Source organism: Hemiscyllium ocellatum, chromosome 14 (genome assembly GCF_020745735.1).
Source record: "Hemiscyllium ocellatum isolate sHemOce1 chromosome 14, sHemOce1.pat.X.cur, whole genome shotgun sequence".
NCBI lineage: Eukaryota > Metazoa > Chordata > Chondrichthyes > Orectolobiformes > Hemiscylliidae > Hemiscyllium > Hemiscyllium ocellatum.
The window spans coordinates 85122080-85185790 of NC_083414.1; the positions used below are offsets into that span (position 1 = coordinate 85122080).

General features: G+C 41.8%; 1 long non-coding RNA gene across 4 annotated transcripts; it reads left to right on the forward strand.

Annotated features, from left to right (window-relative positions):
* Positions 1-8069: 8069 nt before the first annotated feature.
* LOC132822433 (uncharacterized) lies at positions 8070-40944 on the forward strand. Of its 4 annotated transcripts, none has more exons than XR_009645443.1 (5): positions 8070-8132; positions 10293-10505; positions 14866-14971; positions 29948-30065; positions 32911-33603. It is a non-coding gene; the product is annotated as an uncharacterized LOC132822433 (long non-coding RNA). The 4 variants fall into 4 exon arrangements; XR_009645444.1 differs by lacking the exon at positions 10293-10505 and adding an exon at positions 40680-40944 and having other exon boundaries at positions 8083-8132; positions 32911-33478; XR_009645442.1 differs by lacking the exon at positions 10293-10505 and having other exon boundaries at positions 8083-8132.
* The last annotated feature ends 22767 nt before the right edge of the window (positions 40945-63711 follow it).

The window sequence follows — 63711 nt, forward strand, 5'->3', positions numbered from 1 at the left end:
GTGGGGGGTGTGAGTGGGGGGTGTGAGTGGGGGGTGTGAGTGGGGGGTGTGAGTGGGGGGTGTGAGTGGGGGGTGTGAGTGGGGGGTGTGAGTGGGGGGTGAGTGGCGGGGGGTGAGTGGCGGGGGGTGAGTGGGCGGGGTGAGTGGGCGGGGTGAGTGGGCGGGGTGAGTGGGCGGGGTGAGTGGGCGGGGTGAGTGGGGGGGTGAGTGGCGGGGGGTGAGTGGCGGGGGGTGAGTGGGGGACGAGGGGCGGGGCGAGGGGGCGGGGCGTGGGGGCGTGGTGAGGGAGGGAGTGGGGGTAGTGGGGAGTGGGGGGTGGGGCGAGGAGGTGGGGCGAGAGGGTCAGGAGGGGGCAAGAGTGGGGTGAGAAGGGGGCAAGAGTGGGGTGAGAAGGGGGCAAAAGAGGGTCAAGAGAGGGGGTGAGAGGTGCGCAGAGGAGGCGCGAGTGGGGGGGCGAAGGATGAGCGAAGAGGGGTGGGAGAGGGGGTTTAAGAGGGGTGTGCCAGGGTGCGCGGGAGGGTGTGGGAGGGGAGGAGAGAGGGTGGAGAGAGTGGGGTGAGACAGAAGGAGAGTGCTGGCTTTGTCATTTCATCGTCTGTGAAACACATTAAGACCGGCGAAGTCCCTCATCCTGATAACGTTCTGGTCAGGACTCCAATCAGTAATTTGCTGCCAGGTTCTGATAAATAACCAAAAACACAACAGGAGTTGCACTTGCAGAGAATAAGGGAGCCACGGTTACATCAACATCAGAACACAAGGAGGCTATTTAGCTTCGTGAGCCTATTCCACCATTCACCCAAATCATGATCATCTTCATCATTATGACAAATCCCTGTCTTTGTCCCATAATCCTTCAGCATTTTCATTCTAAATCTACCAATCTCAGATTTAAAATTTGCAAATAATTTCCAATCCATCGCTGTTTGTGGAACTTTATCAAACTTTATCCATTTCTGTGTATAAATGTGTTCCCCGTTATCACACCTCAATGTTCTGACTCGAACACTTTCTCTGTTTAATCTTTCTTCTTAAGTTAAGCCTTGGAATCCAAGTATCCCTTCAGTAAATCTGCACTGCACTTCCCCTCAGAGGGATACTCTCCTTCAGCCATGGTGCCCAGCCCTGACAGCTTGGTCTAACTAGGTTCGGATTTGCTGAAGCATGACTTCTAATCCTTTGGTATCTCGTCTTCTGTCGAGATCAATGACAACATTCCACCGGCCCCTTGGTCACTTTTCTGAACCTGTTTGAGACATTTTCGTGAACTATACAGCTGGATCAATCCCACATAGTTTCTTCGGAGTCCACTCTCTCTATTTTCACAATCACAAATATCCGATTTTGATCCAACCTCTCACTTGTTGACATAAACTCATCTGTCATTGTTTTTTTCATTTACTGAATCTACCAAGATTGCTTTCTAATGCTGTGCTTCCATCTAGCTACACTTGGAATCGCTGTCATCTGCAGAGTGGCCCCAAATGTTGAATGTGGCTTTCCCTTCATTATGAATAGCGAATAATTAGGGCTCCAACATCGATCCGTGCAGGATATCACTAAACATATCCTTCCAATTAGAATACCTCTTACTATCTGCACAAATGTCTCTTGTTCAAATCAAATTCCTCTGCAAAAATATCTTTTGCATCTTATTACCTTCAATGAACAGTAGAAAGGTGTAAATTCAGGGACATCCTTCGCAGTCAAGTTTGCCTTGTGTTTATCTGATTGGGGGAGCAAGGAATCCCAATAAATATTAATCTTTGTCTTCACTATATGGGAACTCGATCACAAAGATTAACAATGTCAAGTATTTATTCTCCTTCATGATTTATAAACTCTGGGCACATTGTGACCGAGTGGTACTCGCTTTTTTTTTCAGAAACACAGGCCCTGCCCAACTGTTGGCTCACACTCGTTACACCATATGGTCCTCGTCCTCTCCATCTGAATCTCGTGGCAAGATACCTCGAACATGGAGAGGAGCAACTATTCCAAGCACTGAGATCCCACTAATTGGTAACACCACTCACCCTAATCCATAAGAGAAGCCGACTGGTCCCGCACTATGTCCTCATCTGAACCATTCTGCTGGCTGCGTTTCTTCCCCATATGAAAGTGGTGTTGGCTCTCTGGTGGCAGAAGAGAACGGAAGGATTTCTCTTCAATCTCATCTTTAGTCATTGGCTCGCCAACCTTGTGGGAGTACTCAGTGGCAACAGAAGCAGTCTGGAGAGACAATAAATGATTGACATAGTTCTTTGTTATTTTCCATTGCTAACTGAAAGGTTTAGAACTTGAACTTGAAGTTAAGGGCACGGCTCGAATCCTTGGATTAACTATCTGCTCAACGAGCAGAGTGGGGTTACAATTATTGATTCAACACAACTTTGATATTGAATCATACATTGTTTAAGTTTCCTTGTGCACAACCACAGATCCAGTGGAAACACAAGGAACTTGGATTGAATAGGTTAAGCTCATGACTGAATAAATGAATCTTGAATTAAAGCAGTGCAAGACATGTGCCTATTTGACCCACATATTCTTTGGGTAGGGAAGGAGCGCTAACGTAGCAAAAGACTTGATTGATTCAAATCATCTAACTGAAGAGACACATTTCCCTGCTTAAGTCATGAGATCATTGGAAGAACAAAACATCATTTCTGGTGAAAGAATTCACCTTTCTCACCAGGTAATGAAGGCACACTGTCTCTGCAGATCGAGTCATTGGCCACTGTTTGAACCACCTCCTCAATAGAGCTATTTCCCTTTTGTGTGGCCAGAGGTTCTGCTTTTCTCCAAGAATGGTAAGGGTGAGCTGTCTTGTTTACTGCTGCCGCTGCTGCTCCTATAGAAATGTCACAGAACAACACAGATGCATAGTTTCAGGACACAAAAACAGGTTCTCAGTATCTGTGATTTACACAGGCTTCCTTCTCAACCTAACCCATCAACATAGTTTTCTTTGATTTCTTGTATTCCAAGCTCCTCCTTGAATTCATCTGTTATTTGCTTCAATTATTCCTGATGAAGTAAGTTCCACATTCAAACCCCTTTTTGGTAAAGACTTTGTCGCCCTCTGCAAATTCCCCGTGAGATTTAATAGTGATTACAATTATATCCACAGATCCAGTGGGTTCTGTCATTCGCAAGCAGAAACATCTTTTCCATGTCTACCCGATCAAACGTAACTGGACCATGTCACTCTTTTACAATGAGACAAGACTGTCCAATCTTACTTGATGAATTCAAATTCAGTTTGAATATAATTCCAGTCACTATTCTTTATCTTCCCTACTGCCTCTACATCCATATTACAATATGAAGATCGGAACTGTTTGTAGTGCTCCAAGGGTGATCTGTCCATGGTTCTACACATATCGAACACATTTCCATTCTATCGTCCCAGAAATAAACCCATGATCTACTTTTCTATTTAACCTCACAAACTGGTGCCATTTGCTGCCAGTGACTCATTGCAATCTCCAGATCCCTCTGCCCTATTTAAGGACATATTTCCAAAGAGGAAGTGGTCTCTTTATTCTTTTGACCACAGTGTACTACCTCACACATGGGTGGAGGTTAATCTTCCACAGCTTGGACTGCAATATTCCCTTAACCAAATCTTCCCATCAGTAAGTCTTCCTAAAAACAAAACGCCAACATATTAATGTACTTAATCTCGTCAACTATTTCTTATTTGAAAAGCACTAACTGTCGAGCTCAGTTTTGAACAAACATCCTCTGCCACAGTTATCAAAATGCCACAAGCTGAACGACAACCACTATTTACATTCATATTCATTGCAGCCTAAGAATGAGAGGTGGTATCCTTGAGGGTCTGTAAAATGGTCAAGGGATTGACCAAGTAGAGGCAGAGAAGATGATTCAATCTACAATGAGTCGTCCTAAGTTTACAATGAAGGGAAAGTTGGAGGAATTACTTCTCTCAGAGGATGGTGAACCTGGGGAATTCCCTATCTCAGAACACTGTGGATTCTGGGACATTAAGTAAATTTAAATAAGAGACACACAGACTTTTAATCAGTAATGGGTTGAAGAGTTAAGGAGAGCTGGCAGGAAAGTGGTGTTCAGGCCAAGAGGAGATCCACAATCAAGCTGCCTAAATTTTAAACATGAACACTTCTTAATAGTTCACTCGATCCTTACGAAATATTTTGTGCAAAACAAATCACATGATACATAGTTATTCAGAGAACAAAACAAGTTTGATCAGTGAAGAACCCAGAGGAAAAGGTGATGAAACAATGTGAGTTTGATATACCTCAATCATCATTTCAAGTGCATTCTCTGCATAAATTCTCCTTTTCCTCCGCGAAGTACTCAACTTCTTGAATAATTGAGAGAATGAAGTCACAGTTTGTACAATACATAAATCAGACCTTTCAGTCCAACTTGCCCATGCTGATCAGGTATCCCAAATTAATCTACTCCCATTTGCCAGCATTTGTTCCATATCCATCTTAGACCATAAGACATAGGAGTGGAAGTAAGGCCATTCGGCCCATCTAGTCCACTCCGCCATTCAATCATGGCTGATGGGCATTTCAACTCCATTTACCAGCGTTCTCCCCGTAGCCCTTAATTCCTCGAGGCAACAAGAATCTATCAATCTTAAACCCTTTCTACTATCAGGTTATTTTACTTTATCAGCACTTGAAATATTGACTTTTTTTCTCCTAACATTGGTGAATAAAACATAACTTCATTCATCCAAATTAATTTTGTAATCTTTCACAAAGCAACAAGTGAGAACAACATATAGCTGAGTGCAAACCAAAATACTGCAGCTGCAGGATATCTGGGAACACTCTAAAGGTGAGGCACTGATACTTTGTTGTAACCTGCAGTCTGGCCAAATTGCTGCAAATGCTGTTCAATTTTATCTGCAAACTATTGAATAACATCCTCCTTGCACAATAATGAGGCAGCATTTTGGGATGCCATTTTTAAAATATATTATTATGAAAGTTACTCACAATTAAGAGTGATCACTTGCTACTGTCTGAATAACACAGTACGAAAAGGAATTAACAGTAAAAAACACAATAACCCAAATTCAGAGTCACTAATTCATTGATGTTGCATGGGTCCAGCATTTACAAGTAATCAATTTTTAAAAATAAATACAGATATATTTACTAACTATATTGGAGTACACTCAAGTTTCTTACTGAACAGTGACAAGATTGGCCAGAGTCCGCATGGATTTAAGAGAGGGGAATCATACTTAGCAAATCTACTGAAAGAATCTGCAGTGTCGAATATTAAAGTAAGAAATAGCAGGACATTTAGAAAAGCTTATCATTAAACATGGTAGACTGGGTTTTGTGAAAGAGAAACTATATTGACAAATTTGCGACAGTTCATTGAGGATATAACTAGCAGGGCTGATAAAGGACAATCCAATGATGTTCGGTGTTTGGAATTTAAAAATGCAAATGATAAGGTGCTACATCAAAGTTAATTGCACAATTGAGGAGCTCATGGTATCGGGGTAATGTATTAGCATGGATTGAGAATTGGTCAACCACACTGGCTGTTGCTGAGTCCTCACTTGCAGTGCTGTATACAGTATTAGCTCCCATATTTAATAAAGGATAAACCAACATCGGAGACCATTCAAAAAAGAGTCACTTAGCTGCTTCGAGCATGAAAGGGTTGACCTATCAAGAATAGATAAGCAGGTGTGATCTCATGGAAACAAGATTCTGAGGAGCTTGATAGGGTAGATGTTGACTAGATCTTCCAGCACCAGTGAAGTCTCAAACCAGGGGACATTACAGAGGGGAACATTCATTTTAGAAAAAGTCAAGAATTTTTTCTCTCAGTGAATGGATAGAATTTTCTCACCCAAATGTTGGTGGAAGTTAAATGTGGGAGGGGAATGGTTGGCTTACTCTTCGGAGGGTTGTTCTGGCTTGTTGGGCTGAAGGGCCTGTTTCCACACAGTAGGGAATCTGTGATTCTATCTCAAATTATTTTAAAAGGAGGACAGATAGATTTTTTAAATATTGAGCAGTTGAGGGCTATGCAGATCAAGTCTAAAAGAGGTGTTGAGGTCTGGGTTGGCCCAGCCATGATCTGACAGAATGGGGGAACAAGCTGAAAGGGATGAATTGCCTACTCCTGCTCCGATTCCTCGAGGCTCCGTTTCATGTTTTTTTTTTGTCTCCAAAGAAGAGTGTGATACAATGTGCTAAAGATTTTAGATGTTGTGAAAATGGGGTGTTTATGTACTGATTCAGATGGCATTGATTCATCAGTCACAATTATACAGTCATGAGTAGGAAGGCAATGCCCTCCATGAATAAAGGAAATCTACTGGAGAGCTCACGCAAAGGGAATTCTTACCCTCAGTAAACTCTAAACCCACCCTACCTCTTGCAAAAATGCCATCCCGTTTCCAAATTCCTCCGCCTCCGACATAGGACACCATAGAACACACCAGAGGGCCTCTTTCTTTAGAGACTACAATTTCCCTTCCCTCGTGGTTAAAGATGGCCTCCAACACATCTTGTCCACACCCCACCCCTCCAACTCTAACAAAGACAGAACACCCCTGGGGCTCACCTTCCACCCTATAAACCTTCGCATAAACCAAATCATCCACCTCCAAAAAGACCCCACCACCAGGGATATATTTCCCTCCCCACCCCTTCCCGCCTTCCGCAAAGTCCTTTCCCTCCTTGACTACCTGGTCAGGTCCACACCCCCTACAACCCACCCTCGCATCCTGGCACTTTCCCCTTCCACCACAGGAACTGTAAAACCTGTGCCCACACCTCCTCCCTCATATCTATCCAAGGCCCTAAAGGAGCCTTCCACATCCATCAAAATTTTACCTGCACATCCATTAATTTCATTTATTGTATCCGTTGCTCCCGATGTGGTCTCCTCTACACTGGGGTGACTGGGGGCGCTTCCTTTAAGTTTAGATTAGATTACTTACAGTGTGGAAACAGGCCCTTCCGCCCAACAAGTCCACACTGACCCGCCGAAGCGCCACCTACCCATACCCCTACATTTACCCCTTACTTAACACTACGGGCAATTTAGCATGGCCAATTCACCTGACCCGCACATCTTTGTGACTGTGGGAGGAAACCGGAGCACCCGGAGGAAACCCACGCAGACACGGGGAGAACGTGCAAACTCCACACAGTCAGTCACCTGAGGCGGGAATTGAACCCAGGTCCCTGGCGCTGTGAGGCAGCAGTGTTAACCACTGTGCCACCGTGCCGCCCTCTGCCACCGTGCCGCCGTTCCTAGCAGAGCGCTTTAGGGAACATCTCCGGGACACCCCCACCAATCCACCACACTGCCCTGTGGCCCAACATTTCAACTCCCCCTCCCACTCTGCTGCGGACATGGAGGTCCTGGGCCTCCTTCACCGTCGCTCCCTCACCACCAGATGCCTGGAGGAAGAACGCTTCATCTTCCGCCTCAGAACACTTCAACCCCAGGGCATCAATGTGGACTTCAACAGTTTCCTCATTTCCCCTTCCCCCACCTCTCCTTAGTTCAAACTTCCAGCTCAGCACTGTCCCCATGACTTGTCCGGCCTTGCCCTACCTGCCTGTCTTCTTTCCCACCTGTCCACTCCACCCTCTCCTCCCTGACCTGTCACCTTCATCCTCTCCCCCACTCACCCATTGGACTCTATGCTACTTTCTCCCCACCCTCCTCTCGCTTATCTCTCCACGCTTCAGGCTCACTGCCTTTATTCCTGATGATGGGCTTTTTCTCTGCCCTTTGGATGCTGCATGAACTGCTGTGCTCTTCCAGCACCACTGACCCAGAATCTGGGTTCCAGCATCTGCAGTCATTGTTGTTACCTCCCATCACATGACCCAACATCTCAGCACAAGCAGGACACACTGCGCATGCTCCAACCAGCAGTGACCCCACCCCCGGGTGATTGATGTCAGCAACGGACCAATGGAAGGACGGTGGGCGGAGCTGGAGGACCGAGCGGGCGGTTAGTCCTACAACCAATCACAGTGAATGAAGGGCGGAGCTAATATGGACCATGTGATCACCCTCGCGCGCGGCGCAGAGTCGCTGTGATGTATGCTCGGGAAGTTATGGAGAGAAAGGATACGGTAAGGAAAGAAATAAACAGGGAAACGGGAGAGAAGCTGTGTTGCTATGGGCGGAGAGGTTTTACAAACAAGCTGTGCACTTCGGAAAACACAAATGTGAACGTCCCAATCCCGTGTTTGCAGTAAATGGGGAATTGCCTCAGCGGCTGCAGGGCTGAGTGAGCGCCGCCATCTTTATTCGGGACAATGATTCACTGGACACGGGCTCCCTCAGGACCACTTTGTCAATATGTAGCTTCCTCAGTCTCCAACCATGGGTATATTTTTGGTTTGTAAATGAGTTTTTCAGTGCGGCCCAGCCCCTGACCACGTGCTGCTCTATTATCAGATTTTTTTCTTGAATATTTTTGACAGTCAAGAATTCTTTTTCCCAATAAGCAAGTGTATTTTTCTTCAATTTCTGACTATCAAATTCTGCACCGTTTTCATTCCCTGTAATTCATTTTGTACTCCCTGAAACATCAACTGTGTATCCCCTTCCACAGATCCCAGTGATTAATGCCAAAGCCCTGTTGCCTGGGGAGAGGGTGATGTTTGACTTTCTTGTACAGCTGCAGTTTGTGTGGTGAAGGTGCTCCCACAATGTGGTTGGGTAAGAGACATTACAGATTATTCATTATAGCAACAGTGATTTGAAGATAATGTGCAAATCAAGAACAGTTTGTAGTTTTATTATCATGCTTTCATAAATATATTATTGAGAACTTTAGATATGAGGCTAGAGATGGAGATATTTGGTGACCAAAATCATTGCCAAAAAGTAGGATTTGAGGGATGTCTTAAAAGTGGAAAGCAGACATGCGAGGTTTTGTCTGCAAATTCCAGACCATGTTGCTTTAGCAACTGTTGAATCAGCCACACAGTTGAAATAATGAATTAACAAATCATTGGGAGTCTTGAAGAAAATGGGTTGTTGAGGTCTCAAAGGATGTGTGGTGCAGGGAGCTAGGGATGATCACAGCCAGGAATTATATGAAGAGTGAGTTTTCTAAATTGTTGTTGCTTATGAATAGGAGCCTTTTGGCAGATGAACATGTTTTGGGAGAAGTGAGCACATGGGTGACATTTTTCAATTTTTCTTGAGATAACAGAGAGGTTGAATTTGGGAGGCTGGCCAGGAGTGTGTTTGGATAATTAAGTCTGGAGATAACACACGATGGATGAGAGTTTCAGTATATGAGCTGAGATGAGGGTGGAATCAGCAAGAAATAGTGGTCTTGGAGTGGGACTGGGTTGTCACCCTCACCTCACCTCTGGGATTAAGCTGGTTGTCAGGTTGTGAATCAGGGCGGTAATACAATCGGGAGCTGAGTGGCCCTGGTGGAGCCTGAAACGTGTGTCACTCAGCTGGCTGTTGCTGAGTACCTGCTGCTTGGTCGTCCTGCTAATGACTACTTCCACCACTTCACTGCTGATCGAGTTGGACTGATGGAGGGAAATTGCCTGGATTGGATTTGCCCTGTGTTAGGGTGGGGATAGCTGTGGTGCTTCCTGCAACTAGTTGTTTAATTGTCCATTACCATTCACAACGGGTGTGTGGCAGAACTGCAGAGCTCTGATCTAATCCATTGGATGTGGGATCACTTAGCTCTGTTGCTTGCTGCTGATGCTGTTTGATTATGCAGATAGTCCTGCTTGGTAGCTTCACTAGGTTGGCCCTTCATTTTTAGGTATGCCTGGTGCTGCTCTTGGCATCCCCTCCTTTACTGCCCAATGTGATGGGTGAGTGCAGGATGTACAAACCCATGAGATTACAGATTGTGTTGGAGTACAGTTCTGCTGCTGTAATCCCACAGTGCCTCAGAGCTATCCAGTTTGAGTTCCTACATCTGTCCCATTTAGCACGGTGATAGTACCACTCAACACAACGGAGGTTTTTCTCAACTCTATGGCGAGGCTTTGTCTCCAAAAGGACTGTGGGATGGTCGCTCTTACTGATACTGTCATGGACGGATGTATCTGCAGCTGGTAGATTCATAACGATAAGATGTAGTATCTTTTCCCTCACCATCTGCTGCAAACCCCATTTGAACAGTTATGTCCTTGAGGACTGAGACAGCTCAGTCTGAGCTACTCCATCAGCTACTGAGTTAGACTCACCTTCCCAGAAGTCCTTCGCTCCTACCTCGCACCTCTAATGTTCCATGTCTTTTTTTCTAGCTTCCACATCCTTCTCCAGTGAGAGTTTGGAGAACTGAATAGTGAGAACTTGAAAAGTGTCTGTTACAGAGGAGGAGTTTCAGGATGTCTTAAATTGCATCAAGGTGGATAAAGCCTTGGGACCTGATCAGGTGTATTCCAGAAATTTGTGGGAAGCTCGGGAAGTGATTGCTGGGCCCCTTCCTGACATATTGGTATTATCGTTCGTGACAGGTGAGGTGCTGGAAGACGGGTGCCATTCTTTTTTTTAAATAAAGGTGGTAACAAAAGGCCAAGGAACACGAGAACAGTGAGCCTGAAGTCAGTGGCAGGCAAGTTGTTGGAAGGGATTCTGAGGGACAGGATTTACATGTATTTGGAAAGACAAGGAATGATTAGAGAGTCAGCATGGCTTTGTGCGTGGGTAATTGTCGCTCTAACCTGATTGAGTTTTTTTTTCCTAAGAAGTGCTAGGAAGATTAATGAAGCCAGACTGTGGACATTGTACATATGGGCATTGAACAAGGTTCCACAGAGCAGACTGGTTAGCAAGGTTAGATAACATGGAATGCAGGGAGAACTATCCATTTGGATACAAAACAGGCTTGAAGGTAGGAGACAGTGGGTTGGTGATGAAGGGTTGCTTTGTGGACTGGAATCTCTGAAAAGCAGTGTGCTGCAGGAATGGCTATTGGGTCCTTAAATAAATGACTTCGATGTGAATATATGAGGTCGGTTTACAGAAAATACAAAATTGTAGATGTAGAGGTCAGTGAAGAAGGTTAGTTTAGAATACAACAGGATCTTGATCAGATGGACCATTCGAGCGAGGAATGGCAGATGAAGTTCAATTTAGACAAATGTGAGCTGCTGCATTTTGGTAAGGCAAATCAGGACAGGACTTAATGTATTTAATGGTAAGTTCCTGGGGAGTGTTGCTGAAAAAAGAGGTACATTGTTCCTTGAATGTCGAGTTGCAGGGCGGCAGGTAGTGAAGGTGGTGTTTGGTATGCTTATATTTATTGGTCAATGCATTGAATACAAAAGCTGGGACGTCATATTGTGGCTGGACAGGACATTTGACAATGAGAACCTTTTTCCACGTATGGAGTCAGCTATTACGAGGGGGCATAGCTTTTAATTAAGGGGAGGTAGGTATAGGACAGATGTTAGGGGTAGATTCTTTACTCAGCAAGTCGTGAGTTCATGGAATGCCCTGCCAGTAGTAGTGGTGGACTCTCCCTTTTTATGGGCATTTAAACGGGCATTGGATAGGCAAATGGAGGATAGTGGGCTCGTGTTGGTTAGGTGGGCTTGGGTTGGGGCAACATCGAGGGCCAAAGGGCCTGTTATGCGCTGTATTTTTCTACGTTCCTTGTTCTATGATAAAACCATTTCAGGAATGACGTTTTCAGTTCGAATTTTCCTATTTTGAGAAGGATGTTGTGAAACTTGAAATGGTTCAGACAAGATTTACAAAGATTTGCTACAGTTGGAGGATTCGGGCTACACAGAGAGGCTAATAGGCTGGGGTTAATTTCCTTTGAGAATCAAACAATGAGAGGTGACGTTTGGAAGATTTATAAAATCACGAGGGGCGTGGATATGGTGAACAGCTGGGGTTTTTTTTCCCCAGGTTAGGTGAGTCCAAAACAAGACCACGTGGGTTTAAGTTGAGAGGGCAAAGATGTAAAAGGGATCAAAGGGGCAACGTTTTCAAGCTGAGTGTGGTGTGTGAATGGAATGAGCTGCCAGATGAAGTAGTGGAGACTGATACAATTACAACATTTAAAAGGCATCCGATTGGGTACGTGATTAGGAAGGGTTGTGAGGAATTCAGACCAATAGCTGGCAAGTGGGACTCCGTTAGTTCAGGATTCCTAGTTGGCATGGGCGAATTGGTCCATTGTTTCTGAGCTGTACATCTCAGCACAGATAACTTTTGGATCTGAGATGGTTAAGCAGTGATTTCGACAAGGGAGAGATTTGTTTCCAAGATATTTATTTTGAAGAGAGGGAAATTGTTAACAATGTCATAATATTAGCAACTACTTTAAGTTAAATGGAAAATAATGTGAATATGTGACCTATATTTTACTGAGGACATTCTGAGCATCTGGAACAGTCTGAACAGCGGGTGGACACAGATTCAGCAGGTGTTCTCAAACAGATTTGCAATTTTACTTTTTACGGTAAGACTGGGGAGCTGTGGGTAAATGCGAGGGGAGTTGGGACAGATCTGCAGCATATGCAGAGGGAGAGTGTACAGCCCAAATGGGCTGAATAGCCCCCAGCCCCTGTGCTCTGTGATACTCCCCCATTCACTGTGAAGTATGAATCTCATCCCAAGGCAGAGAGAGCGAGGAGCCCACCACTCACCTCACAATGGGGGATGGCTTGATTGATGGCAGCTCCAGACCAATAGGAGGAGAGTCTGTGCGGTCCTGCAGCCAATGGGAGTGAATGAGGGGTGTGGCCAGCAAGACGACACCTGTCCATGAGCTGTGCAGGTGCAGTGTCACTGGGTGGGGGTGGGGAGAGACAGCAGGGACTGGGACAGAGGCTGTTGGACCTGAATTGCAAATTCCCAGTAAATTAAAACCAAAAGAACTGCGGATGCTGTAAATCAGAAACAACAGCCAGGCGGTTCTGGAGAAGCTCAGCAGGTCTGGCAGCATCTGTGATGAGAAATCAGAGTTCAAGTTTCAGATCCGGTGTCCCATCCTCACAGCTGATGTTACTGTGAGAACAAATGTTGGTTTATATGCAGAAGGTAGGGTTTAGGGGAGGATGTAAGGAATAAAGGATAGGTAGGGATAGAGCGAGAAGAACGGTTGGATGAAGGAGTAGATAACGATCTGGCTGGGGGAGGGTGACTAGCTGCTAATGGAGACTATTAGTGGCAAACCATAGGTAGTGTGTAATGGCAGGCTGTGAGAGCAAGGCCTAGTGTGTGGGGTAGGGGGCTAGGACATGGGTCTGTTAAGCTATGGTTAACCACTAACTGTCTCCGTTGTAAGCTGTTCCCCACATACATCACTCCACGATTGGAGCTGCAGATGGGCGGCACAGTGGTTAGCACTGTTACATCACAGCGCCAGAGACCCGCTTTCAATTCCCACTTCAGGTAACTGTCTGTGTGGAGTTTGCACTTTCTCCCCGTGTCTGTGTGGGTTTCATCCGGGTGCTCCGGTTTCCTCCCACAGTCCAAAAGTGTGCAGATTAGGTGAATTGGCCATGCTAAATTGCCTGTAGTGTTAGATGTAGGGGATTGGGTCTGGGTTGGTGTGGGCTTGTTGGGCCAAAGGGCCTGTTTCCACACTGTAAGTAATCTAATCTAAAAAAAAACCTCTTGAATATCTTTCGTAACCCCCTCTGTCCTCCTGAAATACGTATCTTAAAGTTGTTATCTTTAATCAATGTTTCCAGCATTCGTGAAACACTTTAGGAGAATTGTCAGTGTGAAAGGCTCCATACAATGCAGGTCATTGTTGTTAATGTCTGACATCAGGAGAAACAGGAATGAACCCTCACTCTTATACCTCTTATAAGAAGATGGGGATGGGACTGGAAGACCAGGCAGTGCCTGTCGGTCCTCCAACCAATCGGAGTGAATGAGGGGCGTGGCTATAAGCAACCACGTGATCAGCTTCACTGGCAGCACAGTGTGTGTTGTGACCAAGGCATTGGGAATGTGTGAAGGTGCAGGGCACCAGGGTTAAGGAAAGACATAGTGACCAGGAAGAGAAGGAAATTTTAATGGAACGGGCTGAGACATTTTACAGAACTTAGTGCACATCGGAAAACACAAATTTGAAAATCCCAGGACCGTGTTTGTGGCAAACGGGAAAATGCTTCAAATGGTGAATGGTGCGAGTGAGCACCGCCACCTTTATTGGGGGCAGTGATTCATGGGACATGTGTGTGGCAGCCAACTTTGTGAGGGGCAAGCTGCAGGGGGACACATGCGCAGCTTTGCCTGGCAGGGAGTGATAGGGCAGGATTTACAGAGTGTCAGAGTCAGGGTGTTTCCAATGTCAGAGTGTGATGCTGGAAAAGCACAGCCGGTCAAGCAGCAGCCAATCGGTGGGAAGGAAGATGGACAAGAAGGTGGTGCCGAGTTGGAAGGCAGGATCTGGGATAAGGTGGGGGGAGTGGAAATGAGGTAACTGGTGAAATCCACATTGATCCCATGTGGTTGGAGGATCCGAACACAGAAGATGAAGCGTTCTTCCTCCAGGCATCAGCTGCCTGGGATTTGGCGGTGGAGGTGGCCCAGGACCTGCATGTTCTTGGTGGAGCGGGAAGGGGAGTTAAAGTCTTGGGAAACAGGGTGTTTGGGTTGTTCAGTGTTTTACTGTTACTTTCACAGACCTTTTGTAAGTTAATTTTCCTCTGCTGCCCAACCCCTGACAACGTGCTGCTCTCTAAACACACTGAATTTTCCACAATCACTTTGCCAGTGAATAATTCCTTTCTACAACAAAAGAGTGCATTTTCCTTCCATTTCTGACCATCAAATTCTGCAACATTTTCATTCCCTGTAATGCATTTAGCACTCCCTGAAATATCAACTGTGTTTCTCCTTCCACAGATCCCAGTGATTAATGCCAAAGCCCCATTGCCTGTGGAGAGGGTGATGTTTGACTTCCTGTACAGCTGCAATTTGTGTGGTGAAGGTGCTGCCACAATGTGGTTGGGTAAGAGATGTTACAGATTATTCACTCAGCGACAGAGAAAAGTTGAAAATGGATGTGCAAAAAAACAACAGTTTGTATTTTTATCATTTTTATAATTTCACAGAAATACTATTGATAATTTCTGACGTTAGGCAACAGATGGGTATATTAGGTCAGGTGATCAAAAGAATTGCCAAATAAGCAGGTTTTCGGGAATACCTTAAAGGAGAAAAACAGATATGAAAGGGTTAGGATAGGAATTCCAGACCGTGTTGCCTTGGCAACAGTAGAAACAGCCAATCCGGTGAAGCGATGAATAAACACATCGTTGGGAGTCTGAAAGAAAATGAGTTGTTGAGGTCTCACAGGTTGTGTGGTGCAGGGAGACAGGGATGTTCACAGCCAGGAATTACATCAAGGGTGAGAATTTTAAGTTGCTTGTAAACGGGAGCCTTTTGTTGGATCAACAACTTATAGAGCAAGTGAGCAATTGGGCAGTAGAGTTTTAGATATTCTTGAGATTATATGTAAGTTGAATGTGGGAGGCTGGCCAGGAGTGTGTTTGGGTAATGAAGTCTGGAGATAACACAGGGATGGACAAGTATTTCAGTAAATTAGCTGAGACTAGGGTGGGGTTGGGTGATCTCACGAATGTAGAATTAGCAGCTTTGGAGTCAGGCTCCTCCTCCTCATCACTCCACCTCATCAATTCACAGATATTGTTCCTTGTTGTGTCTGTCTTTTCTGGTTATGTCCTGCTCACCCATTCTGCTACTAACTAATATTTTACTTCAAGGTTGTTGTAAAATCCTTCTCCATCTCCACTCTCCCTTTGCTTTCTGAAGTCCTTGTATTTGGTGTCCCTCAAGGATCTATCCTTGGTCCCTCCAGTTTCTCACCTACATATTGCCAGGAGGTGACATCGTCCAAAAGCACTGTTAGGTTTCACATGTACACTGACAATGTCCAGCTCTACCTCCCCACCATCCCTCTCCATTACTCCACTGTTATTCTGTTATCAAACTGATAACCATGCCCCCACTACTCGATTAGCTGCAATTTCCTCCAATGAAACATTGCAATGGTTAAACCCATTGCCTTCAGTTGCTGTTACAAATTCCTTTCCCTTACTGCTGAGAATCTCTCTCTCACTGGGAACTGAGACAGAGCTACACTCTTCACAATATTGCTCTCCTATTCTGACCCCAAGGTGACCTTCTGATCAGACATCTACACAATCACAAGCACCAGGAATTCCAATCTGTAAAATGTTGCTTGTCTCCCCCTCACCCCAGCTCCATTGCTACTGAAACCCCTTACCCGTGTTGGGGTTGCATTAAAGTTGACAAAACTAAAACAGAACCCTTGATTTTGCGACTGACCCAGAGTCTGGTTCTCGGTTCCCTCATGCTGGGACACATCCTGTCAGTCTTTACCTTGTCAAACTCCTTAGGAAGCCGATATGTTTGAAAGAGTTCACTTCTCATTCTTCCCAAATTGAGTGAGTAGAGTCCTGACTTCTTCATCCTTTTCTTCAAAGAGAATCCCTTCAAATCAAGGATCATCCCAGTCAATCTTCTCTGCATGCCTCCGATGAAGTGGTGTATTAACGTAAATAAAGGGACCAAAACTCCTCTCATTTCTCCAGATGTGGTCTCCCTCGCACTATATAAAGTTGTTCTCAGGTATAGACTTCAAACTCTTCTCCTGCAAATCCCTTGAAATCAGGTGCAATATTCCATTCCCCTTCCTGAAGACCTGGTGTAACTTTGTGCTAGCTTGCTTTGTTTCCTGCACATTTACCCCTTGCTCCCTTTGTGGTGCAGCTTTCTACAGTTTCCACCAAGTAAATATTTCTCTGTTCTTTTTATTATCTCCTCCAAAATGAACAACTTCACATTTTCCCAAGTGATACTCCATTTGCCAACTTGTTGCACACTTCTCCAATGAATCCCTCTGTGTAAACTGTTTATAATCCTTTTGGAACTTTACTGTTATGCCTTTCCTAGGAGCTTTTCCCCATCATTCTTCTAAACTTTTCCTGGGAACACTGGGCAGTGGGAAGCATGCATAGTTCCTGTCTTTTAAGGGATACTCTATGGAAGTCTGGGAGGACCTTACTGCCTATTTGGTCAGAATGGTGACAACTTGTCCATTGACCTGCATGAGCCTTTCACACACACACCTCCTCCTACCCCCCCCACCCCACCCCATGTCGTCTTGATGAGGCACAGCGGCAGCACGGAAGGAAAGAAGAAGCAGCAAATCCTGCTCTCCACATCTCACTAACACTTGGAAAATTCTCTCCCATGTGTCAAAGATCTGCCCTGTTTAGTCACATGAAGTCCCAAGATGGAAACTGATAGAAACCCACGTAGGTTTCCCCCTGAACTGACTGCTGACCTCCACAAAGGGTAATGTGTCCAGTCATCCTGGGCCAGGAGGAGGGGATGGTGAGAGTTTCTAACCTGATCTGACAGTGGCGGATTTTATAAACCTGTATTACAGGTGGACATTCAGATGGTAACCTCAGTCATTGTAACACCAAACTCTGACAGAATTACTCAATTCATCAGGACCTGGATATTTGCATTTAGTTGTGAGTATTGTGTTCCAGCTCATTCCTATTTGATGCATAGAAGTTGTCCTTTGAATCAAACCATCCTGTCAATAGATCTCCCCCAAGCCTTCCATATATGTCTTGTCAACAGTTTATGATGAGCTGATGAGTGTAAGGTTGATTATTCTAACGTATAATTTCTGTAAACCCCTCTGTCACAGTGCACCCACAATTTCCTCTGCTACAAGGAGAACAATCTCAGTTTCTCCAAACCCCTGATTCCCCAATGTCTGTTTGCTCCCTATAAGGCCCACATCAGGATTGTGTTGGAACATTCTCCACTTGCCTGCATCAGTGCAGCCCCAACAATATTAAAGTAAGTGAACATCCTCCAGGACAAAGCACTGTGCCTGAGTGGTGTCCCATCCCCCCCCTTCAGCATTCCCTCTCCCCACCCCCGGGGTACAGTGGCATCACTGTGTAAAAGGGAAAGGCAGCATTGTCCTCCCAGACCATAGGGCTGCTCTCTCATTAGGGAGAGATGGCTGGTGGTGGGTTTAACCTGAAAGTTACCAGCCCAGGCAAGGGGAGAGGTTAGAAAGGAGAGTCCATCTATTGTAGATGGATATTCTTGATATGTACCATTAACACCCATGTCCCTGCAACTAAAATCCCACATTCCTTGTACCATCCTGGTAGATCTCCTGTGCCCCCTCTCAGGGACCCTGCCATCCTTCCCAATGTGTGGGCGACCTCTGGTTTGCACAGACCCAGCTGCTCTGTGTTCCTGTGGGTGATGTCGTCATAGAACAACAGTTGCACTAAACCTCAAACTTTGGGCGGCACGGTGGCACAGTGGTTAGCACTGCTGCCTCACAGCGCCAGAGACCCGGGTTCAATTCCAGACTCAGGCGACTGACTGTGTGGAGTTTGCACGTTCTCCCCGTGTCTGCGTGGGTTTCCTCCGGGTGCTCCGGTTTCCTCCCAAAGTCCAAAGATGTGCGGGTCAGGTGAATTGGCCATGCTAAATTGCCCGTAGTGTTAGGTAAGGGGTAAATGTAGGGGTATGGGTGGGTTACGCTTCGGCGGGTCGGCGTGGACTTGTTGGGCCGAAGGGCCTGTTTCCACACTGTAAGTAATCTAATCTAATCTCACTGTCTGTCAGGATGGGAGACACAGAAATCCCGAAAATATTTGAGATGCATTTAGTGTGCATTTGTGATGCCATGATAGATTAGACTTTTCCACAAGTACTTGAAAATAGATCAGGATAGTTCGGTGGCAGTTTTCTTTCTCACAGATGGATCACCAGAGACTTTTTCTGTTCTGTATACAGCTGAGATGTTTATTATAGGAATATGACAGCCTCCATTGGACATCAGGTCAGAAAAGGTGATACTAGAATAGATGACACATGGTTGGTCGATGTTTTTGGGAGGTAAGTGAGACGGAGAGTTTTAAGATGAAATTCAGAAGCTCAGCTCAGGAATCAGAAAGGGCCATCATCAAGTGAGAAATAAAAATCGGGCGTCCTGGAGACTGGAAATAAAGAAAGGCATAAAGAGCAAATTTTTGAGAGAGGGGAGGGGATTAGAGATAGGGAGGATAATGAATTTGGAGGACATGAAAGTTGGAAAGTATTGAGGATGGAGGATGTTACAGAGATAGAGATATTTGTGATAGATTTTTTTGGGTTTTGAGTCTGGAGAGGAATTATTGAGATAAGGAAGAGTTGTAAGGCTGGATGAGGTGGCATTGACAGGGAGAGTTCCGAGCACACAGGAATTTACAGAGGTAGCGAGCGTTAGAGTCATAAAGTTATACAGCACTGGCACAGACCCTGTGGTCCAACCAGTCCGTGTTGACCATAATTTTGGACTGAACTAATCGCATCTGCCTCCACTTGGTCCAAATCCATCCTAGCGTTTCCTATCGATATACGGGTCCACATGTTTTTTCCTCTTAGAATCCCATTCCACTACTCTTTAACTCTACATTTAACCCTGACTAATTCACTCAACCTAATCATCCCTGAACACTATGGGCAATTTAGCACGGCCAGTTCACCTACACTGTATATCTGTGGTTTGTGGGAAGAAAGGGGAGCACCTGGAGGAACACACGCTGACATGGGGAGGAATATCCAAACTCCACATGGACAGCCACCCAATGCAGGAATTGAACCTGTGTCCCTGGTGCTGTGAGGCAGCTCTGCTAGCCATTGAGCCACTGTGCCACCCTGAAATTGTAATTGTATTCACAGCTACCACGTCCTCTGCAAGTTTATTCCACACGTGAACTACTCTCTATGCAAAAACAAACAATAAAATCCCAAATGTCGTTTTAAAGCTTTCCTCCTCTCACTTTAAAATGTATGCACCCAGTCTTGAAGCGCATCCCTCCTGGAAAGGGCATCTATTGTTCACATAACCTATACTCTTCAGGATTTTATAAATCTCTAATAAGATCACCCCTCAGCCTCCTACGCTCCAGTGAAAGAAGTCCCAGCCTATCCAGACTCTGCTTAAAATTCAAACCATCCATTCCCATTAACCTACTGGTAAAACTCTTCTAAACCCGCTCCAGTTTAATGATATCCTTCCCATGACAGCACAACCAGAACTGGGCACAGTATTCCAGAAGAGGCCTCACAAACATCCTGTAAAACCTCAACATCACTTCTGGAGGGAGAGACAAAACGAGTATTTGGCATCAGTGTTTACTGTGGTGAAGGACATGGGAGTTATAGAATGTCGGGAAATAGATGGTGACATCTTGAAAAATGTCCATATTACACAGAAGGTGGTACTGGATACCTTGAAACGCATAAAGGTGAATAAATACCCAGGATTTGATCAGGTGTACCCTCAAGTTCTGTAGGAAGCTAGGGAAGTGATTGCTGGGCCCCTTGCTGAGATTTTTGTATTATTGATAGTCACAACTGAGGAGCCAGGAGACTGGGGGTTGGTTAATATGATGATACTGTTTAAGGAAGGCGGTTTGGACAAGCCCAGGAGCTACAGACGCGTGACCCTGACGTCGGTGCTAGACAAGTTGTTGGAGGGAACCCTGAGGGCCAGGATTTACATGTATTTAGAAAAGCAAGGACAGATCAAGATTGATGAAATTGATGTGCTGGAAATTTTGGAAAACATTAAGAATGATAAGTCCCCATGGCCAGACCAGATTTATCCTCGGCTGCTCCAGGAAGCGAGAAAGGAGGTTGCTAAGCCGCTGGCGAGGATATTTGCCTCCTCACTCTACAGGAGTCGTACCGGAGAATTAGAAGGAGGCGAATGTTATTCCTCTCCATGAAGGGAAATAGGGAAATTGGTGGCAATTACAGACCAGTCAGTCTTGCATCTGTTGTCAGCAAAGTTGTGGAAATAATTCTGAGGGATAGAATTTATGACAATTTGTCAAAGCATAGTGTGATTATTGAGTTCTTTGAGGAGGTGTCAAGACAGGTAAGCGATTGTAGAGCAGTGGATGTGTTATAAATGGATTTCAGCAAGGCATTTGTTAGGGTTCCCCGTGGTAGGCACATCCATAAAGTCAGGAAGGATGGGACACAGGGAGATTTGGCTATCCGGATTCAGAATTGGCTTGCTGACAGAAGGCAGAGAGTGATTGTAGATGGAAAGTATTCTGTCTGGAGGACAGTGTTGAGTGGGGTCCCGCAGAGCTCTGTTCTTGGGTCTCTGTAGGATTTATAAATGACTTGGATGAGGAGGTTGATGGTTGGCTTAGTAAATTTGCCGATGACGCAAAGATTGGAAGTGTCGTCGATAATATAGAGGGCTACTGCAGGCTGCAGCGTGACATAGACAGGATGCAGAGCTGGGCTGAGAAATGGCAGATGGAGTTCAATCTGGATAAATGGGAACTTGAATGCTGAATACAGGATTAAAGAAAGGATTCTTGGCAGTGTGGAGGAACGGATGGATCTGGATGTGCGAGTACATAAATCCCTCAAACTTGCCAAACAAGTGGATAGGGTTGTTAACAAAGCAAATGTTTTTTTGGCTTTCATTATCAGGGGGATAGAGTTTCAGAGCCATCAGGTTTTTCTACAGCTCTACAAGTCCCAGGTGAGACCACACTTGGAATTTTGTGTCCAGTCCTGGTCTCATTACTATAGGAAATGTACAGAGGCTTTGGAGAGGGTGCAATCAAGGTTTACTAGCATGCTTCCTGGACTGGAAGGCTTCCTGTATGAAGAAAGTTTGAATAAGCTCGGACTTTTCTCTCTGGAGAAAAAGAGGAAGAGAGGAGACCTGATAGAGGTGTACAGAGACTTTTCCCCAGGCAGGATTGACTTGTTTGAGAAGTCATACTATGAAGATATTAGGAGGAAGGTATAAAGGACGCGTCCGAGGTAGGTTTTTTTACACAGAGTTGTGAATGCATGGAATGTGTTACCAGTGGTGGTGGTGGAAGCGAAGTCATTGGGGACAAGACATGCACATGGATAGCAGTGAGTTGAGGGGTGCGTAGGTTAAGTTACTATGTTTTACATTAGGATTAAATCTCGGTATAACATCGTGGACGTAAGGGCCTGTTCTGTGCTGTACTTGTCTATGTTCTATGATTAGGGATAGACGGCATGGCTTTGTGTGTGGGAAATCACGTATCTCGTACTTGATTAAGTTGATTTTGAAGAATTAACACAGAGGATTGATGAGGTCAGAGTGGTAGATGTGATCTCTATGGACTTCAGTAAGGCGTTTGGTAAGGTTCCCCATGGGAGACTGGATAGCAAGGTGAGATCTCACAGAATACCGGGAGAACTAGCCATTTGGATACAGAACTGGCTCAAAGTTAGAAGACAGAGAGTGGTGGTGGAAGACTGTTTTTTTGGACTGGAGGCCTGTGATCAGTATAGTGCCACAAGGATCGGTGCTAGGCCCTCTGCTTTTTGTCATTTATATCAATGATGTGGATGTGAACATAGGAGGTATAGTTACTAAGTTGGCAGATGAAACCAAAATTGTCGGCGTAGTGGACAATGGAGTATGTTACATCGGATTACAATGGGATCTTGAGCAGATGGGCAAATGGGCTGAGAAGTGGCAGATGGAGTTTAATTTAGATAAATGTAAGGTGCTGCATTTTGGAAAAGCAAAGCTTAGCAGGACTGATACACATAATGGTCAGGTCATGGGGAGTGTTGCTGAACAAAGAGACCTTGCAGTGCAGATTCATAATTCCTCGAAAGTAGAGGCGCAGGTAGATAGTGCACTTGAAGAAGTGTTGAGATGGTCACACGAAGCACTACTGATGCTGCCTGACCTGAACACAATGACCAGGATGGATAAGATGTGGGCATTGCTGGAAGTCCGAGTCTATACAATGCGGACCTGGGGAAGTGCAGCAGGTCAGGCAGTATCAGAGGAGCAGGAAAGTTGATGCTTTGGGTCGGGACCCTTTGTCAGTCCTGATGAACAGTCCTGACCTAGAACGTCAGCTTTCCAACCCCATCGTATTCATGCTGGTCATCAAACACCTATTTATTCTCGTCCCACGTTCTGGCACTCAGCGTGTAATCGATATTGTAGTGCTTGGTGTGATCATCCCAACACTACTTCAAGGCTGTAATGTTCCTGCGTCTGTCACCATTTCCGGTGCTGCCTGACCCGCTGAGGATCTCCAGCACTTTTTGTTTTTATTGTGGATTTTCCACCATTTTGCTGAGGCACTTCGAGTCAGAGTTATCCAGCACGGAAACAGGCCCTTCAGTCCAACTCGTCCATGTCGACCAGATATCCTAACCTGATCCAGCGCCATTTGGGAGAGTTGGCCTATATCACACATGAACACTTTCTATTCATGTACCTCTCCAGACGCCTTTTAAATTTAATTTGGCCTGTGTTCATCATTCCTATAGCATCTCATTCCATACGCTCACCAACCTCTGAGTGAACTGTTTGGCCCTCAGGTCCATTTGAAACCTTTCCCCTCTCACCTAAAACTCAATGTCCTGTAGTTTTGAACTCCCCGACACTGGGTGGAAACAAAGGCCATGGCTATTCACCCTGTCTGTGCTTCTCCGTAAGGTAACCCGTCATCTCTGACGCTCTGGGGAAAAAGACCCAGCTTATTCAGCCTTTCCCTTTAACTCCACAGTCCTAACAATAACCTTGCAGATATTTTCTGAAACCCTCCTCAAGTTTTATAAAACAGAGTCACAGAGATGTACAGAATGGAAACAGACCCTCTGTCCGAATCGTCCATGCCAACCAACTCATTTATACATGTACCAAGCAAGTTGTTGTAGGGTCCCCTTGAAGTCTTTCCCCTCTCACGTCAAACCTATACCCTCTACTTTTGGACTCCCCTAACGTGGGAATAAAGAAACTGACTAGTCACCCTCTTGTTGCTCCTCACAATTCTATAAAGTTGCATAATGCCATCCCACAGCATCTCCTGCTCCAGGGAAAATAGCCTTAACCCCCCCCCACCCCGCCCCCCCATGGTTCAAATGTTCCAATACTGGGAACGCCCTTGTGAAGCTTTGCTGAACTTGTTCAGGTTTCCCAACACCTTTCCTGGAGCAGGGAGACCAGAATGGAAAGCAGTCTAGGAATTCCAAAAGTGGCTGAGCTAATATACTGTACAACCAAACCATGATCTCCCAACTCCTATCCTCAATGCACTGCCCAATAAAAGCTAGCATACCAAACACCACCTTCACCGACCTGTCTACCTTCAACCCCACTTTCAAGAAATTATCAACCCACGCTGCACTGTGCTTTTGTTATGGCACACTTCCCAGGAACTTGTCATTATGTGGTTGAGTCCTATTGTGGTAACATTTTTTTCCGAAATCAGGGAGAACAGAATTGAATGTAGTATTCTAAAACTGGCCTCACCAATGCCCAGTACAGCCACAACTGTAGCTAACTCCTATAGTCAGTGACAAAATCCCTACAGTGTGGAAGCAGACCATTCAGCCCATGAGACTATGCCAACCATCTGAACTTGTGTATTTCCCCTATCCATGCCCCTCATGATTTTGCAAACCTCGATCAGGTCACCCATCAGTCTCTGATGCTCCAGGGAACACAGCCTCAGATTAGACTTACAGTGTGGAAACAGGCCCTTCGGCCCAACAAGTCCACACCGACCCGCCGAAGCGAAACCCACCCATACCCCTACATTTACCCCTTACCTAACACTACGGGCAATTTAGCATGGCCAATTCACCTGACCCGCACATCTTTGGACTGTGGGAGGAAACCGGAGCACCCGGAGGAAACTCACGCAGACACGGGGAGAACGTGCAAACTCCACACAGTCAGTCGCCTGAGTCGGGAATTGAACCCGGGTCTCTGGCGCTGTGAGGCAGCAGTGCTAACCACTGTGCCACCGTGCCGCCCACAGCCTATTCAACTTCTCCCGGTAGCTCAAATCCTCCAGTCCTGGCAACATCCTTGAAATTCTTTTCTGACCCCTTTCAAGTTTCACAATATTGTTTTGATAGGAAGGAAACCAGAATTGGACGTATTATTCCAACAGTGGGCTAAGCAATGTCCCGTGCAGCTGCAATATGGTCTCCTGACTCCTGTACTCAATGCTCTGACCAATAAGGGAAATCATACCAAACGCTGCCTTCATTATTCTATCTACCTGCGACTCCACTTTCAAGAAGCTATGAATCTGCCCTCCGAGGTGTCTTTGTTCAGCAATGCTCCCGAGGACCTTATCATTAAGTGTATAAGTCCCTACTGCAGCACCTCACATTTTTCTAAATTAAGCTCCTCAGCCCATCCACCCATCTGATCAAGTTCCCATTGTACTCTGAGGTAATCTTTTTCACTGTCCACTACACCTCCAATGTTGGTGTGATTTGCAAATTTACTAATCATACTTCCTATGTTCGCATCCCAGTCATTTATATAAATGACGAAAAGTAGTGGATCAAACGGTGATCATTGTGACACTCCACTGGTCACAGGTCTCAAGTCTTCAAAGCAACCCTCCACCACTCTGTCTTCTACCTTTGAGTCAGTTCTGTATCCAAATGACTGGTTTCCTCTGTATTCCATGAGATCTAACCTTGCTAACCAGTCTCCCGTGAGGAGCCTTGCGGAACACCTTACTGAAGTCCACGTAGAACATGTACACCGCTCTGCCCTCATCAATCCTTTGTTACTTCTTCAAAAGACATTCTTCCCTTTGGAAAACGTAACAGTTACAGCACCGGAGTAATCAGCCCACCATGTCTATGTGGATCATGATGCCATTCCAAACTAATTCCATCTGCCTGTACATGATCCATATCCCTGCCACCCCATGCCTGCTTGTGTCTGCCCAAATGCCTCAAACATGTTGATTGTTTTGGCTTTTACCATCTCCCAGGAGAGTACATTCTAGTCAACTACCACCTTCTGCTTAAGAAACTTGCCTGACATATCTCCCTTTAAACCTGCACAGATATTGTTGGAAATGCCCAACAGATCATGCAGCATCTGTGAAGAAAAATCAGTTAATATTTCGGGACTGGTCCCCCTTCCTCAGAAACGTTAACTCTAATTTCTCTTCACAGATGCTGCTGGACCTGCTGAGCTTTTTCAGAAACTTCTGTTTCTCTTCCTGGTTTACAGCATCTGCTGTTGTTCTGGTTTTCATTTCCTTTAAACTGCCCACTCTCCTCTTAAATGTGTGGCTCTAGACTTTGTCACTTCCACCTTGGAGAAGAGATTCACATTATTCACTCTGTGCCTCTCGGGTTACCCCGCAGCTACTGACTTGCCAAAGATAAAAATCCAAGTTTTCCCAACCTCTCCCAATCCAGATAACATCCTGGTAAACCTGTTTTCACCTTCCCCAAAGCCTCCAAATCCCCTTGAAGTCTTTCCCCTCTCATGTTAAACCTATGCTCTCTACTCTTTTATCCCAGGGTATGGGAATCTAAAAGAAACCATGACTAGTCACCCTTTCATTGTTCCTCATAATTTTATCAAGTTCTACAATGCCACCTCAAGCGTCCAGTGCTCCAGGGAAAATAGCCTCAGCCTATTAAACCTCTCCCTATGGTTCTAATGTTCCAATACTGGCAGCACCCTTGTAAATCTTGTCTGAATTCTTTCAAGTTTCCCAACATCCATCCTATAGCAGAGAGACTGGAATTGAAAGCAGTATGGAAATTCCAAAAGCGGCCGAGCCAATAAACTCCCAACTCCTATACTCAATGCACTGCCCAGTAACAGCTAGCATTACACACACCACCTTCGCCGACCTGTCTACCTTCAACCACACTTTCAAGGAGCTATATCCCCACATTGCATGGTCTGTTTATTCGTCAACATTTCCCAGGAACTTGTCATTGAGGTTGAGTTTATTGTGGTAACATCTTTGTGAAATCAGGGAGACTAGAATTGAATGTAGTATTCTAAAATTGTCCTCACCAATGCCCTATACAGCCTCAACAAGACCTCCTAATCCCTATACTCCGTGACAGACTCCTCACAGTGTGAAAACAGGCTATTCGGCCCATGAGACCATACCAATCAACGGAACAGCATCCCAACCTAACCACGTAACCTCTCGTTTCCCACAGTCAATCCACCTTACCTGCAAGACTTTGGATTGAGAGAGGAAACCAGAGCACCCAGAGGAAGGCCACGCAGACACACACTGGGAGAATGTGCGAACACCACACAGACAGTGGAATTGAACCCAGTGCATTTATTAATCAGTGCCCTGACCAATAATGGTCACTATCCCAAATGTCAACAAATGATCTCCCTGGAACTCTACTTTGCAGGAACTATGTAGTTATTCTGAGCCCTTCAGAGGGATTGAAGGGGATGGAGAGAAAACAGCAACAGGGTTGAATTTTGTTCTGTAACAATTCTCTCCATCTTTCCCCTCTCTGCCTGTCTCTCCTGTCTGTTTGTTCCCCCCGTCTCCCCCTCTCTGGCTGTCCCCCATCTGTCTGTCTGCCCCCTCCCCGCGCCTGTCCCCATTGCTTCCTCTGTCCCCACTGTCTGTTCCCCATCTCTCTCTCTCCCCCCTTCTCTGTGCCACCCCTGCCTATCCTGCCAGCCTCTCTGTCTCCCCACCCTCTGCCACCCCATCCCTGCCTTCCGTCATCTCCCTATTCCCTAGGTCTGTACTCCCCCATCACAGGGAAAAGACGTTGTCTATTTAACCTACCCATGCCCGGTGTGATTTTATAAATCTCTAGAAGGTCACCCCTCAGCCTCCGACACTCCAGGTAAAACTCCTGGCAACATCCCTGTAATTCTTTTCTGACCATTTCAAGTTTGAGAACATCCTTCTGATCGGAAGACCAGAATTGCATGGAATATTCCAAAAGTTGCCTGACCAATGTCCTGTACAGCCACAATATGACCTCCCAACTCCTATACTAAACACTGACCAATAAAGGCAAGCAGACCAACTGCCACCTTCACTATCTTATCTACCTGCGACTTTACTTTCAAGGAACTATGAAGCTGCAGAACAAGGTCTCTTTGTTTAGCAGCACTCCCGAGGAACTTACTATTAACTGTATACGTCCTGCTAAGGTTTGCTTTTCCAAAATGCAGCACCTCACATTTTTTTCTAAACTGAACTCCTCGGCCCATTTGCCCATGTGATCCAGATGCCTTTTACTCTGAAGTAATCTTTTTCACTGTCCACTCCAACTCCAATTTTGGTGTCATCTGCAAACTTACTAACATATCCTCTTATGTTCACATCCAAGTCAATAATATAAATGACAAAAAGTAGTGGATCCAGCACCGAACCTTGTGACACTCCACTGGTCACAGGCCTCCAGCCTGAAAAACACCCCTCAACCACCATCCTTCTCCTTCGACCTTTGAGCCAGATCTGTATCCAAATGGCTACTTCTCTCTGTATTCCATGAAATCTAACCTTGCTAACCAATCTCCCATCGGGAACCTTGTCAAACGCCTGACTGAAGGCCATGTAGATCATGACTACTGCTCTGCCCTCATCAATCCTTTTTGTTACTGCTTCAAAAAAACTAACACAAGTTCATGAGATGTGATGTCTCGCACACAAAGCTGTTAATAGTATACAGGACTTAACTCTGTACACTGGGGTCTGTGTCACCCGGTTATGGGTGTTAATGTTCTGGATAAAGTTCACGTACACCAGCTTTGTGTTAGTGACTGTGTGTTGAGTCTTGTTAACATCACCAACACAGGTGGGTTCCTTTGGAAAGGCAGTCCCTATATCCCTAACCCTACCCCCCACCCCCCCAATCTGCTCTGTCTCCTCCATCCCCACCGTAGACAGTAAGTGGGATGAACTCATGTAGTTTCCATGCGAGTGATATTGAGAACATCTTCCCTTCTTTCCACTAGCCCACCAAGAAATGGTGGTAGTGTCCTTGCCTCTGGACCAGGAGGATCGGGTTCAGAGTTGAGTAACAGCAGCTTTGAAGAGGCTGATTATTAAACGTGCCCAAGCCACCAGGCCACACTGTCTCCCAGCTGTCCCTGCCTGAGCCACCAAATAGAACCTTCCTGTAGTTTCTCTCCTGTCAGACCCTCCCATTGCTCAGTTTGTCCAGGATCCCCTCCTGCTGCTACACTGCTCCTGTCCCTCACTGACCTGTCCATCCCCCGTGTCCCTCCTCGTTCATTCATTGTTTACGATCGCATTGTCCCAGTCCTCCAGCCCAGCCCCCTTCACCCTATTGGGCAGCTGCTGCTGTCAATCACCCAGGCTCCTGTGTGATCTGGAGCATGTGCAGTACGAGGGGAGACCAGTGCACAGGCGCGGTGCTGGCCAATTGGCCACAGGGCGGGTCAGTGCCAGGGAGGGAGGCTGTGGATGTGTGGGATTAATCTATCATTGGCTGCTCCCTATCTTCCTCCTCTGGGAACAGGACCCGGGGAATAGCCCCTCTCTGGTATCCTGACGAGTGGTCAAATGGGGGAGGATTTTGCAGAAAGTTATCAGAACACATTTTGTGAAAATTCAGGATTGTTATGGAAAGGGACAAGGATGGGCCTGCAATGCGAGTTCTAATTTGGTTCATTTCAGTTCAACCAGATATGATTTTGCCAGTGTGCAGGATGCAGTGTGTGCAGGATGGTTCTCATCAGAGGGTGGAGGTGGGGAATATAAATGAGAGGTTCCAGATTGATTTTTCCCCAATGTGCTTCCGACCAGGAAGGAAACCCGGGGACCTGGTGGGAGGATTCACCAACACCCGGGAGGCTCTGAGTCAGAATCATTGATTTGGTTCTTAGTCTGCAGACAAGAGCTAGGTAACTGAATTCAAGGAGAGGAGAGAGATTGTGAAAACTGGGTGTGGAGGGAAGGAGTGAGGAGATTGGTTTGGTCTTCAATAGACAGAAATTGGGGAACAAGAAAACTACAAATTAATACTATCATTATCTTATAAAGTTCCATCCTGTATTAACAGTGATGAGTTGTTTTCTCTGTTGTAGGGTACTGAAAGGGTGGATTTGTGGATGAGAAATTCAAATTGAGCTTTATGTTCAGACCCGATGGTTACTGGATCCGTGCCGATCTGGATACCATTGGCATTTTCATCCGGAAGGAAAGGTGTGTATTCTGTCCGTGGACAATATTTCAAACATCAGTGCGTCTGGAAAAATTACTGCGACACAGCCAAGTCCATGTTAGCAAAGTTTGTAGCTTTGAATGGAGGCTGTTTATCAGGATTATCTCCATGGCAACGGCAGTTTAAAAAGTCAAGTTCAATTCAGCACATTGTTTTCACATCGCACCCCTACCCCACACCCCCGTGGCTCACTTCAGTACCTGACAGGCACTTCAGTTTCAGTGGGATTGTCTGTCAGGATTCTGATGTGGAGGAGACGGTGTTGGAGTGGGGCGGACAAATTTATAAATCTCACAACACCAGATTATAGTCCAAAAGGGTTTTTTTGGAAGCACAAGCTTTCTGAGCACGGCGTAATTTTTAACTTTATCAGGTCTATCTCTATGATGACAGACTTCTTCAGTTAAGTACTTCAATAATTAGTGGGCGGCACGGTGGCACAGTGGTTAGCACTGCTGCTTCACACCGCCAGAGAGCTGGGTTCAATTCCCGCCTCTGGCGACTCTGTGTGTTAGGTGAAGGGGTCAATGTAGGAGAATGTTTCTGGGTGCGTTATGCTTCGGCGGGTCGGTGTGGACTTGTTGGGCCGAAGGGCCTGTTTCCATACTGTAAGTTTTCTAATTACAGAGGCCACATATTCCCCTCTAGCAGTATCAACTGCTATTCTGGCCTTCGGGTTAGCTACTCGTCACTTTTTATCCCCAATCCCAACTAGCTTTCTGTTGATGTTTAAAGTTCTTTCTAATCTCCTAGTTTCTCGCTGATCATTGCCAATTTGTATGCCTTCTATTACAATTTGATAGACTCCCTTATTTCCTTAGCCACCCATGGCGGATTACTCCTTTTCCTACAGTCCTTCCTTTTCACTGATATATACTTTTGCTCAGCACTTTGAAAAATTGCTTTGATATTTCTCCACTGGCCGTCAACTACCCAATGGTAAACTGTTTGCTTCCAGTCTACATTAGCCAACTCCTGTCTCATCCATTTGTAGTCTCCTTTGTTTAAGCACAGGATCTTGAGACTGGATTTAATCTTCCCGTTTTCCATCTGTATTCTAAATTGATCCATACTTGTCACAAGTCCTTTATCAGATTACAAGGTGAGGGGATGTTTCATGGGTGTTTTGGTTTTCATTATCAGTGACCTTAACTTTGTAATAAAGTACAGGATAGATATTCACAACAGAGTATTCTGGACGGTGTGAATGTCCTCACAGTCTAAAACCATAAATCACTGTCTCCCCTCAGTTTAAAATTGGAAAATCATTATCTCCTACACGCTTCCTCACTATCTAAGTTTGGAACACTAATCCACCTGACTATCCTGCTTTTTGCAAAAATCTCCTTTGGTGAAGGTGGTGAGTTTTGGATGCAGCTTTCCAGTTATTACCGTAAAAAGATGAGCACTGGGCACAGGAGAGGCAATGCAGCCCTTCGAACCAGCCCCACCATTTAATACGGTGATGATTGAGCTCACCTCAGTCCCAGCTGGATTTTCCCACCTGCTCTCTCTCACCCTTCATCTCATTGCAAATTCAACATCTGTATCTCTTCAGTAAATATGCTCATTGTCCTGGCATCCACCGCATTTTGAATCGGAAATTCCACAGATTCACAACACATTGAGATAGGTACATTCTTCTTCCTGAGAATAGAATAGAGTCCGTATTGTGCAGAAACAGGGTATTCATCCATCGAGTCCACACCAATCCCATGATGAGCGTCCCATTCAGACCCACCCATTCCCTGTGACCCTGCATTTCCCATGGTTAATGGCTTAAACGGCACATGCATGGGCACTGTGGGCAATTTAGTTTGGCCAATTCACCTAACCTGCACATATTTGGACTGTTGGAGGAAACTGGAGCACCCAGAGGAAACCCACGCAGACATGGGGAGAACGTGTAAACTCCACACAGTCACCTAAGGCTGCAATCAAACCCGGGTCCCTGACGCTGAGGCAGTGGTGCTCGCCACTGAGCCACCTCTGCTTAAAATCTGCTACCCCGTATTAACATCCCCACCCGCAATTGGCTGAATCTGTGTTCTTTACATCAGAAATCAGGTTGTGGAAGCAGATGTCTCAGTAAAACCCAGTGACAGCCCATATGTCCTGTGTGTCTGAATGGGGATCCTATACCCAACACCGTCCACCCCACAATTTCATTCACTTTCCAGAGACAGGGCTCCAGTGGCTTCATGGGGACTACAACTCCCACAATCCCTGAGGCAGGGACCACACGTGTGTGGGGAAGCCTGGCACTGTACATGTACAGAATGTGGGACGATTTTGGAGCATGTGCTTTGGGGTAACTAGCAGAAAGTACTTCACACTGTGATTGGCTGGAGGACGAACATATCGGTTGGGGGGTCAAAGTGTCACTACACCCATGTGGGGCCAAAGGCCATCCCCAACTCGTCATACTACTGGGCATCGACCAATGGGAAACAAAGGAGGATCTGACCCATTCTCCCAGACTGAAGGTTCCTCTTCTGTCCAGGATCTGCCACCTCCCTTACTGTTTCCTTTTGTTTCATTCTGCTGTTACATTATAGACTTGCAGCAACTGAAGGGAAAGGAAGTGAACCCAGAAAGGGTACAGAGTCTAACCAGGGACGGGAAGTGGTGGCATGGATCTGTTTATCAGTAACTCCATGAGAATGGGGAGGGTGTACACTAGTGGGTAGCAGAGTCAGAATGGTGGGAGAGAGTAAGTGGGCTGGAGGGTTACAGCTTTGGGGGAAGAAATGGGAAAAAAGATATTCCAGAGAAACTAGAATTGTCTGCTCTGAATTTCTAACCTGTACATATTCCTTTATACAGGGTGCAAGATGGTGAAGATTTGCAGACTGAAATCTCAAAATCATATGCAGATTGTGATTATGTTAACCAGCATTTGAAGAACCAAAGATAGAGAATCACTCGGCCAAAATCCTGCACACTCTCCCTCACAGCATTGTCTGTCTCTCTGCACCAAATGGACTGTGAATGGTTCAAGACAGCAGCTCACTACCATCTTCTCCAGGGTAACGAGATGGGGAATAAATGCTGGCTGAGCCAGGAATGCCCATATCCTGGAAATGGTTTCTGTCTCTAGTTGCTGAAACCCAGTTGATGTTACTGCAGGATGATGAGGGATGCTGAGTGTATCCTCCAGGAGGCAGCACCATCACATTACCCCCGCCTACACCCACACAGGAACACAGCAACGTCACTGGAACAAAAGGCAGTGAAACTAAAGGAGGACTTAGATATAATTCTTCGAGGTAGAGTCATGAAAGGGGATTGGAACACAGCAGGAACAGGAGACTGAGCTGGATGGTCAGCTGTTTCCCATTGAATGGTGAGGCAGGATTGAAAGGCTGAATGGTCTCCTGTTGCTATCTCCCAGGTATGTATATAGCCATGGAGCCCAGGTAGGAAGGAGTGGGCAGGGATTCTCCAGGAGATTGCACTTCCACATCAGGTTTCAGTGTGGGGTGCTTTGATGGATTTTATTTAACATTTATCTTTAACACAAGGTTTGAGAATTTTGGTTTCAAAATGTTGTCAAAGTTTTTGCACAGCAAATAAAATTAAAGAAAATAAATTAAACTGTCTGAATATAACAGTTTTTAAACTTTCAACATCTGTAAAACAAAATGTTGTCTATTCATGTTTCAGCTACTCAAGCTCCAGGGAAATATTCCCTCCCTGTATGAACCTTTGGTTTGATTTAACTGCTTTTCAGTTCTCGTTCTGTGGGCTGTGAAGTGTTCTTTATTCCCCATTTCTCTGAGCCAGAAATGTTATCACAGCAACCTTCCCACCATCAACATCATCATTACACCATTTTGCTTTTGGTTAACATATAATCACCAGCAGTGCAAAAGTGAGGGCTGCAGATGCTGGAAACCAGAGCCTAGATTAGAGTGGTGCTGGAAAAGGGCTTTTGCCACAATGTTGATTTTCCGGCTCCTGACCTGCTGTGCTTTTCCAGCACCACTCTAATCTCGACATATCACCAGCAATAAACCATTTGTGTAACCAATTGAATATTTCCAAACAAAGCCCATTACGTGAAAAAAAATCCATTACAAGTGACAGAGTGGGAAGGGACTAAATCAAAGTAGAGTTGTGGGGAGGGGGCAGCGGTGGATATAAAGCACTATATTCCCTGCAGTGCCCACCTCTATCTAAAGGCATCAAGAGCATTGATACACACCACATACTCCTTCTCCAAGGACACCCTGCTGTGTAGCCTTTATCCTCAATCATAGAATAGAATCCCGACAGTGTGGAAGGAGAGCATTGGCCCATCAAACCCCACCAACTACACGAAGATCATCCGACCCACTGCACTCCATCCCTGTAATACTGCATTTCCCAAGGCTGATCTACCTAGTCTGCACAATCCTGGATACTGTGGACAAGGTAGCATGACCGATCCACGTAACCTGCACATCTTTGGGCTGTGGGAGGAAACCAGAGCACCTGGAGGGCACCCACACTATCATGGGGAGAATGTGGGAAATCCACATTGACCAAGGCTGGACTCCAACCTTGTACCTAGTGCTGTGAAGCAGGAGTGCTATTATCACAATTTAAATCAAAACAGATGATCCCTGCTCATTGTCCCATTGCTGTTTGTAGAGACATCCTGCCCAGAGAGACATCCTAAGGTTTAGAAAGTGGCAGTGTAAGTTCAGTCAACACCAGCCCAGTTAATGTGGTTAACAACAACAACATCAATACTCCAACAGTGTCATCATGTACAAGGGCCGCTCCTGACTCTGATGAACAGTAACATCAGAATCAGAGTCCTGCAGTCCACACGGAGCAGGTGGATGACCACTTCCCTGTGAGCACTCACTGGGCTCTCAATCGTGTTGAAGACGCAGCAAATCCCTTGTCACACAGAGGGGTGAACAGCTCCTACCCAGTGTGAACCCGCTGGGGTCTCAGTGGGGCAGGATGAATCACTGAATCCCTTCTCTCACACAGCATCTGAATGCCCTCTCCCCTGTGTGAGCTGACTGGGGCAGGTGAGCCGAAGGTGCTGCATTTGAGTGAATCGCCCCCCACACTGGGAACAAGTGAATGATCTTTCCCCAGAGTGAGCTCGCGGGTGTTTAAGCAGGTCAGAGGACTGAGTAAATGCTTTCCAACACACTGAGCAGGTGAATGGCCTCTCCACGGGGGGAATGCACTGATGTCTCCGCTGGTGAGAGATGTGAATGAATCCTTTCTCACACATGGAGCAGGTGAAGGGTCTAAACCCACTGTGCTATCTCTGGTGCCTCAGCAGGTTGTAAGATCGAGTAAATCCCTCCCCATACGTGGGGCAGGTGAGCGGCCTCTCCGCAGTGTGACTGTGTCGGTGAGTGTCCCACTGGGAGGGGTAAGCGAATTCCTTATTCTGATTGAACCCGTCCTCCTGTTTCGCTCAGTTATTATTGACAATCTCATCCCCCTCACACCAGAACCTGTTCCAGAGAGGGTTCCAGATCCGGCAGAATGGTCAGCTGCAGCTGGTCACCTGACCTGTCACTGGTCCTGAAAGTTTCTCTCTCCACAGATGCTGCCAGATCTGCTGAATTTTTCCAGCAATTTCTGTTTTTATTTCTGATTTCCCAGCATTTGCAGATGTTTAGTTTTCCAATACTCATCTTGTCTGTTGCAGAGGAGTTTATTGATGAAATTAAAGGGTTTCAAAAATTGTACGTTAGGTCACACATCAGCTATGATCATCATGAGTGGCAGAGCAAAGTCGAGGGGCTGAACGGCCTCCTCCTGTTCCAATGAAAGTTGTCTATCTGCAGCTTGTGGTAACATTTCCCCTCACTGCTCACTTCACCTCCATGTCTAACACACTGTTACTGACTGAACAAACCTCCTGTGTTTGAACTAAACCTGCTCATGTTCAGTGGCTCCCTCTCCTGCCTCCTGGGTTTAACTCTCACCATGGAATGCTGTCTCATATTACTGCAGGAATGCCCACAAGGATTAATCCTGGAGTCTGTATCCGCCGGGATCCACAATCACCGTTTATTTCCTTCTTCCTCTTTCATTCTGTCGATTTGAACTCTAAGTTTCAATCCATTCTCCTGTCAAGCTCTTCAACATGTCCATGTGGGTGGGCTAGAGGCAGCTGGGATTTAATGAAGGGAAGTGGGGATTAGGCGGAAGCACGAGGGGAGGTAATAGCAAAGACAGTTCTCATTGTAACGGCAGAGTTTCTCCATGACCCAGTGAGTGGTGAGATACCTGAGTTTGTGGGGGGAGACAGATTCAATCAGGGATTTGGTAAAACACTCAGACATTGACCTGTCCATCTGATTGTTACCTCGGACAGAAAGAAAGAAAGATGCACATTTAGATAGCACCTTTGATGATCTGGGGCAATGAAACATGCTTCCAACGTAATTATTTCAACCTCAAATCTCTGAAAACACAGACACAAAGCTTTCTACTTGTACCAGGTTTTCTCTGAGCCTCCTCTTTCCTTGAGAAAAGCGTTTTGAGCTGTTCAGCCTTTCCTGGTGATTATAACCACTATGTTCCTGTAAGATTTGTGACTGAACCTTTATTTTCCTGTTCCTTGTGAGTGATGAAAGTAGCAAAAACAGGTCCTGACCTGTGAGGGGTTTTGGTTGGAGTATTTATATTTGCAAATCCATTCCCACCCTCACATACAGTGTGAAATTGATGTAAAACTGAGGGAATGAGTGAGTGAGCACCCACAGAACCATAAGATCAAACTAACCAACATGCCCTTCATTTACCATCATCCATGTGCCTATCCAAGAGTCCCTGATGGATCTGAATCTACTACCACCACTGGCAGTGCATTCCACGCACCCACCACTATCTATAAAGAAACTATCTCTGACATCTCCCCACAACTTCCCCCATTCACCTTAAAATTATGCCACTTTGTGCGGAAAACTCTTTCATTACCCACTCTATCTATGCCTCTCATCATCTTATAAAAATCTATCAAGTAAACTCTCACCCTCTTTCACTGCAATGACCAAAGCCCCAGCTCCCTCAACCTTTTTTTCATAAGACATGCCTTCTAGTCCAGCAGCATCTTGGTAAATCTCATCTGCACCTTTTCTAAAGCTTCCACATCCTATGTATAATGAGGTGATCAGAACCGGACCCAATATTCCAAGTGTAGTCTCATCAGGGATCCATAGAGCTGCAGCATAATCTCGTAGCTTTTAAACTCAATCTCCCCACTAATGAAAGCCAACACACCATACACCGTCTCAATAAAGCTATCACCTTGGATGTCAGCCATGAGGAAAGTATGGACGTGCACCCCACGATCCCTTTGTTCCTCCACATTGTCACGAATCCTGCATTTAATCCGAAAATATGCACTCAAATTTGAAATTCCGAAATGAATGACTTCACACTTTGAACTCCATCTGCCACTTCTCAGCCCAGCTCTGCCAATGTCCTCTAGCAATCTAGAAAAGCCCTCCACACTATCGACAACTCCACCAACCCTCGTGTCATTGGCAAACTTCCTAACCCACCCTTCCACTTCCTCAAACAAGTCATTTATAAAAATCACAAAGAGCAGAGGTCCCAGAACTGAAGCCTTCAGAATACTACTGGTCACCGTGCTCCAAGCTGAAAACTATCCATGTAATCTCACCCTGTCTTCTATGGGCCATCCAATTTATTCTCTAATCAGGCAGGTCTCCCTGTATCCCATGCCTCATTACTTTCTAAATGAGCCTATATGGGGAACCTAATCAAACGCCTTGCTAAAATCCACATACACCACATCCACTACTCTGTCCTCACCAATGTGTTTGTCACATCCTCAAATAATTCAATAAGGTTTGTGAGGCATAACCTGCCGCTCACAAAGCCATGCTGACCATCTCTAATCAATCAATACTTTTCCAAATAATCATAAATTCTGTCTTTCAGGATCCTCTCCAATAATTTGCCCACAACTGATGTAAGACTGACTCATCAATGATTCCCAGGATTATCTCAATTGCCTTTCTAGAATAAGGGACTAATGTTTGCCACCCTCCAATCTCCTGGTGTGACTCCAGTGGACAGTGAGGATGCAAAGATCATTGCCAAAACACAGTAATCATTTGCCTCCCTTCCCATAACAACCTAAGTTATATCCTTTCTGGCCCAGGGGACATCTATCCCTGTGATTTTTCAATATTTTCAGCACATTCTCCGCCTTAACATCAACCTGTTCGACCATATCAGCCTGTTCCACGCTGTCCTCACAGGAACAAGGTCCCACTCACTCATGATACCGAAGCAAAGTACTCATTAAGGAGTTCCCCTACCCCCTCTGACTCCTGGCACAAGTTTGCTTCACTATAAGGGGTATAAATGTGGAATTATATCTCAGCATTGAATTAATGTAAAGATATTGCAGTGTACAATCACTCGATTACTTTGAATATTGAACTGTATTTTAACTGAGAAAACACAGTTGAATTGATTTGATTATATTTCACTTCATGCTAACATTTATTGTATTTCGAAGCACAATAAGAGTCTCATTTTTACATATATATAACTTACTTAAAATTCATCGCACGGTTATGTACAGAAAATAGAATTAACATCTGCTTGTTCCTTTCTTTATCGATGACTGTTCATTTTGAATTTGTGGAAGTTGTACATTCTTGAAAGGAAGGGAAATTGCATTTTTAAAATCAAAGTACAATGATCATGCAGGTTTATCAATTTGTCTTTCAAAGAATTGTCATGAGATTCCTCTTTATTTAAGACCACCATTGTATTGTTATTGTAAAATATTGTTTAATTGCCAGTCCATTACACACAGAAACTACCTAATTTATTCTCATTTGAATTACTGCAATAAACAGCTGATTAGTTTTCATTTGTGGAACCACATTAAACATAATATTGCAGTCCTGCCCGTCCTGAGTGGGAACATTATGAAAGGAGCTTGTGAAGCTGTGGCAGTGTCTCTATTACTAGACTCGAGGGAAGGTTTCAAATCACACCTTCACCAGAAATATGTCAAGAGCTATCTGAATAGTGATTAGAGAGCACCTAAGTACAGACTGAACTGCTTTTCAATTCAACATTAGATCTGCTTTTATCTATTATATCAATAATTACAAAATCTGATACTTATTTGTGTCAGGTTACCAAGAAATATTGTTGGAAACTTCACTTTAGCCACTTTGCTTTTACAAAAGACTTACATCTGTCCCTGTTTTCTCTAACTGAAAGAAATCTGAAGAGGATTTTCACTTTTACGAAAAAAGGGGAGATGTTTCCCATTTAAATTAATGCTTCTTCGATTTATGCATTAACAGCTTATGAAAGGTTTCATAATAACGCTCCACTTTCGGATAGTGGGGATACATTTATCTAATTCTGTTTCTTATAAGTTCGTGGAGAATATTTGAAAATGTTGCAGAATTAAAGATTACGATGTCTAAGTAATGTGACTGATTTTTTTTGTCACAAAGGGGCAAGTCCAAACAATTGCAACACATTAAACATTATTCTCTCGTGCTATAAATTTGAAATAAAGTTGATATCTTCTTCAGTAAACTAACAAGTGCAACCACCAATTACATGTCAATCAGCTGGTTACCTACTTTGTAACTAAATGTTGTGAATCATCTAAACATTACTCTGTCCTTTTATCAAAATGAATTTGTAATTGTTGTTCAGTTTATGAATTGTCAGAAACTTGTTTTTATTTTTCCATTCACCTGTTCATTTTGACCAATAGATTGAAATGTTTTGAAAATATTGGAGTTTGTTCATTTAAAAATAAGGTTTGCACGTCTCTCACACATCTCATTTCTTGTATTATGATACAAGAATGTTTCCTGGTGGAATTCGAGTAAATTCCAAACATTTGTTGACTTCAAATAAGATCTGTAACACCCAGTTATCAATCTGTTGTTAATGTTTCAACTGGTTACATTGACATTGATTAGGTTCTCATTCAGAGAGATCAATTAACAATTATAAACTATTTACAGGATTATTGAATTGAAGGAGAGATACAGATGGGCAAACATTTTTTGGAAGGAATTGCTTTTTCATTTAAATGTGTCGGCTGTTCAAGAATTCTATCTTGCCTTCCATTGGTTTTCTTGTCGAGAATGCAGATTTATAGTTCATGTGAATTTTAATGTGTTCTGTATTTTGAGATTTGTATCCGATTTAAGAAGAAAAGGAGAAACAATTAACATGAAAACTTTAGTGAATAGAAAGCAAAGGAAATTAAATTGACAGAGGCAACTTTTAGTATAATCTCTGAATATTCAGTCAAATTTTTCTAATGTCAAGAGCGTGGTGCCAGAAAAGTGCAGCAGGTCAGGCAGCATTCGAGGAGAAGCAGAATCAACGTTTTGGGCATAAGCCCTTCATCAGGAATATTTTCTGACAGGTTGATCCTCCTGCTCTTTGGACGTGCCTGCCCTTTTCCTAGGCCACACTCTTGGCTCTGATCTTCAGCTTCAGCTTTCCTCACTTTCTCCAAATATGTTTAATGAACGTGGACTAAAAAGGTTAGCATCAGCACTTGAACAAGACCAAGTTAACACATTTTTTTTGCAATATTTATACAGAAAACCAGTTTGAGAACATGCAACAAATCAGATCGAACAACATCTCTTGCCGCTAGAACCCTTGGCCATTCACAATAAAGAATAACCATGCGGTGAACAACCAGTGTGCTGTATAACTACTGAACTGAAATACCAGAGGGACAACGATTGCATTTATTGGAGGGAATGATAACCAGATCCTTACTGTGATAGTGGTGATTAATCTCAGAAACAATAAGATATTTACTGTGATTATTCCACTGAACAGTAATTAGATGGTGATGAAGATCTTTGTGTGGCTTCATGTGCAGTGTTTTGTTTGAACATTGATTTCAGTAACATTGAGATATTTTACAAGATTGACAATTGACTGTTAAAAATAAGTTTTAAAGGCAACTTTTTTAAAAAAATGTCAGTTTTGTTTAGCGAAACACAATTCTAATTATACTGAATCTGTACTGTGTAGAAACAGGCCAATTGGCCCAACAAGTCCACATTGACGTTCCAAAGAATAATCCACTCAGCACCATTCTGCTCTCAGATTATTGGACATTTACCCCTGACTAATGCACCTAACCTACACATCCCTGAACAGAACGTGCAGTTTAGCATGGCCAATTTATCTAATCTGCACATCTTTGGATTGTGGCAGAAAACCAGAACATGCAAACTCCACACAAACATGTGACTGAGGATGGAATCAAACACATTTGCATTACACTGTAAGACACAAGTGCTAACCACTGATCCTCTGTTCTCAATGCCCAGCCCCCATGCAAGAAGTGAAATAAGTAAGAGATGTGCAAAACAAAAAAAAATCTCTAACAAATCAGAAATGAACAATAATTTAAACATTAATATGATCAAAGTACACAACAATATTCAGGTGAATTGCATTCTTAATTACAAATTTAGGAATGAGCGAACTAATGAATAACGGGAAGTGACATTTGTTTATTTCACTGATGAAGAAATTGACTTGCTTTTCACCTTTGTAACACTGCAGAATAGCAATTTATGTGCCTGAAATGTTTGAATTAAGCTCTTTCTAATAAAAGAAATCAGTACAATCACATCGACTTCTTCATCTTTAAGACTCAAACATTATCAAATACTTTCCAGGAATTTTAGAACCAGCAGAATTAGTTAATTTGGTTGCTTGGGAACTCGAAGAGAATAAACAGCAGATTCTGTGAATTAGTAATTCAATGCGATTATTCAGCTGAAGACAACATCCCTTCTTTGCAAAAATGCTCAACTTCGAAAAATTCTAAATGCATTGTCACAATGAAACAATACAGAGATGTTAATTCTTTTTCATTTGACTTAACAAAAGGCAGAAATTTTACATGATTTTGTTGCATGAAAAATACTTAAATCTTATTGTGATTAGAAGTACAATAAATGTTTGCATCGAAGTGAAATATATTTAAATGAATTCAACTATGTTTCCGCAGGTAAATTAAGAATTAATATGACCAATGATTGAGAGATTGTACACGACAATATATTTAGTTATTTATGTAAAGAGCTGTAATTCCACATTTACAGCAAATCCTAGATTGAATTATTATTAGGTATGAGCAACAACTGAATTATAAAATTCGATCAATGAATTTAGAAATAATGAGAAATCTTGTTTTGCTATGTGACTGAGGAATATGTGCGAGCAAACAGGAATTATTGCAGTGAAAAGTAATTGCAGGTCTGTGAATTTAAAGTCTGTGATTACGGAGATCATTCAAATAAGCAAACATCAGACATTCATAATTAATGTTGGATGGGAAGTCCTTGGATCCATCGTGGGAAACTTGACCTGAAAATAAAGTTTCATATTGCTGTGTTGGTACTCAGAAACAATTGGTCAAATTAAAATGTGAATCTCACTTTACTTGTTCAAAAGACTTTCTTAAATAATTGCCCAATTATTATCATGACAATGACTTGATAATGTTGTTATATGAGCAATTAAAATGATTCAATATTTCAAAAATACTGCTGTTATGTTGATTGAATATTTATTAAAATTGGCGAATTGTGGACTACAATATAATAACTAGCTTTATGAATTGAAGAAAAAATGAGCCATTCAGTGATTATAGAACTTTTTTTGTCTTTACTAAATACAGGTAACACAAGAAATATGAATTTCTATGAAATGGTTTCCTCATAGAGACATGTTATTTTAATTTAGATGATTAATATTATGATCAGATTTCAGACATTTGTGTCAAAATTTGGAAGAAAGTTAATAGATAATGAAAGTGAGCATGAAAGTGAACAAATGATGCAGATATTTGGTACCTAAAGGAATTATAATAATTGTGTCATTACTGTACAGTGATGAATAATGTTGGAATAGAAAAGACAAAAAGAATCAACGTGTTCAAACCAGTTCTTTCCTTACAATTAACTGAAACCAATACTCATTTTGTAGAGCGCCTGGAAAAAAACAGTCATTTACTGTGTCATATAAACTGAAAACGAATTCCATTTTGCAAACATTGAGAATTTTCCAAACTCAAAGTCTAGGTTTGCTGAATTATACAACAAAAATTGTTGTAATGTGAAATGTCTCTTGCACACAAATGTAAAATAAGTAAACTTAAAGATTTTTAGAATGACAAAACGTTTGTTGTTTGCATGATTGTATTACAGTCAATATCCGTGATAAAGTAGAAGCATTGTTTTAAGCAACATAAATCATCTTTAACTCCTGAACTGAAATAGAAGATATCAATTGCACTCGTTGCATGGAATAGTAAATAAATGCTTCCTGTTGTCATTGGTTTCAGGAGCAATCAGGTACTTACTCAGGTTATTCTACTGAACATTAATCAGATGGTGATGGAAGTCTTTGTGCAGCTCTATGTGTACTGTTTAGCGTGAACATTGGTTTCAATAAAATTGAGATATTTACATGAATTAGGAACAGATTGATAATTGAATGCAAATGATCTGATTTAAAATCTGACAGTTTTTTATATTTACTATGATTGCTGAGTGAAACGTTCTTAAACCATCATGCAATCAATGGGATAAGTGAGAGTTGGCAAATCCAACTTTCAAATGAACACAACCTGATATTTTCACACCATTTCAATGTCACATTCAATATAAATAAATGACTGGAAAGCTAAAATCAAATCTCACACAATTCATAAACTGACCAGTAATTTAAAAAATGATAAATAATATCATGTGACATTTGTTGATTTTACTGAAGAATTAATTGATCTTTTCTCATATTTATAGCACTGGAACATAAAATTCTGTGTTGTTTTAACTAAGATCTACAGAACAAGAGAAAATTAATGACAATCATGACTTCGTATATTTCAGCTTTATGACTGCAACATTCTCAAATATTTTCCGAGGAATATTGATTGAGTGGAATTAGATCTTGTTATTAGTGACCAGAAGAAAGTATATAGCAGATACTGTGATTATTGGAATGAACGATGATACCTCCTTATAATCTACTGATATTGTGATTGGATATACAGTAAATGTCAGCATCGAAGGAAGTTATTATCAAATCAATTCAAAAATGTTTCCAAGTTTAAAATAAATACAATATTCACAATGATTGAGAGATTTCACTTTGCAATGTCCTTGCAGTATTTATTGTACGGAAGCATAATTCCACATTTATACCCCTTACTGGATTGCACAATTATTATATATAAGATATATTAGCAACAAAGGGATTTTAAAAATCATATTCGTGAATTTGAGAATAATGAGATATCTCATCTTGATATTAGACTGAGTAATATATAGAAATGAAGAATAATATTGCAGGGAAACATAATTGGAGCTCTCTGAATTTCAAAGGCTGAGGTAATTGTAATCTTTCAAATGAGCAAAAATCAGATATTTACAAAGAATTTTGCAAGGGATATTATTGGTCGTTTTGTATTTAGATTGGCCTGAACAAATAGGTATTAATATAGTAGCATTGACAATAAGAAATAATTAAAGAAATTTTGAAAAATCTCTACAAAGTCTAAGTTAAATTGCTGTGTAATTATTGTAATTGATAAATGCCTTTATAATCCTGACAGATAAATTGACTTAATGTTTTGAAAGCACTTTGCTCTGATGTTGATTGGATATTCATTAAAGGTAAGAAACTGAGAATTAAAGCATAAATCTAAGCTGGCTGGTGTGAAAAAAATCATTCAGCAACAATTGAAAAAACCAGATTTTGTTCAAAAATGCAGGCAATGCAAGAGTTATATGCTTCCAATAGCTTCATTGAAGAGTCATGTTAATTTTGTTAATGTAATTTTTATCACAATAAAGGTTTCAATATTTATTTCAGAATTAGGAGGAAACGTTTTAGACCATGAAAATGACTATTATTGTGAACAAACTGTAGCGTCAATGACATTTGGTACGGAAAGGAATTCTCATAATTGAGTGATTATTATTCACTGCCAACTAACATGGAAGGAAAAGGGAAATTGTCAACATTTCCAAGCATTTTTTTCTTATAATGAAATGAAATTAAAAATCATTTTGGAGGGCACATGGTTTGAAAAAAGTAAATAGTCACATCATGTGACATTTGAGCTGAAGACTAGTTCCCGTTTCCTCGATTGTAGTCTTCATAATAATTTAAAACTTATTGTTGGTTGGACTAAAGAACAAATGGATATAATCAAATTGTTTTCTTGTACACCGAAAAAAGCAAATGTAAAGCAATTTTATCATGAACATTATATCACTCTGAATGTAATCATTTCCCACACAATAAATGTTTGTATCGTATTGAAATATCATCATAGCTGTAGAAGTGTTTTCTCCTGCCAGGGAATGAAGCCTCAGGAGGCAGGCTGAGTTCAGGCATGTGGAAGATGTTTACTCATGCAGCAACCAGTTAATGAAGGGATCATCCCCCGAGGCCAATCTCGGAAGGGAGATCCATGACACACTGTCACATGTACAGTAACAAGCAGCATTGTTATGGACTTTCTGCATCACGATTGGCACATGCAATGTGGTTACAGCTCTTTCCTCCTCATCCCGACACCCAATTCAAACACATAATCGCAGATGGACATTCTAATGGACATTCCCAAATTCCTTTCATGTCATGTTGTTTAACAGGTACAATAATCTCCAGGCTTTGCGATCTTTCCACGCATCTTATTAATTCAGATTCCAAAGTTATTCCTGCACTCCCTCGGGCCTCTCAGGATGCCTTATCAGTTGGGACATTTTGAATTCTGCTATTCATTAGATTTTATTTTATCAAAGTCAATTAGTTCTCATACTGTCCTAATTATATATGTACAAAGAAATACAAAAGACAGTTAGTTTTAACTTACTTGCTATAAGATTAGTAAGATGACTTGTGTTATAATGTTCGTTACATTGTGTGAAATAATCCAGCTACTCTTACTGTCAGGACTTTATAATTAATGGGCAGTCAACATCATACCGGGCAGTTAATTCCTAAAACTAGCTAACTGCACATCTAAGTCTAAATGCTTTTCTGTAATGTCTTTTTGGTAGGCATTGGTTACATGTATCTAATTATGTTACAAATTACACCTATGATTCTCAGGAATCTGTAATTAGAACCTTTGTTTACTATTCTTAGTAACTTTAAAATAATAACTATTCCTGACAAACGAACTCTTCTATTGTCATAACAGCTGATTAGAAATCTCATATAGCTGCCCGTCATATGTAAAAATGAACAGCATTTGTTGGAGTGTAATGGATGGCACGGTGGCACAGCGGTTAGCACTGCTGCCTCACAGCACCAAAGACTCGGCTTCAATTCCCGCCTCAGGCGACTGACTGTGTGGAATTTTCACATTCTCCCCGTGTCTGCGTGGGTTTCCTCCCACAGTCCAAAAATGTGCAGATTAGGTCAATGGGTTATGCTAAATTGCCCGTAGTGTTAGGGGCAGGGGTAAATGTAGGGGAATGGGTCTGGGTGTATTGCACTTCGGCGGGTCGGTGTGGACTTGTTGGGCCGAAGAGCCTGTTTCCACACTGTAAGTAATCTAAACTAAAAAAACAATCAGACGTCACTTAATATGTAAGGCCGAATATTAATCCAATGATTTCTGTGAACATTCAAATTAGAAAGGAACAGATATTACCTGTGAGTGTTGGAAGGGGAATCATTAGTTAGTTTGTGTTTGTGTTGACCTGGAATGAGAGAACTATTATTCCTTTTTAATATTGGCACTAAGAAATAATGGATTAAATTAAAATGTCAATTAGACGATGTTTGTTACAAAACCTAAACTGAATTACTGTGAGATTTTTGCAGAGGCAATGAATTGATAATTAATTTTAGAACTTTGGCAAAAGTAAATGATTCAATATTTCCAAACGGGTTTGCTCTGATGTTGACTAGCTATTTCTTAATCTGTCAGCTGAGAATACAAATTCTGGCATGATGATGTGGCAAGACATTAGACATTCAATGAACGTTGATCAGAAATGGTTTGTCATTCAAAATTCGCAGGTCTTCAAGATTTCTGTACTTGGTTTCTTAGCTTTTCTTCTGGAGAAATATAATATATAATAAGAACAAATTCTGCATTGTATTTAATTTATGCAATTCTTCATATCATCAATATTTAGACATATGAGTCAGAATTATAAAGAAAATAAGTCAATAAGGAAGATTTATTTTCACAGAAACATACAGTCAACAGCATTTATCAAGGTATTTGTTTCAATATTGTCTCTGAATAAACAGATAAATACATTTAATGGGGATCTGTTGACAATGTAATGAGCCACAATTACATTTTTATCATAATTTTTGGATTGGAAACCTATCAGAAAAAGATTCCTATATTTAAGACTTGCTTCATCTCGATACATGTTACGATTAATATCCTCAGTCAGAAGTAATAAGGTGTCATCATTGGTCTGGGAAAGATGTAGTGTGTAAATTATAATAAGGTGTCTGTTACATATCTTTGGATCCGGTGAGTCTGTGATATTTGCTGTGGTTATTCATCCTGAGAACAATAAGGCACGTACAAAGTGTTTTTCACCGAACAGTAGTTAGGTGGTCTTGAAGAACATTAAGAGTACTTTGATTTCAATAATGTTGAGCTGATTTCCATGATCTGGGAAATGTTTCACAACATTTTACCATAATTCTGGATTCTAAGCATTCAATGGGTTTCGTGCAAACACCCTTCACTTGTTGTCATTCTCTAGCGAGGTGTCTAACGCTCAGGCACTGGCTGCAAGTTAAGGTGCCAGGAAGTCTGCTTAAAAATATCCAAAGCTCAATTGTCGGGCTGGTTGTGACTGGATCTCTAGAAACGTTGTGAGCTTTTTAACCGGGCTTTTCACTATTTATTGGAACTGGTTATTTTGTCTAATGCTTGCTTTAGTTTGACCTTTTTAGCTCTGATTTCTCAAGCTGTAGGAATATCTAGAAAGTTCAATTATAGGCGACAGGTCACTTGACCTTAGTGGACAGGTAAGATATGGTTCACTCATTGTTTTAATAACGAATTGAGAATGAATCTTTGCATTTTAACAAATAAAAGTTTCAATTTTTTCAGTGGTTTACAATGACATTGATTCGATACTCATTAAGAGAGATCAGCTGGCAATTATAAGCTGTTTACAGGATTATTGAATTGATAAAGGATACAGACGGGCAGAGATTTTTTTGGAAGGCATTGCTTTTTCATTCAAATATCTCGGATGTTCAAGAGGTCTATGTAGCTGTTCATTGGTTCTCTTGTCCAGATGCTAATTTATAATTCATATCGCTTTTATTGTGCCTGGAGTTTTGAGATTTGTATCAGATTAAGAAGAAAACGTGGAACTATTAAAATGAGAACTTGCGTGAATAGAAAGCACAGTAAATTTATATTACCGAGGAAACAGAGAGTATTTGCTCCAAATAAGCAGACAAATATTTTTTATGTCGAAAGTGTGGTGGTGGAAAAGCACAGCCGACCAGGCAGCATCCATGGAGCCGGGGATTCACGATAGAACATAGAACAATACAGCACAGAACAGGCCCTTCAGCCCACGATGTTGTGCTAAACATTTCTTCTAGCTTAAGCACCTATCCATGTGCCTATCCAATTGCCGCTTAAAGGTCACCAATGATTCTGACTCTGCTGCTCCCACAGGCAGCGCATTCCATGCCCCCACCACTCTCTGGGTAAAGAACCTACCCCTGACATCCCCCCATACCTTCCCCCCTTCACCTTAAATTTATGTCCCCTTATAACACTCTGTTGTACCCGGGGAAAAAGTCTCTGACTGTCTACTCTATCTATTCCTCTGATCATCTTATAAACCTCTATCAAGTCACCCCTCATCCTTCGCCGTTCCAATGAGAAAAGGCTTAGCACTCTCAACCTATTCTCGTACGACCTATTCTCCATTCCAGCAACATCTGGTAAATCTTCTCTGCACCCTTTCCAAAGCTTCCACATCTTTGCTAAAGTGAGGCGACTAGAACTGCACACAGTACTCCAAATGTGGCCCAACCAAAGTTCTGTACAGCTGCAACATCACTTCACGACTCTTGAATTCAAGCCCTCTGCTAATGAACGCTAATACACCATAGGCCTTCTTACAAGCTCTATCCACCTGAGTGGCAACTTTCAAAGATCTATGAACATAAACTCCAAGATCCCTCTGCTCCTCCACCTTACTAAGAACCCTACTGTTAACCCTGTATTCTGCATTCTTATTTGTCCTTCCAAAATGGATAACCTCACATTTGACAGGGTTGAACTCCATCTGCCACTCCTCAGCCCAGCTCTGCATCATATCTAAGTCCCTTTGCAGCCGACAACAGCCCTCCTTACTCTCCACAACTCCACCAATCTTCGTGTCATCTGCAAATTTACTGACTCACCTTTTGATTCCCTCTTCCAAGTCATTAATAAAAATTACAAACAGCAGAGAACCCAGAACTGATCCCTGCGGAACTCCACTTGTAACTGGGCTCCAGGCTGAATATTTACCATCTACCACCACTCTCTGACTTCAACCGGTTAGCCAGTTTTCTATCCAATTGGCCAAATTTCCCACTATCCCATGCCTCCTGACTTTCCACATAAGCCTACCAGGGGGAACCTTATCAAATGCCTGACTAAAATCCGCATACACTACATCCACTGCTCTACCCTCATCCACATGCTCGGTCTCCTCCTCAAAGAATTCAATAAGGTGATGAAGGTTTATGCCTGAAACGTGGTTTCTGCTGCTCCTCAGATGCTGCCTGACATACTGTGCTATTCCAGCACCACATGCTTGACTCTGATCTCCAGCATCTGCTTTCCCTCACTTTCTCCAAATATTTGTAATGGACATGAACAGAAAATGTTAGCCTCGGCAGTTGAACAAAACCAAATTTACACTTTCTTTTTGCAATATTTGCACTGAAAACCGTTTGTGACCATGTAACACATCATTATACAAAATATACATTCTACAAGAATTGTGAATTTCCATCCACTGAACTCCTTGTAGAGATGTGTTACATTGATTTATATGATTAATATTATGATGAATGTTTAAACATTTGTGTCAGAATTAGGAAGAGAATTAGTAGATCATGAAAGTAAACAGGAAATTGAACAAACAATGTCATCAACAACATGTGGCATATAAAGCAATTTTTATAATTTTGTCATTATTGTACAATGATGAATAACGTCGGAATAGAAACGACAAAAAACAATCGACGTGATCAAAGCTGTTCTTTTCTGACAATGAAATGAAAGCAATAATCATTTTGTACCATGCATGATTTGAAAAAGCAGTCCTTTCATATGAAACATAACTTTTTGCAAAAATGTAGGAATTTCACAAATTTGAAATGAAGGTTTTGTTGAACTTGCAACAAAATGGTTATAATTTCAATTGTCTGTTGCACACAACAAAAAGCTTAAAAATTGTTAGAATGACAAAACTTTTGTTCCCAATGTTCTTGTATTCCAGTCAATGTCCATGATAAAGTAGAATTATTGGTTGAAACAATAGAAATCATCGTTGACGACTGGACTGAAATCTAAGATATCAATTGCACTTACTGCAGGGATTGGTAGACAAATGCTTACTGTTGTTATTAGTCTCAGGAACAATAAGGTATTTACTCAGTAATCAGGTGGTGATAAGGACCTTTGTGTTGCTTTATGAGCACTGTTTTGTGTTAACATTGATTTCAATAAAATTGAGGTATTTACATGAATTAGGAACAGACTGATATTTGGGTGTGAAGGATCTTATTTAAGATTAGACATTTTTAAATATTTACTAGAATTGCTGAGCCAAACACACTTAAGACATCATGCAATAAATGAGGTAAGTGAGAAATATGTAAAGTCAATTTTCAAACGAACACACCCTGATATTTTCACAGCATTTCAATCTTACATTCAACATAAATAGGTGAGTGGAAAACTAAACATTTCACACAATTCACAAACAGATCAATAACTAAAAATTGATAAATGATAGCAAGTGGCATTTGTTTATTTTACTGAAGAAGAACAATATTATTTTCTAATATTTGTAGCACTGGAGCATCAAGTTCTATGTGTTGTCCGAACTAAGCTCTTCAGAACAAAACAAAATCAATGAAAATAATTCCTTTGTATATTTCATCTTCATGACTGCAACATTCTCAAATATTTTCCAAGGAATATTGATTGAATGGAATTAGATACATTCTGTTATTAGTGACCTGAAGAAAGTAAATAACAAATACTGTGATTATTGGAATTAACAACAGATGGAAGCATATCGAATATTGATTTGAAAGGCAATTCAATTGATTCTTAGATATTTTCAAATCAGAATTCTGTACAAGGTGGGAATTGAAACTGTGCCTACTGGTGTGGTAGCAGAGACAGTAACAGAGCTGCACAAGATTCCTTCATAATGTTCCCAACCATAATGGGCAAGGCGACAATCACATGCTTGTTACAAATTCTAAGCTAAAGTGTTGTGTAATTACTGTAATTGATAATTGTTTCTAAAATCCTGATAGATAAATTGACTTAATATTTTGAGTGCACTTGGCTCTGATGTCGATTGTATATTCATTTATACTAATAAACTGAAAATTAAAATGTAAAAGGTGGCTTTAATAATTAAAAAACACTCAGCAACAATTGATTTTTTTTGTAGAGTCATGTCTATTTAATTAATGTAATTTTTACCATGATAAATGTTTAGACATTTATGTCAGAATTAGGAAGACAATAATGAGGCCAGGAAAGTGAGTATTATTGTGAAGGAAAGGTCAGGTTAATGACATTTGGTCCCAGAAGTCATTTTGTACCAAGTGACTGATAATTGTGGGATTATTGTTCACTGACAACTCATGTTGGAAGAAAAAGAAACGATCTCAACATTTCAAAAGCAGTTTTTTTTCCTTCTTATGAAATTAAATAAATATTGTTTTGGAGGTCATAGGATTTGAAAAATAGAAACAGCCATTTAAGAGATTTGAGCTGAAGAATCCTTGTTTTCACCCCAGTGTAGTGTTTCCAATAAATTAAAATTTTGTGTTAGTTGAAATAAAGAACAAATGGATGTACCTACATTGTTTTCTTGCACACAATAAAAGTAAACCAATTTTAACATGGAAATTATATTGCTCTGAAAGTAATAATTTCACACAAATTAAGTGTTTGTATTGAATTGAAATATCATCATAGCTGCAGGAGTGTTTTCCATTGAATGAAGACTCAGATGGCAGACAGAACTCTGGGAAGTGGGAGATGTTTATCTATGCCGCAACCAGTTAACAAAGAACATAGAATATTACAGCGCAGTACAGGCCCTCCGGCCCTCGATGTTGCGCCAACCTGTCATACCAATCTGAAGCCCATCCAACCTACACTATTCCATGTACGTCCATATGCTTGTCCAATGACAACTTAAATGTGCTTAAAGTTGGCGAATCTACTACAGTTGCAGGTAAAGCATTCCATAGGAGTAAGTGAGGACTGCAGATGCTGGAGATCAGAACTGAAAATGTGTTGCTGGAAAAGTGCAGCAGGTCAGGCAGCATCCAAGGAACAGGAGAATCGACGTTTCGGGCATAAGCCCTTCTTCAGGAATGAGGAAAGTGTGTCCAGCAGGCTAAGATAAAAGGTAGGGAGGAGGAACTTGGGGAGTGGCGTTGGAAATGCGATAGGTGGAAGGAGGTCAAGGTGAGGGTAAAAGGCCGGAGTGGGGTGGGGGCGGAGAGGTCAGGAGAAAGATTGCAGGTTAGGAAGACAATGCTGATTTTGAGGGATTTGACTGAGACAAGGTGGGGGGAGGGGAAATGAGGAAACTGGAGAAAATGGTTGGAGGGTTTCTAGGCAGAAGATGAGGCGCTCTTCCTCTAACCGTCATGTTGCAATGGTCTGACCTGCATGTCCTTGGTGGAGTGGGAGGGAGAGTTGAAGTGTTGAGCCATGGGGTGGTTACGTTGGTTGGTCCAGGTGTTCCAGAGGTGTTCTCTGAAACATTCCACAAGTAGGGGGCCTTTCTCCCCAATATAGAGGAGGCCACATTGGGTGCAGCGGATGCAATAAATGATGTATGTGGAGGTGCAGGTGAATTTGTGGCGGATATGGAAGGATCCCTTTGGGCCTTGGAGGGAAGTAAGGGAGGAGGTGTGGGTGCACGTTTTGCATTTCTTGCGGTTTCAGGGGAAGGTGCCGGGAGTGGAGTTTGGGTTGGTGGGGTTTGTGGACCTGACGAGGGAGTCACGGAGGGAGTGGTCTTTTCGGAATGCTGAAAGGGGAGGGGAGGGAAATATGTCCCTGTTGGTGGGGTCCATTTGGAGGTGGCAAAACAGCATTCAATACCCTTACTATTCTCTGAGTAAAGAAACTACCTCTCACATCTGTCCTATATCTATCACCACTCAATTTAAAGTTATGCCCCCTTGTGCTCCCCATCACTATGCTTGGAAAAACGCTCTCCCTGTCCACCTTATCATTCCCTCTGATTATCTTATATGTCTCTATTAAGTCACCTCTCAACCTTCTTCTCTCCAACGAAAACAGCCTCAAGTCCCTCAGCCTTTCCTCATAAGACCTTCCCACCATACTAGGCAACATCCTAGTAAATCTCCTCTGCACCCTTTCCAAAGCTTCCACATCCTTCTTATAATGCGGTGACCAGAACTGTACACAATACTCCAAGTTCGGCCGCACCGGAGTTTTGTACAGCTGCAGCATAACCTCATGGTTCCAGAACTCGATCCCTCTATTAATAAAAGCTAAAACACTGTACGCCTTCTTAACAAGCCTGTCAACCTAGGTGGCAAATTTCAAGGATCTGTGTACCTGGACACTGAGATCTCTGTGCTCATCTACACTACCAAGAATCTTACCATTAGCCCAGTACTTTACATTACAGTTACTCCAACCAAAGTGAATCACCTCACACTTGTCCACATTAAATTCCATTTGCTACCTCTCAGCCCAGCTCTGAAGCTTATCTATGTCTCTCTGTAACCTACAACATCCTTCCTCATTATCCACAACTCCATTGACCTTACTGTCATCTGCAAATTTACTAACCCACCCTTCTACGCCCTCAGCCAGGTCGTTTATAAAAATGACGAACAGCAGTGGAGCCAACACCGACCCTTGCGGTACACCATTGGTAACTGGACTCCAGGATGAACATTTCCCAACAACCACCACCCTCTGTCTTCTTTCAGCAAGCCAATTACTGTTCCAAACTGCTGTATCTTCCACAATCCCATTCCTCTGCAGTTTGTACAATAGCCTACTGTGGGGAACCTTTTTGAATGCCTTGCTGGGATCATCCCCCAAGGCCAATCTCAGAATGTAGGTCCATGACACACTGTAACGTGTACAGTAAAAAGAGCAATTGTACACACTTGCTGTATTACAATGGCCACATGCAATGTGGTTACAGTCCTTCCCTCCTTATACAGACACCCGATCCTGTAGAACACCTAATCTCAGGTGGACATTGTTATGGATAGCCCCAGCTTCCTATTGTTTCATGATGTTTAAAAGGTCCGAAAATCTTCCGGCATTGGTATCTCTCAATGTATCTTATTTCTTCAGTTTACAAAGTTAATTATTTCACTCCTTCCAGCCTCGTACTCTGCCTTGTCCACAATTCTCAAGAATCTGCAATTAGAAGTTTTTTTTTAATGTTCTGAGCAACTTTAAAATAGTAACTGTTTCTGACAAATGAACCCTGTCTGTTGCCCTGATAGCTGCTGTGAAAGTTAACTGGGCTGTATCCTGCAGCTGGTGTTTATTCATTCACTGGGACAATTATTCTTTCGTTAATGAAGGTCAGGGTTGGTCGTTTTTCTGTATCTGGCATGTTCTTATTACTGTCTGGAATATTACTGTCTGGACTGGCATACTGATGGACTTGGAGTAGGATTTTACAAAAGATTATTTTCTTTCATCAAGATTGGAACAAACTGTTAGTTTATCTCTCCTCCGCCATCTTGTGATCTAATTCTAAGGCAGGTTGCGTCTTTTTGTTTGTCGGACATTTTGTATGAGCCAACATAGGCCATTCTATTCCAGATGGGGCAGGGCACCCCTACAACAGCAAATCAACCAGGATTTCAGTATTAAAATACAAATCTGCATTCGCTACCATAAGGGAACAATACCGTGCAATATGCCAACGTCACTGAGACTTAATTCCACACTTAAAGCCAAATATACTGGATTTTATCAGTGATTAAATATTAGATGTAAGGAAAAATTTGTCTTAAAACAGGTCACTGCAAACTTAAAATAATTAGAAACTTCATATTGCGATCTGTAACATGTAGATATGAACATTAATTATTGGAGTCTAAAACAATTAGACGTATCTTCATTTTAATGCCAAATATTAATCCAATGATTTCTGTGAACATTCAAATGAGAAGGCATCAGATATTTCCTGTGAGTGTTGGATGAGGAATCATTGCTTGGTTCATGGATGTGTTGACCTGTAAAAAAGATCCATTTTCCTTTGTAAAATTGGCACGAAGAAATAATGGTTTAAATTGAAATGTGAATCTCATGATATTTGTTGCTAAACTTAAACAGAATTATTGTGTGATGTTGGTCTAACAATGAATTGGTAATTTATTTTAGAATGCTGACACATTAAATGATTCAATATTTCCAAACGAGTTTGCTCTGATATCGATGACACAGTCATTAGTATCAGTGAGCTGAGAACTAGAATGCTGGCATGATGGTTTGGAAATTACATTCGATATGCAGTGATTATTGATCAGAACTGTTTTGTCATTCAACATTCTCAGATACTCCTGCAATCTGTACTTGCTGTCTCAGCTTTTCTTCTGTAGAAATACAATATATAATCCATTCAATTTTCCATGTCATCAATATTCAGACATTTGTGTCAGCATTACAAAGAAAATAAATCGAGAAGGAACATGGTTATTATAGCGAAATACAGTCAACAGCATTTATAGAGGAAATGTTTCAATCGTGTCTCTGAGTAAACACGTGAAAAGGTTTAATGGGGATCTGTTCACAATGTACTTAGCCACAATTACATTTTCTTAACATGATGACTGGAGGGAACTTATCAGAAAACTCGCCTATATTTAGGAATTCCTTCATCTCGATACATGTTACTATCAGCATCCTCAGTCACAAATAATGAAGTATGATTATTGGCATGGGAACATGTTGTGTGTAAATTATAAGAAGGTATCTATTGCATACCTTTGGGATGATGTGATAGCGTGATGTCTGATGTGTTTACTTATCCTGAGAACAATATGAAACTGACAAAAGGTTTTTCACTGAACAATTATCAGGTGGCCTTGAAGACCATCTTATGGCTTTATGTGCAGTGATTACTTTGAGTTCAAGACCTTTGATATATTTTCCATGATTTGGAAAATGATTAGATTACTTACAGTGTGGAAACAGGCCCTTTGGCCCAACATGTCCACACGGACCTACTGAAGCGCAACCCACCCAGACCCATTCCCTTACATTTACTCCTTCACCTAACACTACGGGCAATTTAACATGGCCAATTCACCTAACCTGCACATTTTTGGACTGTAGGAGGAAACCGGAGCACACCCACGCAGACACGGGGAGAATGTGCAAACTCCACACAGACAGTCACCTGAGGTGGGCACTGAACCCAGGTCTCTGGTACTGTGAGGCAGCAGTGCTAACCACTGTGCCACCGCGCCGCCTAATGATTAATAACTTTATGACAAATGTCTACATGTGGTTATTAGCTGGATTCAAAGCATTCAATGTGTTGGTGCCAAAACCCTTCATTGTTGACATTTTCAAGAGAGATATATAATGCTCAGCCATTGGCTGGAAGTCAAGGTGTAAGAAAATTTGGGTCATCCTGGAACTGATTGATTCTCGCTGCTGTTTGACTTAGTTTGATTAATTTTGTGTTTGTCCCGATTTATCTGGCTGTAGGTGAATTTAGAATGTATAATTTCTGTCCAAGGGTCACTTCACATCACTGGAGAGTGAAAATATAGGTCACATACCGTGATAACAATGAATTGATAATTAATTTTTGTGTTTTATCACATAAAATGATTTATGTTTTCCAGTTGTTGTTAGATATTGATTAGATATTTATTAAAATAGATAAACTGAGAATTGTAGTCCTGTTGCAGGATTGTTGAATTGTTAAAAGATACATATGTAGAGTGTTTTTGGAATGATTTGGTGGTGCCAGTGTTGGATTGGGCTGTACAAAGTTAAAAAAAATCAAGCACCACCAGGTTATGAACCAACAGGTTTATTTTGAAGAACGAGCTTTCAGAGCGCTGCTCCTTCATCAGTTGGTTGAAGGAGCAGCACTCCGAAAGCTAGCGCTTCCAAATAAACCTGTTGGACTATAACCTGGTTTTGTGTGATTATTTAACTTTGTTTTTTGGAAGGAATTGTTTTTTTCATTCAAATATACAGGCTGTTCAAGAATTCTATCTTTCCTTCCATGGCTTTCTTTCAGAGATCACACATTTATAGATGAGATTAGATTAGATTACTTACAGTGTGGAAACGGGCCCTTTGGCTCAACAAGTCCACACTGACCCTCCGAAAAGCAACCCACCCAGACGCATTTCCCTACATTTACCCCTTCACTATGGTCAATTCACCTAACCTGTACATTTTTTGGACTGCGGGAGGAAACCGGAGCACCCGGAAGAAACCCACACAGACACGGGGGGGATGTGCAAATTTCACACAGACAGTTGCCTGAGGTGGAAATTGAACCAGGGCCCCTGGCGCTGTGAGGCAGCAGTGCCACCATGCCGCCCACAATTCATATAATTTTCACTGTAATCAGTATTTCAAATTTGCATCAGATTTAAGATGGAAATGAGGACCAATTAACGAGTCCTTCCATGAATGGAAAACACAGTAAATTGCATTTCCAAAAGCAAATTCAAGTTTGATCCGAATAATCAAATAAATACGTTGAATGGAAATGATCCGAAAATGTTTACATCTACATTTGGACTAAGTCAAATGACTCTTTTTTTGAAATGATTGGACTGAAAACCTGTTTGGAAACATGTACAAACCAGGACTATTGACACTGTTAGTGCTCTTGGCCAATCGTAATAAAGAATAAATACTACTTTGAGTAACAAGTATCATGTGTAATTGCTGGGCTGAAAAGTAAGAGGATAGCTCTTGTATTTATTGGCAAGAATTATAACCCAATGTTTACTGTGGTTACTGCACTCAGTAACAATAAGATCAAGATCAATCGCTGTTAGAATCCTTGGCCACTCGTAATGAAGAATAAACACTGCTGTGAGCAATACGTATCTTGGATAATAACAGAACAGAAATTTCAGAAGACACGCATTGTATTTATTGGAGGGAATGATAATCAGATGCTTACTGTGGTGATTGATCTCAGGAACAATAAGACAGTTACTCAGATTATTCCACTGAACAGTAATTAAATGATCATGAGACCATTGTCTGGCTATATGAATAGTGTTTTTTGTGAGCATTGACTTCAATAACATTGTCATAGTATCCAAGTCTACAGGTTAGGTGAGTTGGCCATGCTAAATTGCCCATAGTGTTCACGGATATGTAGGTTAGGTGCATTAGTCAGGAGAAATGTCGAGTAATAGAGTAAGGGAATGTGTCTGGGTGGGTTACTCTTCAGTGGGTCAGTGTGGACTTGTTGAGCCAAGTATCCTGCTTCAACACTGTATGGTTTCTATGACTCCATGATTCTTTGATTTAGGAATAGATTAATAAGCGAGTGCTAAAGATACTATTTAAAGTCAACAAAATCTTTATGTTGAGTAGAATTGCTTAGCAAAATGCATTGAAGCCATCATACACAAAGTGAGATAAGTGGAAGTTGTAAGGTATTTTGATTAAATAAAATGAATGTCATTAGTTAGATATTTTAAATTTGAAAAACTACAGTGTCCTCAAATCTAAAATTTAGAGACAATGTAATGTGATACATACATTTATTAATGACTGAAGATAATAAATTGCAGAATCTGTGACTATTGGAATGAACAACAGACAGAGCAAATCCAAAATTGGATTGAAAAGCAATTCAAACTCTGCTTAGATATTTTCTAATCACCATTCGAAGCTGTTTTGGTGCATCTCTGTTGAAGATGGGAACTCAACGCACACTTCCTGGTCTCGTGGGAGACACTCTACTGGAGTTCCACAGGTTCCTTTCATTATGTTCCCACCAAGGAAGGGTGGGATTATAATTAATTGTGATTACTCAAATGAAAACTAACCAGTGTCCACTCCTATAATTGGGCTGGGAATTAATTCGACTGTTTCTATGCAATGGACTGAGAATGAAATGGTAATTCACAATAATGATGGTACTAAGTATATAGGCTCTTACGTAAAAATTACTATCGTGACAATTGAAGGACAAATAAATAGACATATCAGGCGCTTATTGTAAATTCATGCAAAATACAACTGCTGAATATGTTTAAAGCAATTTTTCTGATAATGAAAAGATAATTAGAATGCTTAGCACCAGGTGGAATCACCAAAACAAAAATTATTCACTGTGACTATTCAGCTGCAGGCAGCTCCCCTTCCTTACACAAATGTACAACTTCCAACAATTCAAAATGTACTCTGATTGATAAAGGGAAGAACAAACACATGTCCGTTTTTTTCTCGTGTTTACAAAAAAAAGTCACAAATTTGAATATTTTTAGCTTTAATATATTTAACCCTTGCTGAGATCAGAAATACAATAAGCCTTCACGTTGAAGAAAAATGTAATCAAATCAAATCAAAATATACATCAATATTCACAATAATTGGGAGAGTGAACACTGCAATATCTTTCCATCAGTTGATGTACTGAGCCATAATTCCACTTTTATATCCCTTACTGGATTGATCAGTGATTAGATATTAGCAATAACTAAATTATTAATATGCTGTCAGTGAACTGAATATTAAATAGAAATCTCACATTGCTGTTTGAACATACAATGTTCTAAAATAAACAGTAATTATTGGTGAAATGTCATTAGATATCTCTGAATCGATGAGGCTATGGTTACTTTGATTGTTGAAATGAGTGGCATTCAGATATTTCCAATGAGCATGGGATGGAAACTCAATCTTTTTGGTATAGACGTAAAAAAAAACAAATTATTGGAGTATTGTCAATAAGAAATATCGGATTAAATTATGATGTGCATCTCACCTTACCGAATATTTTGAAGTTTTCTAAAAGGTTTCTAGTCCAATCATCAGTTTAAAAGGGGTCATTTTGGTTCAGCAGATCAGTAACTGCAAACATTTTCAACACATCTCCATCAAAGCTGATAATTCAGAAAAAATACCAAAGCAATACCAAATGATAAAATATATCTTTAGATTAGAGTCAAGTTCATTCTCTACTTATTTTATTCCTATTTTTGACACCAGTGACTAAATATTGATTAGGTTAAATGCTATATGTGTTAGACATGAGTTTTCTCTCAAAGATCTGTGCAACACAGGAATGGGCCCTTTGGCCCATAACGTTGTGCGGAACATAATGCAAAATAAACTCACCCCTTCGGTCTACCCTTGGTCCATATCCTTCCAAATTATCTAAATGAACATTTAAAAAGCCCTTATGTATCTGCCTCTACCACCAACCCTGGAAGTTCATTCCAGACACCTACCACTCCCTTTGTAAAAAAACAAATTGCCCCTCACATGCCCCTTGAACTGTCTCCCTTAACCTTAAACGCATGTCACTTACTTTTGACGTTTCAACTCTGGGAAAACCATTTTGACTGTCAACCCTATTTACGTATCTCCTGATTGTATAGACTTGCATCAATTCTTCCTCCATCCTCCGCTACTCCACAAAAAAGCAACCTGAGTTTTTCTCATGTCTCCAAATCCAGGCAGCATCCTGGTAAATGCCCTCTGTACCCTCTCCAAAGCCACCATACCCGTCCTATAATGTGGCGAATAGGAGTGAATACAATACTTTAAGTATGCCTTAACCAAAGTCTTATAAAGTTGCAACATGCCATCCTGACTCGTGTAACCAGTTCCCTGACCAATAAAGGCAAGCATGCCATTTGCCTTCCTGACCACCCTATCTACTTACATGGTCACTTTCAGGGAGCCATGGTCTTGAACGCCAAGATCCCTTTGAACAACAAAGCTGTTCAGGGTCCTGCCATTACCTACTTTTCCTTAATATTTGAGCTCCCAAAGTGAAACACCTCACAGTTGTATGGATTAAACTTTGCCTTTAATTTTTCTGCCCATATCTGCAATTTATCTTTTTCCTGCTGCATTCTTTGACAACCCTCTACATTATCTACAATTGCACTGAACTTTCTATCATCTGCAAACTTATTAACTCACCAAATTAGATTTTAATCCATGTCACTTATATATATTTGTCCCGCAAACAGAAGGGTTCCAGTGCAGATCCCTGTGGGAAAAAGACAGAAAATGAGGAAAATGCAGAATTCTTGAATAAATGAGGTTTCTTTCAATGACAAAACTATTCTGATGAATAATCTCTGAAGGTGTGATTTTTGTTTTGAAATTAACCCAATATTTTAATTCTCAGTTTACTGACCTTATTGAATATCTAGTACAAACTGCTTTGAAAATATTGAATCATTTTAAGTGTTGAGTTCTAACATTAATTATTCTGTAATTGTAATTTCAATTATCATGCCATCATGAGAGTTGAATCTATTATTTCTTAGTGCCAGTATCATGATGAAATATTTACACTCGTTTCAGGTCAACACACCTGCAATCAAGCAAAGTTTCCTCACCCAACACTCATAGTAACTATCTCATTCTCTTTCATTTGAATTCTTAATTAAATGATTATTAATCAGTCTTATCAATTAAGAGATGGCCAATTAGTTTTCACATCAATATTTCAGTTCTTTCCAACATATTGCACAATTACATTGCATTAAGGGTTTTCTCATCATTCTTAAATTTGTTATCCGCTATTTTTGTGTCTGTTTTCCAGTATCCACAGTTTTTTTGCGTTCTTGTATTGATTGTATTTCATTTCAATGCTAACATTTCTATATTTCTAATTATTACAATAAGAGCTAAGTATTTTTCATGTTAAACATTACATTAATTTCACGTGTTTCTTGTGTATGCAAACCAGAATTAACAAATGTTGCTCTATTCTTTTACAATAAATCTTGAATTCTTAGAAATCACAATTTTGTGAAAAGGATGGAAATTATCTTTCGGTTAATAGCCACATTGAATGACTAATGCTTTATTTCCAAGTCATGTGCATTACAAAGCAGTTTAATTTTGAGTACATAAATAACTGCTTCAAACATATTTAATTACTTGATTATCGTGAGATTTATATTTATTTCAGATCATTGTCGCTTCGTTCCAACATTTTTAGAAATTACTAATTCCTTTTATTGGTCCATTACACACTGGAATTGTCGAATACAACCCAGTCTGATTGTCACAATAAATATTTGAGCAGTTTTCCCTGTGAGTAACCACCGTAAGTAAGTGATTATAGTCCTGCCCTTCTTGCATAGGAAGGGCTCTGGTAATGTCTGTACTGAAAGACCAGGAGGTATGGGTTCAATTCCAACCTTCAGCAGAGATGTGTCAAAGTACCTCAGATTTGATTAGAAAATATCTAAGTGTCTTCTGAATTGTTTTTCAATCCAACATTTTCTCAACTTGTATCTGTTGTTCATTGTAATGTTCACAATATCTTGAATTTATTTGCTTCCGTTCACTGACTAAACCATGAATGTTATTATGCTGCTTCTAAGTACCTCTCAACTTTTAATAACTTTGCAGTCATAAAGATTCTACAGTGTAAATTATATTTAAGGTAAGGGGAAAAGATTTAAAAGGGATCTGAGGGGCAACTTTCTTCACAAAGTGTGTTTGGCTCACATGGAATGAGCCGTGAGAGGAAAGGCGATGGCTGGTACAATTATAACATCTAAAAAAGTTTTGGACAGTTACATGGATAGAAAACGTCCAGAGGGATATGGTACAAAATGGGGCTAGTTTAGTTTAGGGAACCTGGCCGGGCTGCCTGAATGGCCTGTTTCCGTGCTGTACCAAGCTAGCAGTGTACAATTCAAACTTGACTGCGATGGATAAAGGAGAGAACAAATGGGTGTTGATTCTATTTTGTGTTCATAAAAACGTGACATGAATTTTAAATAATTTTGTCACAAGAAATAGTTCACTCTTATTGTGATCAGCAATACAATGAATGGGAGCATTGAAGTCAAATATAATTAAAACAATTCAACTGTGTTTATATGGTTTAAATAAAAACTGATATTCACAATCATTGTGAGTTTGTACACTGTCATATCTTCACATTACTTCATGTACTGAGCCATTATTACACATTTATACCCCCTACTGAACTGAACAATAATTAGATGTTAGCAACACTTCGATTTTGAAAATCTATCAGTGCACTTTGAAGACGGAGAAATTTCTGTAATTTTATCCTGATCGATGATCCAACATTTGTGTCTGAATCAGGAGATAACCAAAGTGAA